Raw genomic sequence first — 66,295 nt, forward strand, 5'->3', positions numbered from 1 at the left:
GGGCAGCCTAAGAGGGACAGTTAGTCACATATTTAAACATTATGTATTGATGTCGCCACTCGGTGCTAAGGTGTGTTTAACATACACACCATGTTCCTGAGGTAGACTGCATTTGTTAAGGCCCAAGAAAAGGGTGTTGCCTGAATGAGAGCTTTTGCTGTGTGGATGGCCAGCAAAGGCTGTATCTTAGAGACTTTGTGCAGAGAGAATCTGCCTAACTTAGCCGTAGCCTGGATGGGAGCACCTAGAGAGAGGCCTAAGCCAAAGATGACACCCATGTTATGGGCCTGAGTGACAGGCAGGTGTTGCTATGATTAGTCAACAATAGCAACGGGGTGCATATGTTAGTAAATATTAACCCTTAAGGAGTTCACATTTATTGCTGGCTTGGTGAAATCTAATGCTAGAACACACCATCTGAGGTCAACACTCTTGGTTGTGAGCCATACCAGGCAGCATGGAGCATCACAATGCCAACTTTAGGCACCTTGAAAATCACTGGGATCCACAAAGCCTGAGTTAGGCACTGTACACTGGTGCCATCCCAGGACATCCCTTCGTGCACTACACACACCATGCCTCAGTTTCTCTCTGAGTTCCCAGAAATAACTTACAGCAAAATGTCTTTAAAGTAATATTCCCCCTCTCTTGGGATCTGTTTTTTTTAAACACCACCTGGCTCCCAGAAGAGCCTCTTTTGCCCCTTCCCCTTAAATTCAGTTTCACAGCCCTCCTTCCAGGGACAATGGCTCTAATTTCTGGGGTCCCCCACCTGTAACTCACCCCTCAAAGCCAGAGTTTCACAGCCCTCCTGCTGAGTCTGTGTGCTGGGGGATTTCTTTATCCCAGCAACTATACTCACTGGCTTTGGAGCCTCCTTTTGAGTCAGCCACCTAACCACGTACTTGATCCTCCCCAGGTGGGTCTAATAACCCCAACCCACTGTGTGCACTAGCAGAGCAGAGCCGAGCCTTCCACCCTCCCTCCCATCCCTACAAGGCACCAAGTCCTGGCCCTTGAAGGAACAGAGGCCTGGGATGGCCCCGTGCCTTCCTTTTCCCAGGCACGGACTGCTCCCCCGTACCATCTTCCTCTCTCCCAGTGCCTGCTTCAGTTCTTCCCAACCCTTGGAACTGGGCTCTCACCCTCCCTTAAAGGGCCAGGACCCTGCTAGAGACACCCAGGTTCCCTATACAATGCATGGAGAGAGACGGGCACCTATGAATGAGATCCACACAGCCAGTATACTTGGTGGGGAGCTGCCTACGCCAGCCGATGGGAGATACCGCCGACAGTGTAAGAACACCACTAGGGCTAGTGGTTGGGACACCCACCTAGGAGACAGCGGACCAGGCGTCCAGTCCCCTGCTCCAATGGTTATTTATTTATTCTCCTCCTCCTCTGGCTGGATTTGGCAGGCATGCTCTGAGCAACCAAGCAGGGGCTATGTGGCTCGCAGCCACCACCCAGGATTTGGACACCAAAGTCCCTATGCGGAGCTGGACCAGAACCTCCACTGAGATTTTTCTCCAGCCAACTCAGAGCTCCGTCTGTGTCGCCCCCTATGTGGGGCTCGTCCTCACAGGCTCCTTGGAGCTGTGCTCAGAGCAGCAGGCCTGTCCTAGGTCCCCTTCTTTGTGCTTGTGCAGTGAGAGCTGCAGTAGGAAGGATGCCAGATTGCTGAGCCCTGTAATATTTTTTCCTGTGCACTTTCAGAGAACAGGCTCTTGCTTCTGAGTGTCTGGTCTGGTCCCCATCAGAGCTTCCTGCCTGCCTGAGTGCTCTATTTATTTGAGATCTTGCCACAGCTGTGGCCAGGCCTTTATTTGGTGGTCTGATCTATCAGTGAGGAGGAAAGTTGCTGGTTAACGTTTATTTAAGGTGTCCCCACAAGGCTCCCTAGTACTCTTCAGGTTTCTGGCCCAGATCTGTTTTTCCGGCCGTATGATGCACGCGTTATCTGATCTCTAGGAAGAAGCGGAGCTGATCATTTCCTGGGAATGTATTTTGACATCCGTGTGTATTTTTGCAAATTGTAAGAGTCAGAATTAAGGTGGGAGAGCAGTGAGCTGGGAGGACAAGGGTGAGTGATGAAGGCGTCATTGGCATTTGGCCTGGAATCCTTCCCAGTCTCCTTAGCGCTTCAGGATGTATAACTGTTATAAAGGTGAAAGCCAGTGTGCGGGTGTTTGCTGAACTCCACTGAAACACACTGTGACATTATCTGATTAAAATATGACCGTATAGATCATTGTTGCAACCACTGTTATATATTTACAACAAATCTTGTACAAAATCTGGCATGTAAGACATCTATGAAAAGGTTATGATTTTTCTCTCTGTATGCATGTAATCATTTTTCTATTTGAAGTTATGAATATTGGCTCTATAACTGGATTTCAAATGTTTGCTCCTGGGGTAACACCCACAAGGTAGTTGGCCAGCACATCTTGGAGGGACTATTCAAACTGAGTGGCCCATCAAAAGACCATTTAACTGACAATGAACCATTGGCGATGCCTATTACACTTAATGGAATTTCCTGCCGTGACTAGGCAAAATGCATGGACATGTGACTTGTCCATGTGACTCCAACCACCATCTTGTTACTGTTCTTTTCCACAGTAAGGACAATGGGATGCTGTCCACATGGCAGAAGCTACAAAAGGCGCTGGAAACATCTCCATTTTGCCTCTTTCCTACCCAAACCTCTGGACTATTCTAATGGCAGCATTCTAACCAATGGACTGAGGACCTTCCAATGATTTGGAAGCAGCCAGAGACTTGACTTAAGCCAGCAGTTTATTCCATCACTGCTACAAGCCTGAACCAAGAGCTTTGCCATTACTCGATGTAATTGATTCCTTTAACCAATTTTAACTCTCACCTTTCTTTTTCTGCTTAAACCTTTAGATTTTAGATACTAAAGGATTGGCATCAGCGTGATTTGTGGGTAAGATCTAAGTTATATATTGACCTGGGTGTGTGGCTGGTCCTTTGGGATCAGGAGAACCTTCTATTTGATGAGAGTGGTTGTAAAAAACCACTCACCTTTAAATCCAGTGTTTTTCTTGGTGATAAAAGAACTGGAATGCCTAAGGAAACTGCTTTTATGACTTCTTGTTAGCCAGTGTGGTGAAACAGAAGTTTACTTTTGTTGCTGGTTTGGTATATCCTATGTGGGATTAGCTAACTGTTTTGGGGTGTATCTGCCCTATTTCTCAGCAGTTTGTCCTGAATTTGGCATCCTCAGTTGTGGCCCACATAGGCATAGTTGCACACACTTGTAACCTTAACACCTTAGAGCTCAAAACTCATCATGGATGGCACAAGATTATTGTCCTCTGAGGCTGCATAGTCCTGGTGCCAAGGCACTGCCCTGGGAGTCAAGATGTGGTCTCTATTCTCTTCCAGTGACATGCTCTAGGGCCTTGGGAGAGTCACTTCTCTTCTGGACCTCAGTTTCCCCATGTGTGAAATGGAAATAATGATCATTGTGATGCTGGCAGACCAGGTGCCAGCTCGTGCCAAAGCCCCCGGCCAATTCATGTGTGTATTAGTGTAGATTAAAGCAGTTGTTAATTGTATCAGAGTGAATTTGGTGTTTAAGCTTCATGAAAACGAATGGGCTGTTACAGGCATTTTCACTTATCCGTATCCTGTTACGATGTAATAAACATTGACGTGTGTACCCCAGTAACTAAATAACCCATCAAACGAGCAAGAAGCCTTGTGGAATGCAAATGAAGAACTTCAGCAGGGAAGTGCTAATTCTTGCGCATTTGAAGGCAAGTGGTCATTGTGTGCGATGATCAGAGATCAAAGACTCTAAATGCGTTCCTATCTCTCCACCAATCAAAGAAAGAGCCCACGCGGGTGGTGACCTGTCAGCTTGTTTTCTGGGAGAAGAAGCTGTAAGTATGAACTCAGGGAAAGCTCCTGGATTTCTGGGCTGTTTGGACTCTTACAGGGAAGGGTACTCTGCGGTATGGGGCCTTGCCTGTTATTCCTGGACAGCTGCACAGAGTGCTCAGGGCAGACGCCTAGCGCTCAGCAAAGGCCCACGGCAGGCTGCAGAGATGCCGTCTAAGCGCTGCGTCTGTGGCTGAAGCTTAGTCAAACCACGGCCTTGCCTGGGATTTCATGCTGCATCGCTGCCCTGCTTCCCAGCGAGCCGGACACCATTCTGAGGCCACACTGGTTGGGGTTTCAGCGTCTGGGAGGACAGAGACGGACAAGAACACCAAAGCATGGGGGGAGTGAACCAGCGGGGCAGAGGGGCCTGTTTTCCAGACTAGCTCACTCCCTCTACGATCTACAGTCCTTCTCTCTCCACTTCAGCGCCACGGGACTCCGCCAACACGACGAGCTGGGAGCCGCGCTCTCCCTTGGTCCAAGCCCCCGTGGAGAACAGCCACGCTGGTGCTCGGCCACACAGGCAGAGGCCACTTTCCAGACACAGGTTTGAGTTCAGCGGGTTTTATCGCTAGGAGACACAAGCAGCGCCACACAGAACACTGGGACACAGCACAGCCAGCGAAGGTTTGGTTACAGACGCGGTGACTACCCCACAGCGTGCATTGGACATGGTGACTCACGAGGAACAACGGCAAGGGCAGGGAAGGGAGCTTGGCGCCTCGGCCGTGCTAGGCGCCTGCGCAGGAGAGCAACAGGAGCCAAGCACTCGTGCAAAACAGCGTCTCCTGGGCGCTCGCTGCGCAGCACACAGCTGGGCTGGGTTGGCGCTCAGCGCCCGGGGAAGACTCCAGCTGCCAGGAAGAAATGCAATTTGGCAAGTGTCCCAACAGAGGAGGTGAGCGGGAACATGCAGGTGACACACGTCTTCCAGGTCGGGAAGAACAGAAGGAGACTTTATTGGGTGCCTACGCAATGGCGAGAGAAAACCACTGGGAAGTGCCTGTGGGGAGCTGACACTCATCCCTGGTCCCTTCCAGTTCATTGCAGATGACACTAACACCTTTGAAGAATTCATCAGACATTGAAGACATTTAAATAATGGGAACAAAATCTCAGTGTGAGCTAAAGGAGTTGCCCTGTGCAGACTGCATGTGAGTGTGCTCCTCCCCCAGACACCAGCCTCCTGGGCCAACCTCTTCAAACGGGACGAGCCCACTGGGAGAGCCTTACAGGGGCCTGGCTTGGGCCCAGACCCTGAAGGGTCTTTAGACACCTACGTCCCTCTGAAAGCCATGAGAGTTAGGCACCTCAATATCTTTGTGGGTCTGTGCACAGAGCTTGCTGAGAATCAGGCCCCTGTAAGGTGGCTCTAGCCAGGCACCTAAACCACTGATCACCGAACCATTGGTAGGCCTGGGACCCTGTAGTCCGGACCCTGCAGGGGAGAGGCAGACCACAGACCCGCTCTGCAGGCCAGGTGGGAGAGAGTAGTGTCAACTAATCTCAGGGGCTGGTTGAAATCCCCAGAAGGCAGGAGATCCTGGGAGTCACTGCTAGCCAGTGCGCCCAGCACGAGCACCTGGTAGCCCCTCTCCTGCCACTGGGGACTGGGGTTCAGCTAATACTGTGTGGGGAGTCAATAGAGACACGGGGGATGGGGCACTACAGCGTCCCTGCAGCTAGGGGGCAGTGCTAGAACCCCTTCTCGATGCTGAGGGTGCGCCGGGTGACGTGCTCCATCTTGCCGGAGATGTACTCAGTCAGGCTGATCTGGTAGTTGGCCAACATCTTCAGCATCAGGCGCAGATTGAGCCACCACTGTTCCTGCGGCAGCCTGTGCCTGTGGGGGAGAGGGACAGAGATCAGCACCGCACCGAGCCTGCTTGCAACAGCGAAGGGTCTACCCAGAGACTCGCGCTCCCAGCAGCTGGACGAATCCCCCACATCCAGCGCTTCCAGCCTGCGAGATGCGCTTTCCCCGCAGCGGAACAGACAGCTTTTCAAAGGGGAACTGGCTATGTCTTGGAAACCCCAGTAACCCCAGGCTTTGAAATGCACCAGGAGCCTGGCGAGTGGAAGGCAGGTTTTCTGGGGGAGTCAGACAGGGGAGATCAAACCAGGCTGAAAGGGGAAAGTGAGTTCTGCTCTTGAGCTGTGGCATCTCCCAGCCAGTTCTGTCCGAGACGCTGGGAGCACTGTTGTCCTGGCCCATGACTGCATCAGGCCAACCCCGGTCCCTGCCGCCAGCGCGTGAGAGGCGCATCGCTGATGGCTTGGCTGACAGAGGCCATGGCTCCCGAGTAGGCAGGCACAGTGGGAAAAGGGAGCCTCCCTTGCTCCCAGCCCGGTACTCACTCAAAGTCGGTGACTTTCTTGAGCTCCGCCACGGGGCTGAAGGCCACCGTCTTCTTCCTGAGCCCGATCACACAGGCTGAGTCTGCTGAGTTGGCAAAGACGCGCCCTGCGGGACCACAGGCGGGGCATTAGCAGCAACGTGGACATAGCCATGCAGGGTCCCCCGCAGAGTGCTGATTAACCAGCAACAGACCTCAGCCTCAGCAAGGGACTTCCAGAATGCAGGGGCCAGCTCGCTGTGCCATCAGCGGGGGCTACCTCGTAACAAGCCACTTCATGCCTGGACTGACTGACCTGTGGGGCCTCTGCTCCCCTTTCACCTCTAGAGGCTATTTCTGCAGGCCACGGCTGGGGCGGGCTGGCAATTGCACGGACACTTCCCCATGCTGAGCGTGTCCCGTGGATCACCAGGGCTGGTGGGGCCAGAGTTACCAGCCTGGCTCAGCCGCTGGACACTCACCCGGGGTGGGGGAGAAGCCTGCCCAATGGACCCCAGGGGCTCAGTGTCAATGCCTCGGCAGGCAGAGCGTTCTGTGAGCCCAGGGCAAGCGCTGCGTCCTCGCCCATGTTCCTTGTGCCAGACAAGGCCTCCCCTCGCCGCAACGCTCGACCTACCCTTGCGATAAGCCTGCTGCAGCTTCTCTGACATCCACAGCATGGCCTTCACCCCCAGCTTGGTGCCATAGTTACGGTCAAAAGGGGTCGGAGCTCCGCCCTGCAAACGGAGACGGGTGGCCCCACGGGGCATGGAATGAAGCCAGGAACAAAGGAAGCCTGCTGCACAGCTGCTGGGGGTGGCACCAGGCAGGAAGGGGGGGGTAGGGGCATCTACACATCACTGTGGAACACGGGAAGTGGGTGCCTTGGAAATGGCCACCCGCCTCTGGGCCGTACACAGAGCATACAGCCCAGGCAGCTCCTGCACGGCGTGTGCTGTGCTTTCGGGGAGGTGCGGCCTGCAGAGTGACACTCCGACTGGCTAAGCATGCGGAGGCCTCCGCACTGCCGTGAGCGCAGGAAGACAGTGAAAGCAAAGGGGAGGCAGGGCCTAGAGGCGACTAGGCCCCAGCCTCTCCTCCTGAGCTGAATGGGAGCCCATCTCTGGCCATAGCCGCCTGCCCGGAGGGTTCCCAGCCTAGCCGGCGCGGCTGCTGCCTACCTGCTGGAGGTGTCCCAGGACGTTGATCCTGCAGTCGAAGATCCCTCTGCCCTCGGACGAGTACAGGTTGTAGAGGAACTCAGTGGTGTAATGTTCATGGCACTTCTCGTTGCTTGGGAGAAGGAAAAGGAGAGCACGTTAGCGGGGCTGCCTCCCGCGATTCAGAAGGCCATGCTGGGGGGCAGAGGATACTACCCACGGATCGCTGCACCACGGGCAAAGCAGGGAGCTGGAACAATAATCTGTGATCCCAAATCCCAGCATGACCTGGTCACCGCCACCCCCAGCCGAGCTGCCTCTGAAACCTTCCGCAGTTACCAAAGCTTGGCAGGTCAGCAGACAGCGCAGGAAACTCCTGCTGCCCTGCGTGCCAAGCCCTGGCTCAGGGCCGAAGCCCTAGGCATTAGAGATGGAAGAGCCCAGTGAGATCTCCCTCCCTCGCCCTACCAGTGCAGGATTGCCCCGGTAGCGTGTTAGCCAGCTCTTTGTGGAGCCTTGCTTCAAACATCTCACGGGATGGGCCTGCCACCTCTGCCTAGCCAAAGAAATCATCCTGCCAGGGAACTTTCCCTCCTGGAGGCTACACCTAATTCATCCCATTCTTAGACAGCCCCCTGTGCACCACTCTGAGGAACTTCTCCCCGGGCTTCCACCTGCCAGGCACTGGAGCTGGTGAAACAGTCACTGCTCAGCTGTGCTAGATAGTGGCAGCTCCCCGGGGTGGTCTCAGCCAGGCTGGGGGAGAGAGTCCCCGCACTGACCACACCACACGGCACAACCACGTCTCACTTGCTGACCCCTACCACCCGCAGGTCTCAGCCCTCGCTCCTGCAGCCCTGTTTCCTCTCCCCCATCACATGCTTTCTCCCACGCTGGTTCGTCTCAGTATATCCTGCCCACGTTTCTAACCACTGGGGGCTTCACTAGGCTGATTCGGGTTAAAGCTGACCTGCTGGGTTTGGAAATAAAAGCTTCTGAAGGCCGGAGGTCAGAGCTTCTTGTTGGCCCTCAAATCGCTAAAGCTGTCGCAGCCCCCTAAAACCAGCCCGGCGCTTGGGGTGCTGCTCTGTGATGGGGCTGACTCCCAGGCCCAAGCTCAGCTCTTCAAACTGGTTCATTTCAACTCTTTGAGGTTCAACCGCAGCCGCCCCAAGACCAATGTTCTCCACCTTTGCGTAGTGTGCTGGCTTCCCTTGAGAGCCCCTCCCCGATTCCTGTGTGCGCGTGTAGCCATTCGACGGGCAGCAGCTGGGCTGCCTGGTGGGTCAGGGCTGTGTCCTTCAGCCGGCACACTCATGAGCCCTCTGTGCTCCAAACGTGCATCCCACGGGGTACTCTCCTCAGCAGCAGGAAAAGGGTTAAAACTACTAATCCCTCCCCCCAGCAGGATTTAAGCAGGAACACCCTCCTTCCCAGCTCTGCGTGGGCTCTCTAGCCTGGCACTCAGGGGGTGCCGAGGGGGCCGGCCGGTGCCCCGCGCAGTCTGGTTGCGGGCTGGAGCGTGGAGGCTGGGTTAGTTTCGCAGCGGTAGTGCAGCCTGCAGCGCTGTGTTGCCACAGAGAAGAGCCCCGGGCTGACTCACCGGAGCACCAGGCCTCTCTGAATGTCAGTCTTCATCTTCTCAGTCAAGTGCTCAACGTTGGCCTACAAGACAGACACGGGGCATGTTAGTACAGCACTCAGCACTGTCCCACCACCCAGCACCTGCCCGGCCAGGGGCTTCCCGCCCCAGAGAAGGCCCTTAGCCCCACTCTCGCCTTCCCTCCGTTCAAACCTCCGGCGCAGCGCAACCCCCGTCCAGAAACACCCTCACCTGATCGACATCATCTCCTTCTCCTCCTGGCAGAGTCCAAACAACAGCTGCAACGTGCTCTCTGGCAGGGAGAGGAAGCTGATCCAATGGGAGCATCTCCTGTGCCCTGTGCTAATGCAGCCATGAACGAATCTTGGCTGGCCCCTGGGTACCACCTGGGGGAAGGGAGTTGCTAGGGCTCATTCCACTCCCTCCCCAGGTGAGCTGTACTGCTAGGGCCTCTGGTGAATCATTTCCTCGCCTCCCTGATGGCCCAGGCTCTTGAGACCCTTCACCCTCTGCATCAGAGGGACCCAGGGAGCATATCTTTGTAGCAAGAGGTGATGCCATCCTCACGATGGGAGGTTACCAGACCAGCCTCTGCCACAGGGTCTTTGTGAATCCAGCACTCAGATTCAGATCTGATGAGGCAATGAAAGGCAGCCATTCGTTTTCCTCTGCTACTTCATTATCCTTGGGCCCAGGGATCCCTATCAGACCCTCCCAACCCCATGACCAGCACCGTGCCCTTCCTCCCACCTCACATCTACAGCTGATGTCCTCACCGAATTCCCACTGGCAACCCCCACGCTTAGATCTCCTCGGTCCAGTGAGTGAGGCAGAGATCACGGCTCTCTCTCTCCCAGGAACCACCCTGCGCTCTCTCTCCTCCCTTTAATTAATGGCACTGCAAAATAATTACATGTACTACGTTGGTCCCACGTTCTATGTCTGCCCCAAACACACTAAGGGAACACTGGAGCAAAGTCACCTGCTGCATGTTCTTCCTGTTCCTGTACGTATCGCGTGGCCCCATCTCAGTCTGGCCCACATCACGCCCAAAGGGAAGGACACGCTCTGCATAGAGCTGGGCGCATCTCCGCAGGAGCCAGAGAGCGAGCTCACCTTCAGGTCGTGAATGGTGAAAGGATCCTCGTAGACATAGGCAGCGTCCGCTCCCACGGCGATGCCGGTCACTGTCGACAGGTAGCCGCAGTAACCCCCCATGGTCTCCACGATGAAGACGCGGCGCTTGGTGCCAGAGGCAGACTGCTTAATGCGGTCACAGCTCTGTGCCGGGGAGAGAAGAGAGGGCTCATTAGCATGGATGTCAGAATTGGAGCAAGTATGGGATCCCCACCCCTTGGTCACGGACAGCTGGCAAGGAGAACCAGCTGTGGGTCAGAGCCATGTCTGCCATTATCCTGAGCAGACAGGCTCTCCTCCTCCAGCCTGGCAGCCAAGGATTGCTTGGCCCTTCACAATCCTTACAGCGCCCCTGAAATGCTCGATCCAACCTGCATGCACGCCCCATCAGAACAGGGCCCTTGACCCCCACTTCCAGGCAGCGCTCTGCCACTGACCGGCAGATGTCTGCTCAGAGTCAGGGCAGCTCTGGGGTCCAAGCCCTGTTCTGGGGAGGGCCCCGCTGTCTGGCAGGCTGTGGGGCATGGTGGGGGCACTCTGCAGGGCCCAGGCTGAGCGGGAAGAGGAAGGGGAATTGCCCTTTGGTCCCTCCCCTTACAGCGCGAAACCTGGTGACACAGGCCTGGGCCTGTCTGTGGTGGGATCTTTCTGGCCGACAGGTCCAGCATGGTTTCCAGGGCCAGGCCTCAGGCTGGCTTAGCAAGGTGATGAGCAGAGCATCTAGCCAGCGCAGGGAGGGAGGACAAGGCCTCACACAGCAATGGGGGGAGGAAGGGGCTGCTTTGGGGTGCAGGAGGCTGTCGAGGCTGGCCCCAGCAGGAGCCTGGGCTGCAAGGGGTGGGTTTCTGCGCTCTATGTGGGGGGTGAGCGAGTATCTCCCCAGACAGTGTGCAGAGGGGATGCGGGGAGGACGGGGCAGTGTGGGTGACCCAGGCTGGAGATGCAGGGGACGGTGGGCAGCCAAAAGGCACCGCCTTCTTCTGCACTTTTCCCTGTTCAACGGGCTGCAGGGTTTTGTGCTGACGGCTCATAGCTGCACTGTGGAATTTGTCAGGGGGTGGGCGAGAGCGCCTAGAGCAAGGGGACTGGACACTGGGACTCACCCTGTAGGGGGATGCCGCACGCACTGGACCACAGAGTCATGCTTGCTCCCTCTCTGGCCCAATGATGTTGGAAGCAGCAGCAGCCTAGCAGCCAACCTCGGGCTCTGCAAATCACAGTGCTGGTCCCGGGGTTATCTAGGTCAGTGGTTATCAGGTCTCTGAGCTGGGGGTGCAGGCTCTGGGGTGGGGCCGGGGATGAAGGGTTTGGGGTGCAGGAAGGGGCTCTGGATTTGGGAGGGGCTCAGGGCTGGGGTAGCAGATTGGGGCGTGGGCTTACCTCTGGCAGCTCCCGGTCAGTGGCGCGGCTGGGGTGCAGAGGCAGGCTTCCCACCTGTCCTGGCACTGCAGACTGCACTGTACCCTGGAAGCGGCCAACAGGTCCGGCTCCTAGGCGGAGGCGTGCAAACAGCTCCGCGCGGCTCTCGCCTGCAGGCACCACGGGGGCAGCGTGTGGAGCCCCGTGGCCCCCTGTCTACGAGTCGGACCTGCTGCTGGCCACTTCCGGGGTGCAGCGCAGTGTCAGAACAGGTAGGGACTACTAGTTTTTATTGGCCAGCCACCAGGGTCCCTGGGTGCTGAGCAAGGCGACCCAGGGCCTTGAATTCCGCGACCCAGCCCGAACGTTGAAAACCACTGATCTAGGTAACCACAAGCGAGACACTGCGAAGCGCAGCGTCACGGCGCCCAACCCCTTTGCGGATCTGGGCCTGCGATGGGAACGCATCTCCCAGCAGTGGCAAGTCTCCTGCTCACCTTGCAAGGAACTTGCCGCCATGCCTCCCTCCATCCCCCGATTCCGGGCTTGCCTCACCTCCATGGCAGCATTGACAGCCGTGTCGCAGCCAAGGCTGAAGTCGGTCCCGGGCACGTTGTTACTGATGGTGGCCGGGATCACGCACATGACGATGCAGAGCTCCTCGTACTGCCCTCGGGCCTCGACCAGCTGCAGCACCCCCTCGTACGCCTGCAGGGGGCAGCAGCAGTGGAAATGTAACAACTCGGCAGAGACGATAACCCACCCCCACCTTCACAGCTGGGGTCTGCCCAAGAGCTGCACCCCCGGGCAAGGCCGGTTTGATGCTCGGTGAATTAAGATGCTCACAAAGGTGCTGGGGGTTAGCAGAGACTCAGATCTCCTATCTACCCCCCAAAGCAGCAATGCGCATACAGCAGCCACAGGAGCTCCCCAACTGCCTGCTTCAGCGTTCCGCAGGGTAAGGCCTTTGGGACACGGACTGTCTCTTTGTTCTCTGTGTACAGCACCTAGCGCAGCGGGGTCGTGGGCCATGGCTGGGGATCCTAGGCGCTACCACAATATCAGTAATAAATAATAATAATAAATAGTGCCGAGCTCAGCCACTGGCTTTCCCCGCTGAGCCTGCCAACTACTCATCCCAGCGCTACCACCAGCTCTGTAGGCCTTTGGGAAGATCACTCAACATCCCTTCCGGAAAATGCAGCTGCAGTGGCTTGGGGAATCTGTCAGCGTATAGCTGATTTTATGAACTCTCTGTATAACTATCCCTCAGCGTATGTTGAATCAGCCATCGGCTAATCGGGTCTGTCACATTCCACCCTGCCTGGCTGTGACAAGAACAATGAAGAGTCATTAACCTTCCATTCAGGGGGAAGCACCCACGAACAAAGGATGGCTGCAGCAGAGGAGACACCAGTTCTCCAGGGTGGCTGCAGGAGCTGGGGTTGAAGCAATGGAAAATCCCCAGCAGAAACAAAGGAACAAAGACAAGGAGTGTTACAAGTTGCTGTTAAAAAGGAATATACTTGCTGGGCGAAGGGGGACCTCCTGATGGCCCAAGAGCAACAAGATAAAGGGAGCTGGTTTCAGGAGTCAGAGGAAATGCCATGTTCAGGAAGAGAAGACTGAGCTAGAGGAGAGGGGTCCCAGAGGGGGGACCTGGGACCCCAGAAGGCACGGACCAAAATCCAAGGAACGCTCAGAGTTGGGAGGACCCTGAGGGAGGAAGTGGCGTACAGGGCTTTCTTTGTTTGCCTACATCTGTGTATCTCTTGTGCTTTGTCTATCAGTAAAGTGTGATTGGTTTAGAAATTCCTCTGCGAAGTCTCCAGGGACACGTGACAACTGAAGCAAGTAGCATGAAGGGTTAAGCTATAAACCCGAGTGTCCACTGGGGTGGAGCTCTGGGGAGGGTGTCCTTGAGTGACTGGGCTCTCTTGGGGAGCCAGCACTGGTCCTGGGGGCTCAGGACAGCTGGTCTGCAGGGGCCCATTCCTTAGATGTAGCATCAGAGTCTCAGCCTGAGAGACCAGAGCCAAAGAAGGTGGCTGGAGCCTGCCCAGAAGCAGGGGCCAGGACAGGGCCAGGTTAATAACACATACCTGCCTCACATGGAGGTTGTGGGGCTCCATCAGCTGCAGAGCTGAAGAGTATGTCAGTGCTATTCTTATGTATGACTGACAGGAGCAGTGATTGCTGCCGTGACTCACACCCAGACTCCAGGCACAGAGCATAGGGGCAGAGCTTTACCCCAGTTGGTTTAGAAAGGAGGCTCGTGGGCTCCCCGAGGAGGAGAGAAACATCCTGCATGCAGTGGCCTGGAGCAGGAGCTGGTGGAGCCTGCCAAGAGGGGGTGCCTGAAGCCAGGTTACAACAGCGCCCAGCAGACCCCAGGGCCTGTGTCTCGCCTCACATCGGGTGCACTTTGCTAAGCGCCCGCTACGTCCAGCTTGAACGGCTTCAGCCTTTTGTGATCTTCTGACCCCAAGCAGGATAGCTGTAGTCCCTACCTCACAGCACGGGGCTGGGGTGTACCCAGGCAGCGCCTGCATAGCGTGTCCAGGCCCATAGTGAGCACCCACATTTTGCAGTTTGGGATACACACAATGTCACAGAAAAACGGGCTTGTGGCTAGAGCACGAGGCTGGCACTCAGGAGATCCAGGTTCTAGTCCCAGCTCTGCCACAGACTGCCCGTGTGACTTGACCAAGGTTCTTCATCCATCTGGGCCTGAGTTCTCCGTCTGCAACATGGGGCTGGAACACCCTTTGCCTGGTCTATTGAGAACTGTAAGCTCTTTGAGGTGGGGACTGCCTCCTACCACCAGCATGTCTAGTGCCTAGCAGCGGGACCCTGATCTCAGATGGAATACAAGTACAGTAGAACCTCAAAGACCCAAACACCAGAGTTACAGACTGAGTGGTCAACCGGACAGCAGGTGGAACCAGAAGAATGTGATCAGGCAGCAGTGAAACAAACAAAACAAACAAACAAACAAACAAAAGGCAAATACTGTACTGTGCCTGTATTGCACCTTAAAGGGAAGCACATCTGGGCTGCTTGTTCCCACCCTCACCCCATGCATGGGTAGCCATTTACAGCTAGGCGGTGAAGACGCTGAGGTTGGCAGGCACAGCAGTGAGCCCCTGCTGGCAGCCCGAGCTGGCAGAGCAGGAGCAGCACTGGGGTCTGTGCCCCTTTCCTGTAAGCCACTGGCGCTGGTTTCATCCCCTCCCCTTAGTCGGGAGGGGGACAAGCTTGCAAGCTCAGTCTGAGCCCAGGAAAGAAGCTGCCACAGACCAAACTGCTGATGCTACAAGGAAGCTGCCGGTGCTGGGGCGGGAGCTGCTGCTCTTGTGGCCAGAGCCTGGCCTGGAGTGTGAGCTGCTGGAGTCAGAGCCTAAGCGACTGCTGGCACACTGGGCTCTGGAGGATCATCTCAGTTTTAAAGGGCCATAGCCTGCACTGCACGCTCACTGATACCATGGTATCTCACTCATCATCCTTGTAGCCAGGGGGCTAGACCCAGCTGCCTGTCCCCACCCCCATGTGCGGGGCAGCCACTTACAGGTAGGAGGTGAAGACATTGTTCAGAGCTCCTTTCCCAAGGGGTCCGTAACTCTGAGGTTCTGCTGTCATACAAAATAATTCACTAGCCCCCTTGCCCAACAGACTGTCGAAGGGGCTGACAGCCTCAACCCACCTCAAAGCCTCCAACAACAAGGAGTCCGTGGATGTTGAATTTCCGCACGTTCTCCACGATCTTTTCCATGCAGGTCTTCGGAAGAGTTCTGGAAAGCGAAACAAGGGGGTGGCTGCGTGCAGAACGTACCCTGCACACCACTGTGGTTCTACAGCTGGGGGCTGGGCTGGCCACACCCAAGGAAGAACGCACACTAGTGAGAAGGAACCTGCTTCATCAAGGGACTGTCACCTGAAATCTCAGCCCTGACTGGATGGCAAGAGAACTCCCTCCCTGCCACCCAGTCATTAGTGCTTAGTGGCTATTAGCCAGGACGGACAGGGATGGTGTCCTAGTCTCTGTTTGCCAGAAGCTGGGAATGGGCGACAGGGGGTGGATCACTTGATGATTACCTGTTCTGTTCATTCCCTCTGGCGCACCTGGCATTGGCCACTGACGGAAGACAGGATACTAGGCTAGATGGACCATTGGTCTGACCCAGTATGGCTGTTCTTATGTTCTGTTCAGGATGAACAGAGCAAGGATAAGGTGAGGAACTTGTCTGGAAATAAGATATGGGCTTGAAGCAGGTACCACTGAGTGACGATCTCTGGCCTGTGTTATATGAGAGGTCACACTAGATGCGCCTTGTGCAAAAGGGATGGACAACACAGGCGGCCTGAGCAAGCAGGGTTTATTCTCGTTCCACACAGGAGCCTGCAGCTACCCTACGAATTCACAGCTGGATTAAAGGGACGCACCCTGCAGCAGGATCCCAAGAGGCCAGTTGCTCCCCCCTCCCATTTTGGGGAAGTTTCCTTTTCACACGGGGCCTTCTCTCCCCTCAACAGCAATGGGAGATGTTGACTCCAATGACCCCTGGAATGACTCCTAGGCTGCCGTGGGGCGACCCCAGCCTTGAGCTGGCAATGGCTCTGCTCTGGGGATATGCAGCATTTTGCAGCAGGCAGACCAGTTCTAGACACGGGTTTTGCTTCAAGGAGATTAACGGACATTTGCTCAGAGTACGTGTGAGGCCAGCCCTGCCTCAGTGGGTCACGGAGTTTCAGAAACTTGCGCTTGGCCCCTGCCTCTCTGCTCCTGCCCTGACACTTCTCACTGTGCTCAGCAGCAAGCACTGCTCAGATTCACCCAGCCCGCCCGTGGCACTTACCGCTTCGTGCCCAGCATGGACCCGCCGCGTCCCAGCCAGCCTGCTACATCATGCCAGCCCACCTGGCGGATCTGCAAGGAGCAATGTTTTGGTTCATGCTGACGACAGTCTGGCCTTTTCCTATTCACTCCTAGCCTGGCTGGGAAGCCTGAGACCCCCTCAGCAAATCCCCTGGCTCTGGGCAGTGAGATGATGGTACGTTTTGGAGGGGGCGCATGCGGATGGAATTTGGCTGCTCAGCCTGCCGATCTCACTGGACGGGGCCAGCTTACTGACATGTTGCTGACGTGGCAAATATTCACCAGGGGTGTTAATATGAAGCCACGCGAGTAGGTTCCCCAGAGGCACATGCCAATGTCTGCCCCCAGCTGCCCCCACCGCCAGTCAAACTGGAGATGTGTACCTGCCCCTTCGACAAGCCTTCAAAGCCATCATTCGCCACGTAGACCGTGTGCCCCTGGGAGATCCCGATGCGCACTGCCGACCTGACAGCTGCGTTCATGCCGGCCGCCGGGGCACCGACATTCAGAATCACCAGGCTGAAGTGAGTCTGCCGGAAGGGAAACAAACAGCACCAGTTGGCAAAGACAGCCACAGCAGGGAGAGCACACGTCTGCCGGGGCACTGTGGCACTGCCACACCACACACCCACCAGCCCCAGCCTAGGTGACCCCCAGCCACATCAGCTGAATGGCACCAGGGGCACTCTGCTCCATGATCCTTGGATTTGAGACTCCAGGGATCACTGTGACCACAAATTCTCTGGATCAGCCCTGTCACTGTGGGAGGGCGTGCTGCCACACCTGGGGCACCGGGGATGGTAAGCTTGCACTGTATGCTAGATTAGACCCAAGAGCCCAAGCACTCTCTGCACCTTCTCCCCCGCAACTTACCTTTTCATGGGCTGTCTTTTGATGTGCCAGGAGCTTGTAAATGTTCCAGTTATTTTCAAAGCTCCTGGAAAGAAAACCACTCTCGATGAGCCAGTCGCCCCGCAGCACAATCACAGCGAACCCCACCCGCAGGATCCACTCCAGAGCTAGCGATCAGCGCCAAGCCGGAGATCACAGATTTAAACAGGGAGGGGGCAGGGCCATGCGCCTAGGAGAACAGCTCCAGGGTGTCAGACTGTAGGAACTGGATGTTCGGAGGGGAGGGAGGGAAGGGGGTAGAGCTATGCCTTTTACTCCAGCTGAGGGTGTAGCTAACGAAGCGTGAGCCCCGTATCTCAGCTAGTTGTGCATCTGCATTCCCCAAGGTGGGAAAGGCTGGACAGTCAATGGCATTATGCTATTGTACTTCCAGAATTTAAACTAGTGTTTTTTGTTGCTTGTGTATGAACACTGGACTACTTTGAATCTCTCTCTCCCAGATCTCAATTAACTTCTCCCATTTACAGCAACCCCCTCCCAAATTTCATCTTTTTTTAACAGGTTTCAGAGTAGTTTTGGTACATTTTAGTACTCTCAAAGCCTTGGGAAATGGCAAAACCATTTTCCTTTGGTTAAGGTAGTGTCAAACTCATCAGAATTCCAGGGTCCTGCCTTACACACGAGATTTTAAATCCTGGCAGCTGAGTGAGAAGAACTTCACTTTCGGGACGTTCTAACAGAAATGCTGAGCAGCTCCACATGCAGATTTGATCGCATGGGCTGTGCTGCTAATTAACGGCCTGCAAAACTTTGCTCCTGAGCGAAGGTTGCCCAGTGGTGCCTCATGCCCTTCCAGAATGATGAGCTCAGCTATGCAAACCAGGCCATACAAGGTTAAGGAACATCCCCCCCCCCCCCCCGACCCCAGCACAACCTTAACTCTGCCCCCGGGAGCTGGCAATTGCCGCTGAAAACGGCACAGTCAGGCTGCTGCCATGAGAAGCAGCCACGAAGAATGGCTACGAGAATGTATCATTTTCTGTGTTGCGTTGCACAGATCTGAACTGCAGCATTTCTCTGCATGCCCCCGAGCTGCGGGCGCCGTGCTAGCAGTAGCTGTACTGAACGGAGGAGGGAGCAGTTGGAGCAGGCTGGCAGAGCTGTCGCGGTGACAGTGCACGTGGACCGTGAGGGTCGGGGCTGCCCTCAGCGCTGGGAGCTGCAGGGTGTGGCAGTGGCAGGGCACAGGGCTCTGTGTCCTGGGGACTGCTGGCGCGCTGCTGGCAGACGTGGCAATGGTCTCTGGGCTTAGCAAGGGGTCGGCGAAGGCAGTGTCTCAGAAGGGCTCCTCACGGCCAGGGCGAAGGGGAGGGAGCAGCAAGTCAGGGAGGTTTGTGTGGAGCAGGCTCAGGCCGGGGTAGGTGACTCCTGTTTGCTGTGCCTGGCCTGAGCCGGAGAGTCGTCTCAGCAAAGCGAGGCTGTCTGTCTGTCCATCCCCCGCAGGGCTCGTGGGCTGTGTCCCCTGCGTGTGCAGAGCGCTGCTCCGGGTGCTGGCAGCAGGCTGGGACCTCGCCCACGGAGGGCAGGGGAGGCTGCAGTGCAGGGCTGGCGTCACTCTCGCTGTCTCTTTGCGGAGGCTGAGGGGTAGCCACCCTCCGGAAGGGCCCCGCCCCACTGAGTGCCCCGAGGCGTGCTTTAACCATGCTGCTGCACAGTGCATTTCCTTGGCTTTTCAAAACAACTTCTCAGCCCCTCCCCATGTCCCTCTGCCCGGCCTCTGGCTCCATGGCAGCCACTGCCCAGCCCCAGCATGCCCTGGCTGCACGTAGCTCCCTCAGTGCCCTGTGCCATCTGCTCGTCGCCCCTCTCTCTGCCCATGCAGCATGGACCAGAGCTCCCTCCCCAGCCTTCCTCTCTGTGGGCAGCAGGTGTTGGCAGGGAACCCGCAGGGTGAGGGGCTGGGCAGAGGACACGGGAACAGCACAGGGACTAGCATGGGGGGGGGGGGGGTATTTTGAAAGGGGGACAGGGATGTGGGGTGGTTCGGGGGAGAGAGATAAAACCTCCCCCAACCTCTCCCACTGCACAGCTCTGATCCCCGCTTTCCACCCCACTTCTCTCTGCACAGCTCCCACCCCCAGCTTCCCTCTGCCTGCTCACTCCCCCAGGGCCGCGAGAAGGGCCAGGACTAGCTGGAGGAAGGGAGGGGCAGGAGAATGGAAATGCAGAGTCCCTCCTGCCCCTACCCTGGGCCTCGTGCACACGCATTTCACTCCCTTGGGCACGTCAGTTTAGCTCTCACCCACCTGCAGTTCCAAATTTCACTCTCAGTAACTGCCAGTGTCACTCTCCCAAAGAGCCAGGGGTGCGGTGCACAAGCTGAGATCAATCCCCAGGAGTGAGATCAGTTTGGGGAGAATCAAAGCCATCGTCTGAGCCCCAGATGTGCACAAAAATCAATAGAGGAACCAGGTGATTTTGTAAATATGTGATTTCTCGGGGGGGGGGGGGGGGGGGGACTGTAGCTTGGAAACCCCTTGCTCAAATGACCCCATCCCACATCCCCATGAGCCAGAGCAAGTTTCGAAGCAATCTGAGTGAGCATGTGGCTTGTACAGTACTTGGAATAGTCATCTTAAAAAAGGGGAGTGACTCAATCATAGCTATTGCAGAGCTGCTGCTCCGCCATAATCCAAGTGCCTCACCTCCCCCGGAGCTGGATTGCCTCTTCGAACCTCTTCTCATCCATCGCTTTCTGCACTTCCTTTGTCTGAAAAAAAAAAAAAAAAGAGAGAGAGAGAGATGGGGAATTCTCAGTGAGAAAGAAAAACCCACATAATTCAAGGGAAGTCAGCTAAATGTACGACACGGTTGAAAATGAAATTACACTTGGCAGATTCTCTCTTAGTAACCCCCGAGCCTGGCTAGGGGGCAACCAGGGCAGAACAAGGCCAGAAACGGATTCTCTCTCACACACACACAGACCCAGGCTTTGGACGACAGCAGAAGGGATGTATTGGGACTTTAAATCTCGACACAGGGGATCTGTGTGTGTGAGACTTCGTATTGCTAATGACACATAAAACCCCGCCTGCGCATAGCTAGAACAGACCCCCAGATACGCAGATCTCTAAGCCCATCCTCCATTTGTTCTGGGCTCTCGAGTGCTGTTTCTCCCTTGCTAATTGCTGTCATATGCCACAGTACAGTATGAACGAGAGGGAGGCCAACCTGAGCAGTCGAACTTGTCCGCCCAGAGCCGCCCCATATACTCACCACCTGGACGCACTCCATCAGGGGCAGGCGGACAGACTGGTTCCCGGAAAGGCTCACCACGCAGGCGGGCGTGTCAGGCGTGGCCTCCAGCAGCGCCATCACGGCCTCCATTCCCATCTTACTGCTCTGCGGAGGACACAGTAACGTTGGTAAGAGGGCTGATTGTTTAGTGCGGGCCCGCTGCTGCCACGGGCCCCACTGCATGGCTCATGCTCACCTATCAGAGGCAGCCGTGCTAGCGGGGAGCCTCGTACAGACACGCTACTAGGAATCGGAGCATCGCACGGGCTTGGTTACACAAAACACATCACGTGCTAAGGAGAGACTGAGCTGGCGGGGCACAAACATACCTGAGAGTTGCCGCGGAAAGATCTGCAGCCACCTGGATCTTCTCCCAGACACCCACATGCCAAAGAAACTCCCAGGGAGCGTGCCCCTGCCCCACACACACAATACAGGAGACAGGTGCTGCTGCAACTCCTGTGGGGGTGGTTTTAATTCTGTGCGCGGGCACCAGACAGTACAGCTACGTTTCCCCCTTGTTAACTCACTTCCCACACACAGGCATCAGAGCCACGGGCTACTGGACAAAGCTCTGGCACAGCCCCTCCGAGGGGGCAGGGAAGAGATGGGTGGATTCTGTGGCTCAGCAGGTTTGTTTCTCTAATTTAGATTATTAGGATCCCAGATCGTTACTAGGCTATTTAAGATCAGGACAGTTAGCAGTCAATTAGGAGGAGTAAACTCCTGAGGGCCGGTCTCTGTTCTACACAACAGGGTCAAGCACCAACCAAGGTTGCACTGTGCGTGTGACTCCAGGCATTCCCCCAAGCCTGGAAGCAAGTGCACCTTGCGTCTGGAACCTCTCGGGAGCCCACTTCCTGCTCACCATGCTGGCTACCAGGATGGGATTTCACCCTCCTAAATGCAGGCACTCCAGACCAGTCGCTGCGATCACACACTGGGCCCGCCCGCACACAGCTCCCCGCTCAGCCAAACCGATTGTACCTACCAGCACGCGATCGAACGCCGAGGGGGTCCCGCCACGCTGCACGTGGCCAAGAACGGTCACCCGCGTGTCAAAGCCAAGGCGCTGGACAACCAGCTGTTCAGCAGAGAAAAGAGTGTGGGTTTGGTTCATTACAGGTCAATGTACCTCCAGAGCCCCCCAGCAAAGGAGCGCGCGCCCCAGAGTGCGTCACTTACATCCTTCACGTAGCTGGAGAAGATGGGTTTGCCGTTCCTGTCGATGGCGCCTTCAGCGATGATGATGATGTTGAGCCGGGATCCTCTGCTGCGTGTCTGCCGCAAGAGAAAGAAACAGCCAAACTTAACCGGAGCTGGCCGGAGCAGACAGACTGGCTGCGCTAGCTGTTCAGGGAGTCCATTGGTGCTCAGCACTGATCATTTGCTCCCTTGCCTGGAGCGGGGAACCGCGGGCTCCTTGGTAAACGGATGGAGGGGATGCACTGTGGCTGTGTGCTTCTGTGCCCTCTGCCAACACACAGTGACATCCCTCACTCAAGTCGGGGAGATCTCTTGAAACCTTCTCCAGCCACTGCAGCTCAAGGGCAGAGCAATGTGCCGCCGCACCCCAGGGACGCAGCACAGCGCTGCCCGGTCTGCAGAACCCTAGAAAACAGCCCCCTCCTCCCCACGGAGCTCCATTAACTTCAACAGGGCCCTGCCTCTGTGGGATCAGGCCCTACCTGCCAGTCTTCTCTGGGCCTCCCCTGGGCACGTTTCAGCTGGATTTGTATTCAGCGGCATATTTTGTTTCATTAAAGAGACTGGCTCAACCCTCCTGAACTCCTGTTGGCGCATACACTACCCTTCGTGAAATGCCCGGTTCAGCCTTCATGAGGGGTCAGCTCCTCAGCTGGGGGGAATCAGTGTCGCCTAGTGAGTGTAGTGGAGCAGTTCCGATTCACAGCAGCTGGGGATCTGGCCCAAGCTGTTCCTAACATGACAGAGGAGGGCACAAGAACGAGGCCAGGCCAGAGCATGCCCACTTATGGAAACCCTAAAGGACTCGCCCCATCAACTGGCTTTGTCTGAAGACACTGTTACCTTCATGCTGTCTAACCCACAACAACTACAGAAGCTGGCTTTCAAGGAAATGAGCCCGTAGTGGAAACTCTAGTGGAAAAGACAAGGGTTGGACACAACCATGTACATATACATTGTTGCGTGCGAATCAGTGGGGTCCATGTGGGCAGGCAGGTCTGCTGGCATGGAGCAGAATGCAGGATTGGGGCCCTAATACGGACGTGCGCCCTATAGAGGGGTGCCCATTATACAGTTAACAGAACAAACGAAAGAGATCACAGCTTGGTAAAGGACCAGTGAAGACAAAATATTAAGCATCCGAGTCAGCCTTGCCCACATGCCCCATGTGCATTCTTTCCAAGCACCTGAGCTGCTTTCTGGTTCCACAGTGGTTTTGAATTGAAATTTAGCAGGTGTTTGGCTGACAACATTCGACTGCTGATGTTAAGAACAGACTCCTGCTTTGAAATGGGGGCGTCACTTCATTAAGATCCTCTTTGCCCAAGTGGCTGGACCAAGAGAAGGGCAGATAAAAAGGAGAGAACAGGGAAGAAGAGCAGAAGCTTGGAGTGGCATTTCTCTCTGGATTCCCCACTGCATCGAGCTCCCTTCCCCAGCTGACAGAAGAGGATTGCCACGTCCCAAACGGCACTCACCTCCCCAAGTCTCTCGCACATGAAATCCTCCCAGCCGTCCTCAGGAGGGGACTCCGGGATGAAAAGCCAGTCAGCACCCGAGGCCAAGGCAGACACCAGCGCCAGGTACCTAGGGAGGCAGACTCAGATTAGCAGCCAGGACCGTCAGCCTGCCAACAACAGCACTCAATGGAGGGAAGAAAAGTGTCACTTGGGATCGAAACAAGTTCAGGGCTCTCATGGCTTGGGAGTAAACATGAGAGACCCTGTCCGCACGACAGCACCTGACAGAGTTAGTGGCATGGTTAGCTTGCAATATGCCTTGTGCCGACACACGCTACGGTTACGGTGCTGGTAACTACAGAGGCTGGCAGCAGTCTCCTTTCCACCAGAGCAAACCACTGTCTGGTTCCCATTTGCCCCAGGGCGCATCGCTGATTAGGGTCTTCTCCTGTCTGTTGTGCAGTGCATTCCACACAGCCCAGACCTCCCACTGCCCTCAGCACCACTTCCTCCCCTCCTCCCAAAAACCCACTCTCTTCCCCTCCCGACACTGCCAGCAACCATCCCGACCACACGCCCCCAGTTCTCCCCCTCTCCCAGACAGCCACCCTCGCCTTACCACCTCCCAAAAGCAGGGGCCTGTCCTTACCCACAGTGTCTGCCCATCACCTCCAACACAAAGGTCCGCTGGTGGCTGCAAAGAGAGAAGGAGGATCAGAATTTGGGGAGTAGTGTCTCTCTACAGCAAGGCGCCTTGGCCAGAGTCACGTTCAGTCATCAGAAGGACCCCTCCGTCCCATCCCCCAAGAATCTGGGTCCGAGGCGAGGGCTGTGCAGCGCCAGGTGCGCCATGTCACTGTTCAGTACGGAGCTCTGGCTCTGGCCCTGCCAGCAGAGAGAGGAGGGCAGCCACGAGGGACTCCCCGCTCACCTCTGGGCCGTGGTGGTGATCGCATCGATCACCTCCATGATGCGGTGCAGTGCGGAGTCCGTGCCGATCGTCATGTCGGTGCCACAGAAATCATTGTCGATGGAGCCCACCAGGCCGACAATGTTCAAGTTACAGTATTTCTTAGCCACCTCCTTGGTGATCTTACCTGCGGGTAAACACAGAGAGGCTGCAGCGATCAACTCCCGACTTTCCCTGCAGAGCAAGACACTGCTCCAGCTGTGGGGCAGAACGGGCCCTGCTTAAGGGCATGCAAAGCAAACCGTTACATGTTAGATCTAGGTATCCCCGTTCTGCTTGAACAGTGTGAATGGAAAAGGCTATTGTCCTGAGTCTTCCAAGCCCTTTGCTGTAGACAGCAGGAAGCAGCCATGCAGCTCTCAATTGATCCACCAGAAAAGCAGATTTGACAAGTTGCAGTAAGGAGAGTCATTTAAAAAAGACCAGCCTAGAAATTGGGGTTAATTTCATTGTGATTTCCTCTGTTAGGCCTTTAAATCTGTCAAGCCAACTTCACGATCACACCCCACTTTCTTCCTGGATCAAACGGAGAGCTGCATTTCCTGATTTACTCCTTTTCGATATACTTTCGAGACTTCAGGCTCACGTTATTGATTTAGACTTTGCACCTAAGCCCACATGTCCCTTTGAGCAGAGAAAGGCAGAACAAGAACCACAGTTCAAAGCTGATGCCAGGAAATTTTAACAGTGAGGGCGATTGGCCATTGGAACAGAGGGCCAACGGACATCTCTTAATGTCCTCACACCCAGACTGGAGGCCTACCTGGGAGATGCTTTAGCCAAACACAAGTTATTGGGCTCAATGCACTGAGTAAAATTTAATGACCTGTGATGTACAGGAGGTCAGATTAACTGATCTGATGGTCCCTTCTGGCCTTAAAATCCATGAATCTGATGACGTCTCATGCTCAAGCTATCCCCACTTTTCAGTGTGGGGGCCTTCTCCCCACTTTGGCTCTGGCTCTGGGGATTAGCAAGTGCTTGTATTACGCTGCAGGTCAGACTGCAGCCTGCGCTGGCACGTACCGTCTTTGACCAGCTCCTCCAGCAGGCCGCCCCATTCTGTCCGGAAGATGTTGGCCCCTGTCAGGCTGCCGTCCCCTCCAATGACGCACAGGTTGGTGATGCCGTGCTGCACCAGGTTGTGGGCAGCCAGGAGGCGCCCCTCTCTCGTGGTGAAGGCTTTGCAGCGGGCGCTGCCAATGATTGTGCCGCCCTACAAACAGCAGAAACAAGGTGAGGGAGGAACAAACAGCCAGAGCAGCTGGCAGATGCAAGGGGCCAACTGGGTGAGACCAGTCTTCAGGAGCACAAGCTCTTGTGGCAAATCCACCTGGGAATCAGTCATGGGAAGCGTCCTGCCCTACAGCTAATGGATGGGGAAGGGTGAGCAGGTTACCTGTGGGTAGAGGGGAGGAAAGAGGATGCAGGAATCTTATTCTGGCCCATGTCCCAGTAGGCCAAGATTCAACCGTACCTAGAGCTCTAGAGGGGTCCAAAACCTGTGACCGGGGATGCGGTCTTCCAGCTGGCAGCAGGCTCTGGCCAGCTGTCCCCTCTGCTGCCTGCTGCAGCATGCACTAGCCAGGGGAAGATGCTGCTCTGTGTTTCCACCTGTCCTTCCTCAGAACTACCTGCCCTGAGCCAGCCTGTGCTGTGACAGCAAGCTGCCACCCCTCCCCCCACTACAGCAGCGTAGCTCGGGCAGGATCCACCCGATGTTTCCGTTTCAAATCTTCCCAGTCTCCTTTGGTCCAAGGGTAGAAAACAGCTGGGGCAGAGTTAACCAGCAACGTACCACCCACCGCCTCCCTGACCGTGCCCCTCGCGTCCATTTGCTGGGATCACAACTCTTCGCCTTCCAACAGAACAATATGGAGTGAGGACAGCTGTTCTCCTGGGAGTCGGACTGGCGGGCCTCCCACAAGCTCATCACCAGGGTGTCAGACCCACAGCTTTCCTGACCTCTTTGAAGTCTTTATATTTGTCTCAGGCACTTCCTCTGGCTCCAATTGCAAATCAAGCCCAAAGAAGTGGTCGCAACCCTCCTGCCCTGAAGGGAGCTAATGTGTCCCCCACCCCTTTGCACCACTAATGGCCTGTCTCGCTGCCAGATGGCTCTCCTTTTGGAAGCGGACTCTCCATAAGGTGCTGGCGAGAACAAACACTCCCTTGGGCACTTGGTGGCCTGGCACCTTGCCCATCCCCACGAGAGATTGCCCTGTTTCGTTCTGGGTCACAGCTCAGCATGCAAATTGCTTCTGGTTCATTTAGGGGCATGTCCCAGCAAGGAGCCTGCCTGTCTCTGGCTTGCATTTGCGCCTGGGGTTCGTTACAGTTTAGCTGATGTACCTTAACTAGCACTGTGAGGCCTAACGGCTGCTTTTATCCCCATGGACCCTGCTGCCTTGCTACATACTCCCAATCCCGAGCATGGGGGAGAGTTAGGAGCTGGCCTGTTCTCCCCATCACCCCACATTCACAGCTGTACGGACAGCAGCTCCCAGGTCAGCAGCGCACCCTGCGCCCATGGCGGTAAAAACACCGGCACGTGCAAAACAGAGAAGGATTTGGAGAAGGAAAGCAAAGGAGGGAAGACAAGGGAGGCAGAGAGACAAAATGTCACGGATTTCAGGAGCTCGCTACCATGGTTGGCTTTACTGCTTTGGAAAGGCTTGGCGTAAACGCAGAGGGACGTGCCAGGTCCCTCAGGCAGACGTGGCTGGGACAACAATGTGACATCCCTGCCCCTCTCCTCCGGAGCCAGGCTTCTGAGGTCACTCCCCACGGATGAGCGGGCAGCGCTGCCAAGCGAAGCAAGGCATGGCATGCCGAGTGCCAGCGGCTATGGAACAGCAGCACGCAGACGGGGGTGGGGAGGGCATGCAGCACCAGAGCATTACCTGTGAGCAGGGAGACACACTGCTCAAATCGGGGAAGATGCTAGAAGGAGAGGGGAGAAAACACAAGAGAATGGAATGAAAGGGCTCAAGCAACTGAGGGATGCTCCCATGTGGCCGGCATAGCTGGCTGGTCTCAGTCCTGGCTACATAGCAATTACAGCTTTCTTGAGCGCCTGGTAGATCTCAGCTGGGAATCAATGGGGCTAGCACCTCATCTGGGTCAGTGACCCACACTGCAGCAGACAATGCCAGTATTTCCAAGGCAGAGCCCTGCCCTGCCCCACTAAAGCCCTTGCCCCTTAAAAACAGGCTAAGCCAGTATTTCTGTAAGAGTCAAAGTCCCTGCTCCAGGACCCCCACTCCCCCAAACGTCTGTTACACCAAGTCACAACAGGACCAGATTATTTTGGGGGGGCTGAACCACACTTTAGCCCGAGCCTCTGACAAAGCAAAGAGCCACGCTGACATACTGTTGGGAAGTATTTTTGTGGCCCCGATTGGTTGTGTGTTTTCACGCTGCACAGCTGTGTTTAAATGTGGCTGTTTTTGTGGGGTAGGCAGGGCCTAGAAGGGGATCTAGCAAGGAGAAGCATTAGGGCTCGAAGGAGAGAAACCACTGGGAAGGTACATCAAGCTGTTTGGTTTTGGAAGCGTATCTGGGGGGGATTGGCTACTTGCTTGTTTTTGACGTTAGACATTCCAGTCCCTCTCTCCTGTGTTTCTAGCAGGGCTGTGACACCATACCAGCGGCACCTGTTTAAATCGCCTTCGGCTGGATCCCTAGCGGGTATAAATCAGCGCTCCCCACTGACTACAGGGGAGACTGTCTGTGTGATTTCAATAGAGCCACGCTGATTTGTGCCAGCTAGGGATCTGGCCCTTTGGTTTGTTAAAGCCTATTGAACTCAAATGCCTCAGAAACCTGTGGGAGACAAGAAGGCTTTAGGTGCCTTTGTTAAAGATTCAGCAAGCCCTTGTTCACTGAAGGACTCAGAAAGCCTCAGTCCTCATGCGAGACCTGCAGCAAACCAGGGTAAGCTCAGATGTGACAGCCGAGATACTTCAAGGTAAAGCCGCAAGCAAACACACAACTCAAACCCACATCTTTTACACATCAGAAAGAAGCAAGACGGAGACAAGGACCAGAGAGCCCAAACCCAATTCATTTCCCATCAGCTGGTCCCCTTTAAGCTGGGGTCCCATCTATGCTACAAGTACACTGTGAGGGGCAGACGTTCCCCAGCAGATGTAGATGGGCCCTAACCTTGTGTTGACCGTGAATCAGACTCCCGCTTCGGCCCAGGTGTATCCGAGCCTGCAGCACAGTTCAGGGACACAATTAGGTCCCATCTATGCTACAGAGCAAACTGTGGCAGGGACAGTGGTACTGCTGTCAGCTGTCTTTACAGTGCAGGGTCAATGGGCCCTTAAAGGGCCAAGCATATTTTTAACACAGTTGGGGGCTGTCTACCCAGCTGACACCAAACCTGTGTTATCGCACCGATCGACCACAACTCAGTGCACCAGTCCTTGATTAGTCTGGCTGTGCAGTCAAGACCAAAGCTGATGATCATAGTTGGATTAGTGGCTAAAAGAAACTAAAATACAACCCTAGTTCTAAAACTAAACAATCTACTTCTGTTTTTTCCTCTGTTTTCTGCCCTACATCCTGGGAACTGTTCCGGGAACGGGAGAGGGGCCAGATATGCGGCATTGTGGTACGGCTCTGTGGCTCCATCTTTTTGGCTTTAGCAGCGTCAGATGGAGGAGGGGGTAGAGCCTGCTGAGTGGGTATTTCAGCTCTGCCGTGTTTTCATCTCTTTTGCCTTCTAAACTAATGGCTGGGACCTGATAGCAGGGAACTGCACTTTTCCAACCTTCATCTGGCTATCTGATTGCCCAGCAAGCTGAACATACTGAGGCCTGCTCAGTTTGACCCAATCATCCAGTTGAAGGGCAAGACTCTGTCTAGTGGATAGAAGTAAAATACAGGGCCAGATTTAAGACTGACTTTTTAGGAGTTTACCCTTCAGTAACAAAATAAGCAATATGACACCCAATACTTCGGAACGAGAAGCTGGATATGAGTCAACAGTGCGCCGTTGTTGCCAAGAAGGCCAATGGCATTTTGGGCTGTATAAGTAGGGGCATTGCCAGCAGATCGAGGGACGTGATCGTTCCCCTCTATTCGACACTGGTGAGGCCTCATCTGGAGTACTGTGTCCAGTTTTGGGCCCCCCACTACAAGAAGGATGTGGAAAAATTGGAGAGAGTCCAGCGAAGGGCAACAAAAATGATTAGGGGGCTGGAGCACATGACTTATGAGGAGAAGCTGAGGGAACTGGGATTGTTTAGTCTATGGAAGAGAAGAATGGGGGGGGGATTTGATAGCTGCTTTCAAGTACCTGAAAGGGGGTTCCAAAGAGGATGGCTCTAGACTGTTCTCAGTGGTAGCAGATGACAGAACAAGGAGTAATGGTCTCAAGTTGCAGAGGGGGAGGTTTAGGTTGGATATTAGGAAAAACTTTTTCACTAGGAGGGTGGTGAAACACTGGAATGCGTTACCTAGGGAGATGGTGGAATCTCCTTCCTTAGAAGTTTCTAAGGTCAGGCTTGACAAAGCCCTGGCTGGGATGATTTAATTGGGGATTGGTCCTGCTTTGAGCAGGGGGTTGGACTAGATGACCTCCTGAGGTCCCTTCCAACCCTTATATTCTATGATTCTATGATGCAGGACCTTGATGTGAGAAGCACAGACTAAGCCGACTCAGGTGTGAGGGGGAAGGAGATATCTAAATCATACAATGGAGTCAAATCAAACCAAAGACGTGTTTCAGTAGGAGGCGAATCACTGTTACCAAGAGGGACAGGGAAAGGAGACCCATTCCCTGCCTCCGGGGGCTTGGGAAAGGGGCATGCACAGACATGGACGGAACACTTTAGCAGGTTTAATGAAGTGTCATCTCTGAGATGGCCCCCTTCCTGCTCTCCAGAGGCAAAGGGCACAGCTAACACTGTTTCTCCGGCCTTGCTATGCTGCCGGATGGCTTACACTGACTTCCCCTCCAGGGGACAGCCTCTTTCCAGAAACACTTTCTCCACGCTGTCTCCTGCTAGCAGAGAACGGAGCGCACACAGCGCTGTATAATCAATCACTCCCTACTCCCAGCGTGCCCTGGGCCTGCAGTTGCAATCATTAGGACAGGAAGAACAGCTTCTATCCCCAGGCTAAACAGTGTGCCCTGGTGTTCAACATGTGCTAGATGGATCCAGCATCTAGACTCCATTGAACTTCACTAGAACATGGTTTAGTTTTGCCCTGCATGACCAGTCAAACTGAGCTACAAAACCGAGCTCGGCAAACTCAGTGTGAGCCCAGTGTAAACAGGACAAGGGGGAGCAACGACTAGGGTTTTATATGTTATTACTAAATCATTTCAGAAAACCCTCTCCAGCTCTGACCTCCGCAGACCAGAGGAAATCGCAACACTGGGCAGATGTGTCAGAGATGCATGTGAGCTGCACAAGTTAAAAGGGAAGGACCAAGAGGCCTTTATACTCAGAGGGCGATGGCAACATAGCTTACCAGCTGAATGATGTTCGAGACGCTCAGCCAGTTTGCTCGCTTAATGTTCTCTCCTCCTTCCACCAGCCCCTCGTAGCCCTGCAAACAGAAAAGCAAAGAAGCAGACGTGAAAGGGTGCCTTGCTGAAGCAGGGCCTGTCCAGCCAGTCAACGCCCAGCAGCTCCTGCGCGGCTGATCCGATTCACTGGTCCATTTTGGCTATGCATCTCTCTGGGCCTGGGTGAGGGATCGGTGAGGCAGACACATCATGGGAGAGTGAGACTGTAAAGCTGCTCCTTGGCAGGACGGCAGGTAACCCTTGTGTGAGTCCCTGCAATGGCAACTGCAGACTGGGGTTAGTGCAGAGCCTGCTAGGCATGTCCAAGGCAACAGGAAGGTAATGCCGCCCCCAGGTGACTGACAGTTTGGGTTCAGGGCCCCGCGTCGGTTACTGGCAATCAGAAATTCCTCCCTCAGCCACAGAGCATCTCCCTGTGTCTGCTAAGGGCTGAAACAGACCAGGAGGGACACAGCTAGCTTCCCCTCTCCTGTTCCACCTCCCCTTCCCTGCCTTTCTCCCTCAGGAGCGAATGGGGCATGGAAACCCTCACATCTCACTGTGCGTGTGGGATAGGGTTGCCAACTTTGTAATATTTAAAAACCGGACACTGCCCTGCCCCTTCCCCTCCTCTTCCCTGAGGCCCTGTCCCCATTTACTGCTCTTCCCCCCACCCACCGTTGCTCACTGCTGTTTGCCTCTCCCCAGTAGATCTGACCGGATACTGTCAGGTCCCCTTTTCAACCAGACTTTCTGGTTGAAAACCAGGCACCTGGCCACCCTAGTGTGGGGGAAGGGGAGAAGTTAGCTTAGTTCAAATATTTACAATAAAAAACTCAGGGCCAGATCCTCAGCCTGTGTAAAGCCAATGGAGTAAACAGCTCTGCAGTGGGAAGTGCCCCTCATGAGCGCCAGGAGGAGACCAGGAGCACCAATGTTTTGCTTCACAGAATCCACCCAAGCCAAAGGCTGCTGAGGGACACTTCGGCCGCTGGGGTGGCTGCAACAGGCATGGAGCAGTGCCCAGTTGCGTGCTTGCACAGAAGGAACAGAACAAAGCTCGGGACCTCCCGAGCGTTCAAGCGGGAATCACACCCCACAACCTCCCACGATAGGCTGCAGGGGTGAATGGCCGTCAAAATCTCGCTAGCTCTCCAAGCAGTTAGCATTTGTAATCCAGCTCCTTGTGGGGAGGGGAGGAGTGGCTGGGATGGGGGAGGGCTAAAAAAAGGCAAAGGGGAAGTTTTAAATTGTCCCCTTCCCAAAATAGCCAGCTGCTATGTTTCAGCCACTTTTACACTCATTTGCTAGTGGATAAGCTCAACAGCCCAGATTTGACTTTGTTCGGGGCTGGAGGAGTCCAAGGAGAAAGAGCAGGGATTATAAAAACGAAGCGTGGTTAGATGTTGGCTGCGTGTGTATTTATTTAGTGTGTGGTTTCAGCTTTGCGCAGATAGCAAAGATAGCAGATCTTAATTAAACTGCCCACATCGCGGACACTAGTGTGGTTAGATTTCAGCTACATGCATGTTTATTTAGTGTGTGGTTTCCAATGCAAGCCTGGGGCCAGCCCTTGTTGGCAAAATGAGCTAGATCCATACCTTCCATTTGCAATGGCACAGCGAGAAAACCCTCCGTTCCCAGTGGCAGATTAGCCACTGGGCCATGGGGGCCCATGCCCAGGGGCCCCGACCCTCTCCGCCTGCCACCCCAGCGCTCCTGCCAGGGAGCAAGGGAAACCCTAACCCCACCCCGCTGCCTGGCAGGAGCGCCAGCCGAGGGGTCAGAGGGCCATGCCCCCATGCCCAACCCCATTTACCTGGCAGGAGCGCGGGGGGGGGGGGACGGACACGAGCCCCCACTTGCTCTGGCCCATGACCCCACAAAAGCTTAATCCACCTCTGTCCATCCCAACTGGATGCGGCCGTACAACCCGGCTGCGCACCCAGCAGCAACTGTGCTAAGAACCTGGCAACTCTCTGCCTTAAACTGAAGTCACCACAAATGAAGCTGAGCAAGCCCATGGGAGTGAAGGGGGAGGGGAGAGGGGACCCTTTAAAAGAAATGTCCATGATTGTAGGGATCACGATACCAAGGAGCTAAGAGAAAGGGCTCCTCCTGCCCAACAGCTCTGCCAATGAACCTGTCACGAGCTATAGCTAACCCCTCTATCCCAGTTTGGGGTTTCCACTGGGCAGAAGCCCTCAGTCACGTCAACTTGACGTTAACACACTGGAGACTAGGAGTCACAACTCCTGGGTTCCACCTAGGGCAAGTCCCTTCTCCTCTTTCACCCCCGTGTAATCATTTGCAAAGCAGGGATGCGATCATCCTTCCCTGTCACAGGCAGGCTCTGAGCAGAGGTCACTAGAGGTGAAAGGATGCTGAACTACCACAGCATAACCAAACCAGTGTATTTCCCCCTCCAAGTTCCATAGGTGGCACTTAGCCATTTACAGGACAAAGCTACACAACCTCTACCCCTTGAGAATGACAGAAAAAAATATTGAATCGAACCTCATAGATCAGGAAAACTTTTGCTCCAACGTATATTCCCATGCGAGTCACAGCACGGACGGCGGCATTCATACCTGGAAAGGGAGTATAAAATAAACCATAGTCAATACAGAGCACTTGGGCATAGGGGCCACAAAACAGGGACCAGTCCTTATAGTCCAGAGTTTCAATATGGTTCAGGTTGCTATTAGATCAAAGCAATTTATAATCTCGATAACAATCACAAAGTTGGGGGAGTAAGAGTATAGGTTTATTACTATTTCTCACCATTATTAAGGCAATTCAACAACAGATACATAGACTAGTAGGAAAGCTAGCTACACTTAATACAGGTAAGTAGCTTTCATGTACAAGAAAGTAACACCTTATAAATAACCACTTCCTCATCTACAGCTAAACCAGACCCAATTAATACGCTCACAGTACCTGAGTCCCTCCAGATTCCTCTTGCACTGTGATTATACAGATTACCAGGCCTTCCCAGTGGCTAGCTTCAACCTTGGGAAGAATTATAAACCTTGCCCTCAGAACATTCTTTGTCTATAACAGCAGGTGTTAGCTCTTGTATTCCCCAGCATGTGGCTAAACCTCTTACTTGCCTGGCAGGGTTAAATGGGGAACCCCAGGTGGCTTCTGGGGGGGAAAGAGAAGAAGAGACTGAAATGAAGAGGGGAGGAAGAAATGTAGAAATGAGAGGGAGAGAATAAACAAGAGGGGATGAGGAAGGAGAGAGAGACATGAGAGCAGGACCAAGGAAATGAGAAAGTAATTGTAGGAATAAGGGGTGTTTTGTTTTGTTTGGGGAGGGGGGGGCGGTTTGCTTGGTTTTTCTTGTTTTTGTTTTTTAGTTTCTTTCAGCTACTGCTATTAGACTGACAACCATAGCAAAGGTTTCAGAGTAGCAGCTGTGTTAGTCTGTACACGCAAAAAGAAAAGGAGTACTTGTGGCACCTTAGAGACTAACAAATTTATTTGAGCATAAGCTTTCGTGAGCTTACAGCTCACTTCATCGGATATTTCACCATAAATCCTCTCGCCTAAAGCTTTGCAATTCCTCCCCCTATTTGAAAAGATGTGAGAGTGGGGAGTACACCAGACAGAAACAATCAAACCCATTTGTTCCAACCAAAATTAAAGTGATCACCCGTGAAAGTGCTGGACTAGAAGGACGGTGGATAAAAATTAAAAAAAAAAAAAAAAAATTAAAAAAAATCTGATTTTTTTAAATTAAGTTGGATTTTTTTTTAAAAAAAAACTGTTATTTCTGAAAATATATTATAATTTAAACAAAAGAAATCTGATTTAAATAAAAAAAATACAGTTAATCCCTCTGTTTAAGAAATAAGAACATAAGAATGGCCCTACTGGGTCAGACCAAAGGTCCATCTAGCCCAGTATCCTGTCTTCCGACAGTGGCCAGTGCAAGGTGCCCCAGAGGGAATGAACAGAACAGGTAGTCATCAAGTGATCCGTTTAGCTGTAAATGTGAAACATGTTTTGATAGGTATTCAAAACATGTAAGGTCGTTTTAATACAAATAAACTTCACATGCTGTTGTGTGTGTTTAATTAAATTCCAGTTACCATCCTAATGCAGCTTGATGCAAAGCATGCACAAAAAGTTAATTATCTAGTATAATAAAGTAGTAAATAAGCAATATCTCATTCACCATTTTCTGACATACTAAAAATGTACAGTTTATAAAAATCTGAAAATATTAAGCTATATAGTTACTTAAATAAATGCATATAGTTATAGTGTACCTTCCTAGATAGCAAAAAGATGTACCAAATATAGTGTCAAGGTTCTATTTAGTTGTAAATCAACATGATTTAATGGTTATATATCAACCAATGAGTTTGCACCAATTAGAATAGATTTAAACTGAGGCTTCCCACTCAGTGATTTAAATTGCTTTGATTTAAATCAATCCCCGCTGCCTAGAACCAGATACCGTGCAGGCAGGTACTTCACTAGTGGTCTAGTAAATCCAAGGATCTGTATCCGCCTCACTATTTATTCCAGGATCAGACAAGTCCTGATTAGACACAGCCAAAGCGAGTGGTGCTTGTGAAGGAATATCACAAAGGACTAGGATGAGCCCTCCAGAATCATTTGACTTTTGGCCTAAATCAGATGGACTCCAACTGCTTGGAGATGAAAGGCTGTTAACTGACTGTGAGATCTCCTCTCTATGGTTGGTTCCACACTAGCTTACCCCATCTGATCACAAGTGCTGATTAACGTTATGTAGCGTAGAGCAGGTTCCCTTAATGCTCTTCCTTCACATCTATCTCCTTTTCCTGTTACTTACCACAGCGCTAGAATCGTTTTGTTCCTCCCTTTCTCTATGCATGCTCCTTTCAACCCAAGTTTATTTCAGGCCCTTGGAAGATAATGTAGCAAGTCTCAGCTGTTTTCCCACCTGATTGGGCAATTTCAGTTTCAGATCCCAGTGTCTGTCCCTTGGGGTTAGAGTTGTGCCAATGTGGGACAGGATGGCTAGCAGTTCTTTGAACAAACCTCCATGTCCTGATGCTTCCTATGAAAATTCAGGCTGCATTAACTTTGGCTCAGTAGACCACACTGCCAAACAAGCCAGCCTTTCATTTGTGTTCATAATGGGCCGACTCCAGTGACATCGCCAGAGATTAATCTGACCCAATATATTTGTGTGTTAAAATGCATTAAAAACCACTTTTCTTTGTTAAAAAAATTAAGCCAGTCACTCAAAGCAAAAACATAGCTGGCCAGGTGAATCCCTACCCAGATATACAATCAGCCTTTATCAAGGGGCAGGCCTCAAACATGTACCTGGCATATACCAGCCTGGGAGCTTAGGCTACCAGCTGTGGCAAAATACACTGGTGCTAGAAACATTGGTTTTTTAAAGTGACAGCTCAGATTCTGCAGAACCCCGATTCTGCTTGTTGAGGAAGGTTTCCTGTTCACCGCAGGAAACTGAAGGAGAGGATTTCTCAAGTATCTGCCCAGGGGGGAGCCTTCTAACCTTTGTTTAGAGGTGACATGCAAAAGCACTGCTCAAAGTTACAAGCTTGCCCACAAGATGCCACAAAAAAGAAAAATGGAGATGGCGGTTTAAGAAGAGAAGCAGTACTGTATGGTCAAACAACCCCAGAGATTTACCACTGCCTTGCAATCCAGAGAAATGTGAGCTGCACCCCTCCTGGGGCTCCTCTGACATGCCAAGTACCATGCTAGCTACCCTGAGCAAAGGCATATGGAAAAAAGGGTTAGAAATGGAACACTTCGTTCATGCCTTAGTTAGCTGTTCTTTGTGCTTTTACTGACCCTGGCAGCAAAACTAGGACATAAGCAGCTCAGACTATCAGAGAAGACAGTGATGTCACATGAACATTAACATTACAAAAACAATGAGGAGTCCTTGTGGCACCTTAGAGACTAACAAATTTATTTGGGCATAAGCTTTCTCTAAGGTGCCACAAGGACTCCTCATTGTTTTTGCTGATACAGGCTAACACAGCTACCACTCTGAAACCTATTAACACTACAGTAGTACCTGAGGCCAACCGGATTGGAGCCTCATCATCCTAGGCACAAACACAGAAGTGACAGCCCATCCTCCCAAGAGTTTACAATCTAGGTTGGGGTGGGCAAACTACGGCCCGCGGGCCACATCTGGCCCCTTGGGACTTTGGATCCGGCCCGCGGGATTGCCACCGCCACGGGCTCCGCGCCACTCCTGGAAGTGGCCACACCACATCCCTGCAGCCCCTGGGGGCGGGGCTGGGGGTGAGGGGGCAGAGAGCTCTGCACACTGCTCTTGCCTGTGGGTACCTCCCCCAAAGCTCCCATTGGCCAGGAACGGGGTACCGTGGCCAATGGGAGCTTCGGAGGAAGTACCCACAGGGAGCTCTCTGCGCCCCTCATCCACCCCCAGGGGCCGCAGGGACGTGGTGCCAGCCACTTCCTGGAGTGGTATGGCATGGCGCGGGGCCAGGGCGGGCAGGCAGGGAGCCTGCCCTGGCCCCGGTGCGCACCGCTGCCACCCAGGAGCGGCTCTAGGTAAGCAGCGCCGGGCCGGAGCCTGAACCCCTCCTGCACCCCACACCCCAACTCCCCACCCTGAGCCCCCTGCTGTACCTCGCACCCCTCCTGCACCCCAATTCCCTGCCCTGAGCCCCCGCCGCATCCCGTACCCCTCGTGCACCCCAACTCCCTGCCCTGAGCCCCCTGCCGCATCCCACACCCCTATTCCCTGCCCTGAGCCCCCTGCTGCATCCCGCACCCCACCTGCACCCCAACCCCCTGCCCTGAGCCCCCTGCCGTATCCCGCACCCCTCCTGCACCCCAACCCCCTGCCCTGAGCCCCCTGCCGTATCCCGCACCCCTCCTGCACTCCAAACCCCTGCCCTGAGCCCCCTGCCGCATCCCGTACCCCTCCTGCACCCCAACTCCCTGCCCTGAGCCCCCTGCCGCATCCCACACCCCTATTCCCTGCCCTGAGCCCCCTGCTGCATCCCGCACCCCACCTGCACCCCAACCCCCTGCCCTGAGCCCCCTGCCGTATCCCGCACCCCTCCTGCACTCCAAACCCCTGCCCTGAGCCCCCTGCCGCATCCCGTACCCCTCCTGCACCCCAACTCCCTGCCCTGAGCCCCCTGCCGCATCCCACACCCCTATTCCCTGCCCTGAGCCCCCTGCTGCATCCCACACCCCACCTGCACCCCAACCCCCTGCCCTGAGCCCCCTCATACACCCCGCACCCCTCCTCTGCCTCTACCCCTTTCCCTGAGCCTCTTCCTGCACACCACTCCCCCTCCCCCCCTCCCACCCCCCACCCCAATCCCGGCCCTGCAAGCAATTTTCCCACCCAGATGTGGCCCTCGGGCCAAAAAGTTTGCCCACCCCTGATCTAGTTGAATGAGACAGACAAACTAATGGATTAGGGTGGGGGGGAAAAGGGTAAACAGCATAAGTGCAGTTCTCAACCAATCAGGAGCAGCAATAACAACTTGTCACCTGCCAGTGCCTAGCTGTTCTCTGGTCTTGTTAAAATGAAAACTCTAGAGCGGTGGTTTTCAACCTTTTTTCATTTGCGGACCCCTAAAAATTTTCAAATGGAGGTGCAGACCCCTTTGGAAATCTTAGACATGGTCTGCAGATCCCGAGAGGTACATGGACCACAGGTTGAAAACCATCAGCCTAGTTACACTGGGCCAGATCTCGCAAACACTTACACACGTGAGTAGCTTTACTGTGTCTATTAACTTCTCCGAGGCTATTCATGTGAGTTGAGTTACTCTCACCTGCTAGGTTTCAGAGTAGCAGCTGTGTTAGTCTGTATTCGCAAAAAGAAAAGGAGTACTTGTGGCACCTTAGAGACTAACCAATTTATTTCAGCATAAGCTTTCGTGAGCTAGTGTTTGCAGGACTGGATCCACTTTGCGTAACTACAGCTATGTACTATACTTACTGCTCCTTCGAAAATTTACAAAAGACTGATGGAGCCTTTAAACATACAAAATAAGATCATTTCTATAGTTTATCCTTAAATTGACCTAACAGTAAGAAACGCCCCAGTCTACTCCTAGCCTTTGATTCTGAAATCAGAGCAGTGCCTGTCATCATTAACATGCTCTTTGCCCTGCCAGACCAACATCAATGAAGTAGGAGTGAAGTTGCAAGAACAGATTGTGCAAGCACTTGTCTACAGGCTAGAAAGATCTCCTTCAGGGCACAGCCACTCCCAGAATTCCAGCACTCAGCAGAATCTAATGTTGGCTTTTTAGCTAATCCTTGGACTGCAGCATATAAAACAAACTAACGCACATGAGGCTTAAACAAGCTGTCTACAAGTTTATCCTATGTCTGAGAATGAAACTGCACAGAGGAAAAATACAGTAATCCCAGCCGTGTGGATCTGCAAGAAAATGCATTGGCAGGATATCAGTAAGTGCAGGGCTGATCTCTAGGGCCCCAATTCAGGAAAGCATTTTAGCACATGCTCATAAACCTAACTTTAAGCATGTGCTTAAGTGCTTCCCTGAATTGATATTTGGGGAAATGGGGTATTTTCTATCAGGCAGGCAGGCTCCTCCTTCCCTGGTTTCATTAGTCCAACACCTTAAAACAAAGCTTAGCGAGGTTAATTTAGGCACCACCAGACCTCTGTTTTACAACTTATCGCTGCCATTTCCACTAGGGAAGAAGAGGAATATAAAAAGGGGTTGTGATATTTATAATTATACGGGGTGCATGATCTATACAATAAACATGCTGAGTCAGATCCTCAGCTCGTGTAAATCCGAGTAACTTCATTGAAATCAAGGGATCTATACTGATTTACACAGGTTAAAGATCTGGCCCATCGTGCTCAACATGTTCATATTGCATGCAAATAAATTTTACTGCAACAGTAGGATTCAGAAATTGAGGCACAAAGAAGCCAAGAAATTAGGAATTAAGGCCAGATTAGGAGATCTAAGCTTACAGAACTTTGCCAAATGACTGCTAATGGGGGAACATGATAACTACAAGTATTTGAAGGATGTAAACAAATAAGGAAAGAGGAATTGTTTGGGTTTTTTTCCCAAGGGCACATAACTAGGAGTATTATGATGATCTATATAGCACTGCTGGTGTGGATGGCAGTTTTAGACAAGTGACAAGACAAAAGCTTTGCCATAAAGTTTAACAATCTAAATTAGACAGATTACTCAATGACAACAGACTATAGAGGGAGGTGTCAACTGAAAACAAGGGGAAAAGATACAAAAGTATTTGCATAGTAACCCCATGTTTTCAGTTGCTGATAGTTTTCCAAAACTTTCACCTTTCAGGCTCAAGTTTTCCAGAACTGCTCTCTGTCTCAAGTTGAAATTTCTGGAATGCCTGGGCACAGCTGGTTCCGCCCCTTTGGAGTGTAAGAATGAAAATATAAATGACACTCTCACCATTATAAAATCGGTTCTAGATCTTTATTTTAAACTGCTTTACTGCTCACAGGGCTGCGGTTGTGAAGATGGAATTGGTACTCTAATATTCCCCTTATTTTAGAAATAGCATGCGTGGAGCAGCTGCTGTTATTACATGAGGGTGCAGGGGGCAGATGCAGACACTAAAGCTCATTCTTCATTTTGAAAGGTGGGCATTGGACTGCAGAGGTCAGAGCAGACAGTGGCAGGCTGCAGAATCCACCATGCCCTTGCTGCTATGTTAAGCAATGTTTAAATCAAAAGAATCCATGCCTTAATAAGAATAGCACCCTGTGCTCATATCATTATAGGCTCTTATAAGGGGTATAGTTTAGATGCACTCTTGCCATTTCTTGATGTTTCAGTGCTTATTATTATTAATCATGGTTATTACAGTAGTGCCTAGGGACTAACCAAGACCAGGGTTTCATTGTGCTAGGCACTGTACAAACAGAATACTAGATAGTCCCTGTCCCAAAGAGCCGACAATTGAAATACACCAGACAGACACAGGAAAGGTGTAGCTCACACAAGCAGAGTGGACAATGTGATGGCAGCAAATGGCATATTAGTGCCCTGATTTTTTTTACCCATATTAAAGATGAACTGATTAAAAAAAGAAATAACCATTTAAGATGCCAAATGCTCCTGAAGATTACATTTTAAAACAAAAAAGATACAATATAGTAAATCCGTTTCTTTACATCCTGACTGTAGCTGAGCAGATTTTTCATTACTCTGAAATCTCTGCTATCAGTGTAAACACCCAGTATTACCATCACCCTAATCACAGATTCAATAACTGTGCCATAAAGTGGTAATACACTGATCTCCTGGTAGGGACAGTTGTAGACTGTTCCCTTTATTTCCAATCCCTAGTCAGTTTCACTGCAGGTCACTCCTGGGCCGCCATCTGGTCTGGCTCACACCACTTGGCAACTATATAAGAGAAGCCGGTAGGGCAGCGTAACCCCACAGCGGCCACTAGACGAACAGGCAGGCCACAGCCGGACAGTAGGCACAGCCGCTGGGGGCAGCGGGGCAACATGCCCCATACATTTCACCCTGCTGGGTTTGTGCAGAGCTGAGGGTCATTGGGGCCTGGCTCTCAGAGGTGCTGAGCGCTCACAGCTCCAGGTGCACAGGCCGTGTGACCGAGCGCAGGGCACCAGAGCGAGAGGCCTGGGTGCTGCACCTGTGGGTGTCAGGGCGAGAGGGGATCCCCACCTGGCTCCCCTGCATCGCCCTGACCTCTCTGCCACTGGCCAGGCCCTCTGCCCGGGCAGGGCCCCCGGCATGTCCCCCTCCACCCTCTGGGGCCCAGGCACTGCCAGGCCAGCTGGGCTGAGAAGGGCTCAGGGATCGACTGGCGATGTCTGGCCACCACGCGCGCTCCGCGATGGACCTCCCAGGGCTGCCCACCCGACCATCGAGGGCTCCGGGGCGATTAGCAGCGGCGCCCGCCCCGCCGCGAGCTTGCTGAGAGGGCGGAACCTCGCCTCTGGGATCTATTGCTCAGGCCGGTCGCCATGACTGGAGGCACGTTCACCAACAGCACTCACGTGACTCCGCTTTGGGCACGTGCGACCCGAGACCCTCGGTCCCCCTCGGAGGGGGCGAAGAGCGAGCCCGAGAGGAGCCCGTGCAGCCCCCAGGGGCGGGGGGGGGCGGATTGGGGGGCCCGGAGCAGCCCCCGGCGAGGGGAAGAGGCTTGTGGGGGCGGGCTGGAGGCAGCCCCCCCTGCAGGGATGGAAGGGGGGGCCGGGTGCGGGGAGTGGGGGGCTCACCTTGCGCGTCCCCCCCGCTGGTGAGCACCGCCAGGGCCATACCGGCCCCCGCCATCCGCAGCTTCTCCAGGTCCAGCGCCGCCGCCGCCATCCCGCCGGCTCCGCGCCCAGCCGCCGCCAGCACAGCACCGGCCGCAACCAGCCGAGCGCCGCCTCCCCGCGACCTTCAGCCTCGCTCCGCCCTGCCCGGGCCCCCGCCCCGCTGCTGCGGCCGGGACACCCGGCTACTGCCGGCCCCGCGTGCCTTGACACCCCAGCCCCCGCCCCCATATAGAGACAGCCCCGATCCCCCCCGCCACTGACACCCCGCTGCTGTGACACCGCCGCCCCAGCAACCCCCACCTCCTACTGACACCCATATAGAGACAGCCCCAACCCCCCGCCACTGACACCCCCCTGCTGTGACACCCCCGCAACCCCCACCTCCTATTGACACCCATATAGAGACAGCCCCAACCCCCCCGCCACTGACACCCCCCTGCTGTGACACCCCCGCCCCAGCAACTCCCACCTCCTACTGACACCCATATAGAGACAGCCCCAACCCCCCCGCCACTGACACCCCCCTGCTGTGACACCCCCGCCCCAGCAACTCCCACCTCCTACTGACACCCATATAGAGACAGCCTCAACCCCCCTGCCACTGACACCCCCCTGCTGTGATACCCCCGCCCCAGCAACTCCCACCTCCTACTGACACCCATATAGAGACAGCCCCAACCCCCCCGCCACTGACACCCCCCTGCTGTGATACCCCCGCCCCAGCAACTCCCACCTCCTACTGACACCCATATAGAGACAGCCCCAACCCCCCGCCACTGACACCCCCCTGCTGTGATACCCCCGCCCAGCAACCCCCACCTCCTACTGACACCCATATAGAGACAGCCCCAACCCCCCGCCACTGACACCCCCCTGCTGTGATACCCCCGCCCCAGCAACCCCCACCTCCTATTGACACCCATATAGAGACAGCCCCAACCCCCCCGCCACTGACACCCCCCTGCTGTGATACCCCCGCCCCAGCAACTCCCACCTCCTACTGACACCCATATAGAGACAGCCCCAACCCCCGCCAGTGACACCCCCCTGCTGTGACACCCCCGCCCCAGCAACTCCCACCTCCTACTGACACCCATATAGAGACAGCCCCAACCCCCCGCCACTGACACCCCCCCTGCTGTGACACCCCCGCCCCAGCAACCCCCACCACCTGTTGACACCCATATAGAGACAGCCCCAACCCCCCCGCCACTGACACCCCCCTGCTGTGACACCCCCGCCCCAGCAACCCCCACCTCCTACTGACACCCATATAGAGACAGCCCCAACCCCCCCGCCACTGACACCCCCCTGCTGTGACACCCCCGCCCCAGCAACTCCCACCTCCTACTGACACCCATATAGAGACAGCCCCAACCCCCCCGCCACTGACACCCCCCTGCTGTGATACCCCCGCCCCAGCAACTCCCACCTCCTACTGACACCCATATAGAGACAGCCCCAACCCCCCGCCACTGACACCCCCCCTGCTGTGACACCCCCGCCCCAGCAACCCCCACCTCCTGTTGACACCCATATAGAGACAGCCCCAACCCCCCCGCCACTGACACCCCCCTGCTGTGACACCCCCGCCCCAGCAACCCCCACCTCCTACTGACACCCATATAGAGACAGCCCCAACCCCCCCGCCACTGACACCCCCCTGCTGTGATACCCCCGCCCCAGCAACTCCCACCTCCTACTGACACCCATATAGAGACAGCCCCAACCCCCCCGCCACTGACACCCCCCTGCTGTGACACCCCCGCCCCAGCAACCCCCACCTCCTACTGACACCCATATAGAGACAGCCCCAACCCCCCGCCACTGACACCCCCCTGCTGTGACACCCCCGCAACCCCCACCTCCTATTGACACCCATATAGAGACAGCCCCAACCCCCCCGCCACTGACACCCCCCTGCTGTGACACCCCCGCCCCAGCAACTCCCACCTCCTACTGACACCCATATAGAGACAGCCCCAACCCCCCCGCCACTGACACCCCCCTGCTGTGACACCCCCGCCCCAGCAACTCCCACCTCCTACTGACACCCATATAGAGACAGCCTCAACCCCCCTGCCACTGACACCCCCCTGCTGTGATACCCCCGCCCCAGCAACTCCCACCTCCTACTGACACCCATATAGAGACAGCCCCAACCCCCCCGCCACTGACACCCCCCTGCTGTGATACCCCCGCCCCAGCAACTCCCACCTCCTACTGACACCCATATAGAGACAGCCCCAACCCCCCGCCACTGACACCCCCCTGCTGTGATACCCCCGCCCAGCAACCCCCACCTCCTACTGACACCCATATAGAGACAGCCCCAACCCCCCGCCACTGACACCCCCCTGCTGTGATACCCCCGCCCCAGCAACCCCCACCTCCTATTGACACCCATATAGAGACAGCCCCAACCCCCCCGCCACTGACACCCCCCTGCTGTGATACCCCCGCCCCAGCAACTCCCACCTCCTACTGACACCCATATAGAGACAGCCCCAACCCCCGCCAGTGACACCCCCCTGCTGTGACACCCCCGCCCCAGCAACTCCCACCTCCTACTGACACCCATATAGAGACAGCCCCAACCCCCCGCCACTGACACCCCCCCTGCTGTGACACCCCCGCCCCAGCAACCCCCACCTCCTGTTGACACCCATATAGAGACAGCCCCAACCCCCCCGCCACTGACACCCCCCTGCTGTGACACCCCCGCCCCAGCAACACCCACCTCCTACTGACACCCATATAGAGACAGCCCCAACCCCCCCGCCACTGACACCCCCCTGCTGTGATACCCCCGCCCCAGCAACTCCCACCTCCTACTGACACCCATATAGAGACAGCCCCAACCCCCCCGCCACTGACACCCCCCTGCTGTGATACCCCCGCCCCAGCAACTCCCACCTCCTACTGACACCCATATAGAGACAGCCCCAACCCCCCGCCACTGACACCCCCCCTGCTGTGACACCCCCGCCCCAGCAACCCCCACCTCCTGTTGACACCCATATAGAGACAGCCCCAACCCCCCCGCCACTGACACCCCCCTGCTGTGACACCCCCGCCCCAGCAACCCCCACCTCCTACTGACACCCATATAGAGACAGCCCCAACCCCCCCGCCACTGACACCCCCCTGCTGTGATACCCCCGCCCCAGCAACTCCCACCTCCTACTGACACCCATATAGAGACAGCCCCAACCCCCCCGCCACTGACACCCCCCTGCTGTGATACCCCCGCCCCAGCAACTCCCACCTCCTACTGACACCCATATAGAGACAGTCCCAACCCCTGCCAGTGACACCCCCCTGCTGTGACACCCCCGCCCCAGCAACTCCCACCTCCTACTGACACCCATATAGAGACAGCCCCAACCCCCCGCCACTGACACCCCCCCTGCTGTGACACCCCCGCCCCAGCAACCCCCACCTCCTGTTGACACCCATATAGAGACAGCCCCAACCCCCCCGCCACTGACACCCCCCTGCTGTGACACCCCCGCCCCAGCAACCCCCACCTCCTACTGACACCCATATAGAGACAGCCCCAACCCCCCCGCCACTGACACCCCCCTGCTGTGACACCCCCGCCCCAGCAACCCCCACCTCCTACTGACACCCATATAGAGACAGCCCCAACCCCCCCGCCACTGACACCCCCCTGCTGTGATACCCCCGCCCCAGCAACTCCCACCTCCTACTGACACCCATATAGAGACAGCCCCAACCCCCCCGCCACTGACACCCCCCTGCTGTGACACCCCCGCCCAGCAACCCCCACCTCCTACTGACACCCATATAGAGACAGCCCCAACCCCCCGCCACTGACACCCCCCTGCTGTGACACCCCCGCCAGAGCAACCACCACCTCCTACTGACACCCCCAACCCCATATAGAGACAGCCCCGATCCCCCTGCCTCCCACAGACACCCCCGCCCCAGCAACCCCCCCGCCTGCCAATGATACCTCCGCCTCCATATAGAGACAGCCTCAACCCCCTGCCTCCTCCTGACACCTACCTGCAGTGATGCCCCAGCCTGCCAATGATACCGCCTCCCCCATAAAGAGGCAGTCCCGAATCCCCTGCCACCCTCCTGCAGTGACTCCGCAGCCCTGGCAAACCACTGCTTTCCAATGATACCCAGCCCCCTGCGGATACACCCCAGCAACCTCCTGCTTCCCACTGACACCCCCCTGCAGTGACACCTCTGCCCCAGCAACCCCCACCTGCCAGTAACACCCAGCCCCTGCCCTGTCCCCCACCAGCCTTCTGTCTGCCACTGACACCCAGTCCCCCTGCAGAGACACCCTGGCCCCAGGAATCCCCTGTCCAGAGGTGCCCCAACCCCCCTTCTCCTCCCTGCCAGTTACACCCAACCCCTTTGCAGAGGCACGTCGACCCCAGCAACCCCCTGCCTAGCAGTGACACCCAGTCCCAGATGCTGTCCCCCTTACAGACCTGACCCCACTCAGTACCACCCCCAGCACCGCCACCATATCACCTGTGGGTGAGTAATTGAACAGAGCAATCACTGTGTTTGACCTTTCAGCCTTTGCCTCAAAAAACCCGCCACCACCTTCACAAGAGGAGCCAGCCCACAGCCTGCTCTGAACCTCCACTACACCCTGCTGGCCCTTCCCTTCCGCAGCCTCGGCCAATCTCTCCCCATGAGCATCTTCCTCCTTGGCATTTGCCCATGCCATTGGCTTCCTCAATCCCGCCTCTCTATTCCCTTGACTACTACAACTGTCCCACCTGCCTCCTCCTGCTCACTGTACATGTTGTCTGCTCTGCTCCTCTCCAGGGCCCCTACAGTTCAGCTCCCCTGAAACAGCCCCCACCAAGGGCAACAGTCACCCTCTCCTGGCCAGGTCTCAAGGCCTCTTCCACTCCATCCACCACCTTCTTCCTGATCACATCCTCCATTCCCCAATAGCCTTATCCAGAGGAGCCTTGTGGTACCCTAAACTGTGTCACATTGTTACCCCATCCCTCTAGCGAGAGGTAGACTGGCCCATTGAGTTGGGTGTTAGCACCCAAAGACCACCAGCCTTTCAGCCACACAAGCACTCTCATCTGAACTATTCCTTGCAGATTAACAATAGGTGAATCCAAGTCCCATTGAATCATTCCCCTGGGATATCCAGCCCCTGATGCTGGCTACTCACAGAAATAGCACATCCTCTGCCCCAAAGGTGGAGTGAACCCCAGTTTACCAGTGTTACCTTAAACCACCATTCCTCACACAGCACTTGTGAGGACTTATAATAAAACAAGTAGGGCTGTCAAGCGATTAAAAAAATTAATCGTAATTAATCGCACTGTTAAACAATAATAGAATATCATTTATTTAAATATTTTTGGATGTTTTCTACATTTTCAAATATATTGATTTTAATTACAACACAATACAAAGTGTACAGTGCTCACTTTATATTATTTTTATGACCAATATTTGCACTGTAAAAAAAGATAAATAGTATTTTTCAATTCACCTCATACAAGTACTGTAGTGCAATTTCTTTATCATGAAAGTTGAACTTACAAATGTAGAATTATGTACAAAAAGTGACTGCACTCAAAAACAAAACAATGTAAAACTTTAGAGGCTATAAGTTCACTCAGTCCTACTTCCTGTTCAGCCAGTCTCTGAGACAAACAAGCTTGTTTACATTTGCAGGAGATAATGCTGCCCACTTCTTGTTTGCAATGTCACCTGAAAGTGAGAACAGTTGTTCGCATGGCATTGTTGTAGCTGGTGCTGCAAGATATTTATGTGCCAGATGCGCTAAAGATTCATATGTCCCTTCATGCTTCAGCCACCATTCCAGGGGACATGCGTCCATGATAATGACGCGTTCTGCTTGATAACGATCCAAAGCACTGCAGATTGATGCATGTTCGTTTTCATCATCTGAGTCAGATGTCACCAGCAGAAGGTTGATTTTCTTTTTTGGTGGTTCAGGTTCTGTAGTTTCCGCATCAGAGTGTTGTTCTTTTAAGACTTCTGAAAGCATTCTCCACACCTTGTCCCTTCAGATTTTGGAAGGCACTTCAGATTCTTAACCCTTGGGTGTAGTGATGTAGCTATATACCTCTTAACAAGGCAGACAACACCATCAGGCAGCTAGTGAAGAAGTGGATGTTTCTTCCCCAGAGAGCCAGCAATGAACTGGTGTACATCTCGCACAGACAGGGTGGCATCACTGTCCCTCGTATGGGTGATCTTTGTGAGGTGATCACTCATGCCTTCAGTCTTCTGACGTTCTCAGATGCCATGGTGAGGAACATCACAGAAAGTGGCAGAGTCCTGTGTTACCTTATAGACTAACGGACTTATTAGAGCATAAGATTTCGTGGGTGAATACCCACTTCATCGGATGCATGTAGTGGAAATTTCCAGAAGCAGATATAATTACGCAAGCAAGAATCAGGCTAGGGATAACGAGGTTTGTTCAATCAGGGAGGATGAGGCCCCCTTCTAGCAGCTGAGGTGTGAACGCCAAGGGAGGAGAAACTGCTTTTGTAGTTGGCTAGTCATTCACATTCTGTGTTTAATCCTGAGCTGATGGTGTCAAATTTCAAATGAACTGAAGCTCAGCAGTTTCTCTTTGAAGTCTGGTCCTGAAGTTTTTTTGCTGCAGGATGGCTACCTTTAAATCTGCTATTGTGTGTCCAGGGAGGTTGAAATGTTCTCCTACAGGTTTTTGTATATTGCCATTCCTAATATCTGATTTGTGTCCATTTATCCTTTTACGTAGGGACTGTCCAGTTTGGCCGATGTACATAGCAGAGGGGCATTGCTGGCACATGGTGGCATATATTACATTGGTGGACATGCAGGTGAGTGAACAGGTGATGGTGAGGCTGATCTGGTTAGGTCCTGTGATGATGTCGCTGGTGTAGATATGTGGGAAGAGTTGGCATCGAGGTTTGTTGCATGGATTGGTTCCTGAGTTAGAGTTACTATGGTGCGGTGTGTAGTTGCTGGTGTGAATATGCTTCAGGTTGGCGGGTTGTCTGTGGGTGAGGACTGGCCTGCCTCCCCAGGCCTGTGAAAGTGAGGGATTGTTGTCCAGGATGTGTTGTAGATCACTGATGATGCGCCGGAGAGGTTTTAGCTGAGGACTGTATGTGATGGCCAGTGGAGTTCTGTTGGTTTCTTTCTTGGGCTTGTCTTTCAGCAGGAGGCTTCTGGGTACACGTCTGGCTCTGTTGATCTGTTTCCTTATTTCCTCGTGTGGGTATCGGAGTTTTGAGAATGCTTGGTGAAGATCTTGTCGGTGTTGGTCTCTGTCTGAGGGATTGGAGCAAATGCGGTTGTACCTCAGCGCTTGGCTGTAGACAATGGATCGTGTGGTGTGTCCGGGATGGAAGCTGTAGGTATGAAGGTAGGCACAGCGGTTGGTGGGTTTTCAGTATAGGGTTGTGTTAACGTGACCGTCACTTATTTGCACTGTGGTGTCTAGGAAATGGACCTCGTGTGTAGATTGGTCCAGGCTGAGGTTGATGGTGGGGTGGAAGCTATTGAAATGGTGGTGGAATTCTTCCAGGGTTTCCTTTCCATGGGTCCAGATGATGAAGATGTCATCAATGTAGTGTAGGTAGAGAAGGGGTGTGAGTGGACGAGAGCTGAGGAAGCATTGTTCCAGGTCAGCCATAAAAGTGTTGGCATATTGTGGGGCCATGCGGGTGCCCATAGCTGTGCCACTGGTCTGGAGGTATATATTGTCACCAAATTTGAAATAATTGTGCGTGAGGATAAAGTCACAGAGCTCAGCAACCGGTTGTGCTGTGGCATCATCAGGGATACTGTTCCTGACAGCTTGTATTCCATCTGTGTGTGGGATGTTTGTGTAGAGAGCCTCTACATCCATGGTGGCTAAGATGGTGTTTTCTGGAAGATCACCAATGCATTGTAGTTTTCTCAGGAAATCAGTGGTGTCATGGAGGTAGCTGGTGGCGTAGGGTCTGAGTAGAGAGTCCACATATCCGGACAGTCCTTCAGTGAGAGTGCCAATGCCCGAGGTGATAGGGCATCCAGGATTTCCGTGTTTGTGGATCTTGGGTAGTAGATAGAATAACCCCGGTCGGGGCTCTAAGGGTATGTTGATTTGTTCCTGTGTTAGTGTAGGGAGTGTCCTGAGTAGATGGTACAGTTTCTTAGCGTATTCCTCAGTGGGATCTGAGGAAAGTGGCCTGTAGAATTTGGTATTGGAGAGTTGTCTGGCAGTCTCCTTTTGGTATTCAGACCTGTTCATGATGACAACAGCACCTCCTTTATCAGCCTCTTTGATTATAATGTCAGGGTTGTTTCTGAGGTGGTGGATGGCATTGTGTTCTGCACGACTTAGGTTATGAGGCAAGCGATGTTGTTTTTCCACAATTTCTGCCTGTGCATGTCAGCGAAAGCATCCTATGTATAGGTCTAAGCTGTCATTTCGACCCTCAGGAGGAGTCTATGTGGAGTTCTTCTTCTTGTGCTGTTGGTGGGAGGGTATCTGTGTTTGTTCAGTGTTTGTGTGCTGTTCAGTGTTATCTTGAAAGTATTCTTTGAGTCAGAGACAGCAAAAGTAGGCTTCCAGATCACCTCAGAACTGTATCATGTTTGTGGGGTGGCGGGGGCAGAAAGATAGTCCCCGAGACAGGACAGACTCTTCTGCCGGGCTGAGTGTGTAGCTGAATAGAGTGACGATATTGCTGGGTGAGTTAGGGGTACCACTGTTGTGGCCCCATGTGGCAGGTAAGATTTTAGACAGCTTACAGTCATTTTTCCTTTGTAGAGAGGTGAAATGTGTAATGTGAAAGTGCTATGCAGGATGTCATCAAGAAGCGAATCGCAAGGACCCCTCCAACCAAGATGTCACCACCTACCTGAGTGGCTCACTGGAAGGCGAATTTGGAAGAGACGGAGGAGACTTTGCTTCACTCTGGACTCATGCCCGCAATGCTACTTGATCATTGGAGATGTGTGTAGGCTGCTGCTGGATATGGTGCGAGGAACGCCAGTAGTTGGGAGTCCTGGTACCATTGGTAAAGGATGCAGAGCACACAGTTGTCACTCTGAGAGTTAGAACCATGCTGGAGAGGACCCTGAAGGATGCCATCCGCTGCCAATATGTGGAAAACCTGAAACGGAAGCCGGACCAGGACAAGGCATTCAAGGTGATGTGCAAGTGGGTTGCCAGTAACCACTTCCTCCCCGGGGGCAGCTTCACCTGATTTGGTGACTGGAGGTTCATCGACAGAGCCAGGCTCAACTGTGTTCTGCTGAACGGAGCCATCCACCATGAAAATCTGGACAAGTGATGCAGGAAGTGCAGCTTTGCCAACGAGACGCTACCCCATGTCTTGTGTAGCTGCAAGCCCCATTCCAGAGCCTGGCAGCTGCGACACAATGCCAACCAAGATCACCTAGTCAGAGCCATCCCGTCACCTGTAGGGAAGGCGGCTGTGAACTCTGCCATCCCTGGAACCGACAGCCAACTGCGATCGGACATCGTCATCACCAACGAGGACCAGAATAAGATCATGATGGTGGATGTCACAGTGCCCTTCGAGAACAGGACCCCGGTCTTCCGCGATGCCCAAGCTCAAAAGATGGAGAAATATGCCCCTCTGGTCGAAACTTTGAGAGCTAAGGGTTACCAGGTTCAGACACGTGCTGATCGTTGGAGCCCTGGGCACATGGGACCCCAGTGACAAGTGAGTGTTGAGAGAATGCGGAATCGGTCAGCACTACGCTTGGCTGATGCGGCAGTTCATGCTTGGATGCCATCAGGTGGTCCAGGGACATCTACATAGAACACATCACCAGACATCAGTAATACCAGGAGTGATGAGCTGAAGTACCGATGAGAAGCACAGTTGGGAAGGTAACTGAAATACTTTCCTTGCGAATTGTATTTTCAAAATGGACAACCAACCTAATTCTCAATTACTGAGGGACAATCTTCACTCTGACATTTTTGCTTTCCAGAACCAACTCTCTGTATAACTTTGCATGAGTGATGTACTCAAATACTTGGATGCTCATATCTAAATTGTATTCTTAAATATATTCACCCAAATTTGGGTTATTGTTGATTAAGCACTATATGTAGCTTATGACTTTTAAAACAAACTTTGTATTTGTGGCTAATCTAAGCACTATACCCAGATGTACAGACACTCTTTTCTCAACCTATGTATTATATAATTTTTTAACCTTAGCTTTAACAATATTTTTATCTGGCACGCAATGACAGCTACAAAAGTGCCATGCGAACACCCGTTCTCACTTTCAGGTGACATTGTAAATAAGAAGCAGGCAGCATTATCTCCCATAAATACAAACTTGTTTGTCTTAGAGATTGGCTGAACAAGAAGTGGGACTGAGTGGACTTGTAAGCTCTAAAGTTTTACATTGTTTTGTTTTTGAATGTAGTTATGTAACAAACAAAATCTACATTCATAAGTTGTGCTTTCATGATAAAGAGATCACACTACAGTACTTGTGCAAGGTGAATTGAAAAATAGTATTTCTTTTGTTTATCATTTTTTCAATGCAAATATTTGTAATAAAAAATGATAATATAAAGTGAGCACTGTACACTTCATATTCTGTGTTGTAATTGAAATCAATATATTTGAAAATGCAGAAAAAATTCAAAAAATATTTAATAAATTTCAATTGGTATTCTATAGTTTAACAGTGCAATTAAAACTGTGATTAATTGTGATTAATTTTTTTAATCGCAATTAATTTTTTTGAGGTAATCGCGTGAGTTAACTGCGATTAATCGACAGTCCTAAAAACGAGAGAAGGTTTATTTAAGAGAGAATGGAGATTCAACTAGAGACAAGAGATACTGATGGAACAACTGGTCACAATATAAAACAACATCAAAGATTGAGTACTCGGGCCTACACTTATTAATAAATCCCTTTCCTAGCTAGTACAGTAGGTTCTCTGCCCCTGCCTCCCAGTTCAGTCTGTTGCAAAGATGGCTGACTTCTCAGGAACCAGAATCCAAACTTTCATGAAACACCCCTGCGCCACGTGACGCTCAATCCTCAGTGAACAGATTCAGAGGGCCTCTCCCTGCGTTATACTTAGGCTTGGCAGAATTCAATTTTTATTTTTTTCTAACTTTGACACTTTTTATCAATTTTTCATTTAAAGATTTTTTTTCTCTGTAGTTATTTTGATTTTTACACTGTGGGGTTGGGGTTAGGGCAGTGCTGACAGCAGGGCTGCAGGCCCTGTGCAGCCAAGGGGCCCAGGATATGGAGCACAAGGTGTTGGGGAGGCTGTGGCCCTGGCTCTGTGGAGCAGAGACCCCCAGCTAGTGCTGAAAGCAGGAGATCAAGCCCCTTGCCAGGGGAAAGGCCACCCCACTGCTGAACAGTTCCTGTCTGGGGATGCTCCCCCATTCCTGGCTGGTGAGAGGTCCCAGTTGGCTGGCATGTGACAGCAGGGCTGCAGAGGGCTCCCTGCACTGCCATGGGCCGGTGGTGCCTGATCCTTGCAGGTGCACTGTCACCCATTGATATTTTTTGCGTTGATTTCAGTAGGTCAGCTGAAACTGCCCTTTACTGACAGATAGTGATTAAAACCGAATCCCGCCAAACCTAGTTGTACTGAAGCAGTCTTTTGTCTTTATCTATAGACAGGGCCACCCCCGTCTGTTGTAATTAGGGTGACCAGATAGAAAGTGTGAAGAATTGGGATGCGGGTAGAGGGTAATAGGCAAATATAAGACAAAGCACCTAATATCGGGACTGTCCTGATAAAATCAGGACATCTGGTCACCCTGGTTGTAATATTCCTTGTTGACCTCCAAGGGTTTTGATTGTTTGCAGTTGTCTTTGATGGTTTTCCATTGATGGTTTTGGGATGGAGCATTGCCAGCTAACTGAGCCTGGCATTACAGTGCTGGCTGACCAGGGAGGGGTGGCCACGCCCTCTGCATGAATAGGCTGTCACCGAGTAATATTACTGCTTGATGATCCCTTTTAACCTTAAGACCATTGGGGCATAATTTTCAATATAGTTACATTATTCCTTAAAAGACCTTAAATATCACCCATACACACATCACACCAGGATTATGAACATCCATAAACTGCAAGTGTTCAGTAGAGACCTGAGTTGTTACCCTTGCTGGGCCATTCCCTGTATGTGGTGGATTTGACATAGTGAGTTTTTCAGGTCTGAGACGAACATTGTTTGCAAAGAACAGGGGATCCACTGTCAAGGGGCCTTTGTGGCACAGAGCTGGCGGATGCTCTTCAGGACCAGGTCAACCCCTCTACCCCACCAGCCTGTGGAGACGTGTTCCTCCTGCATGAGCTCATTGGATCATCAGCCATGCACCTAAGCACAATAGGACTGTCTAGACTCATGGGGATCAGCTTCTAGCAGCCAGGGGTTGAGAAGGACCCTGCTGTGACACTGGTGTGAGGAGCGGGCAGGGGGCCCCCAGAAGCACCCAAGGCTTGTTGTGGGAGTCCCAGTGAGCTTCCAAAGTCTTACAGGAAGGCCAATAAAACTTTTAAGGTCTGTAGAAGGGGTGAAATCCCGCCACTCCACTGCTAACCCATCACCCTTTCTTCACTGCCATGGCCCATACTCCTTTTCTCCCTGCTGTCCCCCTTCCTCCCTTTTCCACTGTCCCCCCACTCTGCTGCCACCCTCCATGCCCTACAGATCCATGCTCTTCCTTCCCAGCAGGGGACTTGGGACATGGGTAAAGCAGGAGTGCAGGCACGCTCTGAAATTGACGCATCCCTCTCTCTGATCCGGCAAAGGAGCATTAGCAGAACTCCCTGATGGTGCTGAACACACTTTTCTTAAAGCATCCTAGTTTACCAACAATCCATCTGATGAATGTCAGCGTTTGGGGAAAATTCTCCTCTTCCCATTGACAGGCCCCTGCAAGGGTGTGACAGATTTCTGTTACCAATCTGCCTGAGGCATCAGGTGATCAGGCTGAGGCCACATAGGGGAGGAGATGACGGAACACACCAAGTGTCTAAGTTTTAAAGCTTTATTGATAAAATAATAAAATAACAGCAGAGAGTGCTGGGGGGGGGGGGCGGTTCCCCCATGACTCAGAGGAAGGAAGAAAGCATTAGTGCCCCAAGCCCTAACCCACTTTCATACTCACACACACACTACCCGTGGCTGGCCAGGCCTGGGTGTAACGTAAGAAGAAGAGGGGGAGGGGTGGACGGGAGTTCTGTCCTGTGCGCACAGGTTGTCCATGGTCCGCTGTTGATCTCCGATTTGCCTTGGCTCTCAGAAGAGTTTTTAAGTCCTGGGTTCTTTTGGGGGTGTTTCGTTCAGCAACCTCTGTTCCCCGTGCTCTTTGTACCAGTCCAAACCGGGTCTCTGTGGCCTCCTCAGCTTTCCCAAAACACATCGGCTCCAGGGATGGAAAACTTTGTTTTCCCCCTCTTCTGCTGGCCTTTGCTGTCTTGTTCATTTTTGCAATCTCTGCAGTCCTGCTCAACTTAGTTCTCCTTTTCTTATGGCTGGCTGGGGTTGGCTAAGATACGAATTCAGCTGCAGACTTCTCGTCGGGCTTCGTGACCTTGGACTGGGGCCAGTGTCTTATCTTCCGACTGAGCTAGCTGAAGTATTGAGTTAACCTGTTCTCCGCTGTCTTCCTCCCTCCCCCTTTGGCCTCTCACAGCCTGCAAAGGAATCTTCCACTCCACACTCACACCTGTGACCCTTTCCAAAATGCATTGCGAAGCTTGCAACAGCATTAGCAATATACAATGCTGATCTGCCTCTCCCAGGGGACCCTTGGGAGGGGCCATTAGGATGTGACAAGGGGTCAGTTTAAATGTGAATTCCGTCTTTGCACTCATTCGATGATCTCTTTTAAAACAGCTGTTGAGCATTATCCCTATCTGGAGCATCTCAAGACCCTGAGTGCCACTCCCAGGGGAGATTGTCAGAAAGCAGGGCATGAACCCCAAACTGATGGTGTGTTCTAGAATTAGATTTCACCAACCCAGTAACAAATGTGAACTCAAGCACTATAACAGCCTTAACACGGAGTCACAGACAGTCCCCTTGGACACTCCAATTTATCTTGCCCTCCAGGCAAGCCTACCTTTGTGATACATGGTCTCTTACACCAAGAATCAGAACAATATTCAAGTTACTTCCAGTCTGAAAGGGCAAGTTGCTCACCCCAGCAGGTCAATTGCACCCAAGATCTCTTACCAAACTAAACACTTGTAGCCAATCCTATAATAAACTAACTAAAGATTAATTAACTTGGAAAAGAACTGAGTTATTTACAAGGTTAAAGAAGGTGAAGATCCACACACAAATAAGATACAGTCTCAGGTTCTGAAAGATGATAGCAGCTGCTATAATACACATGCTTTATATGTCCTTTAGGGCTAACCCAAGGTAAACAGCTCAGAACTCCTTGCTTATGCTTAGAAACCTTTGCCCCTTGGAGTTCAAGCAGCACAGCAATAAAGTTTATTCTGTTCAGGCATTTTTATTCCCTTCCCCCAGAGTTCAAACTGACAGACAAGCGTCAGAGCCCGTCTCCTCTTCATGTGCATGGGGTGGTCAATCGACAAAGTCTTTGTCCTTTGATGTTGCACAAAAGCTATTCATAAGATCTAAACACTAAACGTGTTCTTATCAACTTAACATCTAGTTAACAACGCTAACACACAGGTGAACCAGACTGGTCTCCAGCTATGCATTTGTCAGTGCTCATTGAGGCCTAAGAGCCTTGGCATGAACTGGCCCCTGGTCTGCCAGCGTCACAAGCAAATTCTGACATCAGTATGGTATTCAAAATCTTAATCACTTTCAACATTAATTTAAGCAACTAATCTTTGTTCTGGGTGTGACGTTGCACTCCATAGGATGTTATGAAAATATGCTAATGCGTGTGAATATAAGGTAACTGGAATATGCTTCATGCAAAAGGTCTCTTGTAAGGTATCATTACAAAGCTTATAATCTACTGAGTGTGTTCATCCTATTTGTATGAATGTATCATTCTTGTATCTGAAACTAGGAATATGAAATATAACCCTGAGGTCCTATTGTAGTTATGCAAAGTGTGGGCCATTAATGGTGGTTTAGAATCTTGATGGCTCCCATCAACTAGGACAATTGACTGTAGATGGCTCTGTTTACTTGCAAGCCTTCCTGTGAGTCAGGCTGGGAAGAATGAAGGCTTGGGGTCCCACAGGACATGCGACCATGTCACCTGGTACTGAAATCCAACTTAAACCTGGTGCTTTTCCATTTAGAAGGAAGGGTGGGGACCCGGAGAGACAAAAGGTTCCCACCTTGTGCCAAAGCTATAAAAGGGGGTAGAACAGAACAAAGCGGGCTACAGTCATGAGAAATCCCCTAGCTACCACCTGAGCTGGAACAAGGACTGTAGCAGGGGAAAGGATTGGGCCCAGACTAGAAAGGAGCCTAGTCTGTGAAAGAAGCTTATTGGAATATCCCTGAGCGTGAGATTTACCTGTATTCAGTTTCTTAAATGTATTAGGCTTAGACCTGCGTGGTTTTGTTTTATTTTGCTTGGTAATTTACTTTGTTCTGTCTGTTATTACTTGGAACCACTTAAATCCTACTTTTTATATTTAATAAAATCATTTTTATTAATTAACCCAGAGTAAGCAATTAATTCCCGGGGGAGCAAACCCTGTATAAGATTTATACAGAGTAAAATGGATTTATTTGAGGTTTGGACCCCATTGGGAACTGGGTATCTGGGTGCTGGAGACAGGAGCACTTCTTAAGCTGTTTTCAGTTAAGCCTGCAGCTTTTGGAGGACGTGGTTCAGACCTGGGTCTGTGTTGTAGCAGGCTAGTGTGTCTGGTTCAACAAGGCAGGGTACTGAAGTCCCAAGCTGCTAGGGAAAATGGGGCTCAGAGGTAGTCTCAGCACATCAGGTGGTAGTCCCAAGAGGGTTTCTGTGACCCAACCCATCACACTGGGGCACTAGATTTCTGCTAGGTGAATTGTCCAAGCTAAGGGTCACAGTCATGGGGTTGGCTCGCACCTCTGTCCCCTTCCTGGTCTCTGTGTTCACTCCTTCAGGTGTCTGATCCTGTGCCCTTACCTGTCTGAGAGTGGAATTTTGCAATTCTCCCACTCTCAGACTGGGCCCTGAGTATACCATCTCTGGAGGAGGGTTGACTGGTGCATCCCACAGTGGCTGTGTGTGGCATAGCAGCTATTTCTTTTCTAGTGCCCCCTGCTGGTTGCTCCGGCCCCATGTAGGTCCACCTCTTCTCACGACTCAGCCCTGCAGCCAAGTCATGTTTTAGTGCCTCCCCCTCCAGGGGAACAGAAAGTCCAACAAACAATAGGTCTTCAGCCCTAACTCTGGGCCCTGTGTTTTTTGCACCCTCTTGTGGCAGGGCTTTCAAATATTCATATCCCCTTATATCATGAGGCTTCATCCCACCTTCCCAGTTGCTGATAGGGGAACCCAGGCCCTCCCACTATACCAGATTCCAGTCCAGGGACCCTAGGACAAGCAGCCAAGGTCTGTTCCATAAGACACTTTGCAGCTGCTTTCCTGGACACCCTCCTACCATTAGCCTTTCTTCAGGCCTCTCCCCAGCTTCTTTCTGGGATTTTTGTGACAAACAACATCTGCCAGGGCTCCTCCCCAGACTAGGTCTGGTTCCTGGCCTTGTGTCAGGGTCAGCCACAGGAATTTGCTCTAATCCTGTCTTGCAGGCTTCTTCCTCCCAATGCAGGAGACTTTCTGCTCCCACCCAGCCTCCACTCCCTGCTACCTCTCTCCCTGCAGCCCCCTTCTTCATCATCAACATCTTCTTCTTGGGTTTGTGGTGCTGTTACTCACTTCCTGAATCTCTGGCCACTGGACTCTGTAGTTATGACTTACAGTCTGTCACCCTTCCCAGTATTCTTAAAGAACTGCAGAATAGCTTTTTAAATTGGGGCCCATTTTTACTTGTACAGTAAAACCTGCTTTAGCGACCACCTCTGAAGAGAGACCACCTGTCAGGAGTGACTACTTGCAGAGGCCATGGAACTTTTCCCCCTATCATTTGACTGTGATTAAACTCTGAAGAGCAACCGCCTCTCATCTGCAACCATTGACCGTATTTTTTTACTCCCTTCAGAGCCGGGTGCCTCGCCAGCAGCTGCTGCTCTCAGCTCTGCCTTCAGAGGTGGATGCTTGGAAAGCAGTAGCTGCTTGCTGGGTGCCCAGCTCTAAAGACAGCACTGCTGCCAGCAGCAGTGCAGAAGTAAGGGTGTCATGGTATAGTATTTCCACCCTTACTTCTCTACTGCAGCTTGCCACGGTGCTGCCTTCAGAACTGGGTGCCCGTCTAGTAGACTCCGCTCTCTCGCTGCCCAGCTCTGAAGTCTGCAAACCTTTGAAGAGAGACCATCTCTTACAAGTGACCACTTTTGCTAACTCTGATGAGTGGTCATTCTTGGCAGGTTTTAATGTATTCTGGACCGGTGCTGCAAAGAAAATTTTGACAGGTTTCAGAGTAACAGCCGTGTTAGTCTGCATTCGCAAAAAGAAAAGGAGTACTTGTGGCACCTTAGAGACTAACCAATTTATTTGAGCATAAGCTTTCGTGAGCTACAGCTCACTTCATCGATTGCATACTCAATGAAGTGAGCTGTAGCTCACGAAAGCTTATGCTCAAATAAATTGGTTAGTCTCTAAGGCACTACAAGTACTCCTTTTTTTTTTTTTAAAGAAAATTTTGTTACTCCAAGGCTTCTGTGTTTTCTATATAAATATCTCCTTTCACTAGGACAGGCTTTACAATTCCACAAGAGATGATCTATTGTTTCTTGGACCATACATGTTTTGCATAGCCAATCCTTACCTTTGTTTATTAGCAATAGATTATTATTAAATTGACAATGACCTGTTAAAATTCTGAACAGAGTCACTTCCCTCTTCCTCTCCAGGCCTTGGATCATATCACTATTTTCAACCCTTGGGCGTACTTTACAGAATTTTTTCCCCTCCGTTTCATGTGCTCACATTCTTCCCATATCTTCCTTAGCTCATTTTTGATTAAGTCAATTCCAGTTTGCTTAAGGGGATCTCTAGGTCAACTTGTACTGTATGTTCTTAATGGCATTTTTTGCCTCTTAGTCTGCCAATTTGTTGCCAGTTATCTCTACATGCTCTGGAATCCATGTTATTACTATCGTCACATGCCAGCCAACTGGGCCAATTCGGTTGTTAGCAGTAATATTTCATTACGTGTATCATTTCTGCAGTCAGACTTGCCATTGTATGGTGCCTACCGCCCTGATAAGGAATTGGACAGGATGGCCAGGGCAGCTGGGTGCACATCTAAGGCCCAAGTTAGTGCCAGCAATATTCCTGTACGCTCAGTCATAAAGACAGACATAAAGTTAATTAGTGCCTGAATGTGGGCACTCAGAAAGCTGTTCCCACTCTACCTGTTCCTTCCTCTTTGAAGCCACCAGTATACAGTTGGCAAAAGCATCCCAATTTATCACAGATATATTGGTTTTTTATATTGTGTATATTTATCATTATTCTCCTTTTGTTTATTTGATTTATAATTTCATGTCTCCCTCTGGAGCAGGGTGGCGGGGAGGGGAGGCAGGGAGGGGTTCTAGTGAAAGAGTATTTTCCCACAGCTATAGATTTCGGCTTCTTTTAAGTCTTTCTTTTCATTGAGATTTATCCACTTCTTTACCCTACTTACATGAGGAATGTTGAGTTTTTGTCCTGCCCGGCCTCCGCTTAATTCCCATCAGTTGGTGTATATTAGCTTAGGGTTATCTTCAATATTCCCTAGTACACTGGGCCAAAAGGGGAACTCTAGGAGCTTCATTCTAAGAGCAATAGACATTTCTCTAGCTGCTATCTGCAGTACACACAGAGGCATAGTGATGAAGGCTATATGCAATGCCTGTGCTTCGATACAGTCTAGTTTTCTCAGGTTTGTTTTCCATGCTGACCTGAGGGCCTAGCAGCCATACTCAGTTATAGGTAGGGTTAGCGCTCTGTATGGCATTATCACTCTTATCCACTCCCCAGGAGGTTTAGAGATACTTTTACGCAACTTGATTCTTCCTTTGCACTTATCTATAATATTTTCAGTAAGATTCCCTGCAGGTGAACTTGTTATCAAATATCTCATCTAAGAATTTGTCCTTTTTTGCTATACTTATCTGCTGGTCATATATGTATGTATGGTAGATAAATGGATAGATTTTACCTTTTTTGAATCATCTGTGCTGTGAAGAACTTTCCTTTAGTTTTGTCAGTGGAGAACTTGAAGCCCTACCTGTTTCCCTGTTCTGTACTCTGAAATGCATCCTTGTTGCTTTTGATGGAACTTTGAAGGTTTCTGCATTTCATCCATGTGGCACAGTCATCAGCGAATCATGAGATGCCTATTCCTGTATGTGTCTCCTTTGGAAGGTCATTTATCACAATGACAAAAAGGGTGGGGCTAATCATACTCCCCTTGGAGTATGGTCACAGAATAGACTCAAAAGAGGGTGCAAAAGGCTTTCCCCACCTGGCCTGTATAACTCTTTTGCTTAGGAAATCCCTTCTCCATCTGTACATTCTTCGTATAAAACCCACATGTTGGAATGATTATTACTTATGGAGGGTTTTACCACGGCACCAGTTTAACCAGAAATCCCTTTATAAATCCAAAGGCCAAATGGTGTTTATACAATTACTCTAAACATGCCTAAAAAGCTGAACTAATAAGTAATTTACTACATCCAAACAGGAACAAAGCATTGATAAGCATTTCATCAAGATACTTACAAATGGGCTAAACCCAGAGTGTCCTACCTCTCAGGCAGGGATTAGCAGTGAGCCCTTAAAAGTTTACTTTGTTGATCCTTTACCAAACAACAGGGGAACCAGAACAGAGGGGGCCAGGAGGCCATGGCTCCATCGCTTTTAAAAGTGGGAGGGCTATGCCCTCCCACTTTTTACCAGCTGACAAGGCGAACAATGGGGGGGAAGGGCTGGTTCAGGGAGGCGGGACCACGGTTCCAGCACCGGTGTCTCCCCCAGATTTTAGGGTGCTCCCGCCGCTCCTGCCAAACAAGTGATGTCGTTGCCAATTACTGACTTCAGCTAAAAACCAACTTGAGACAGTTCACCCTTATTTCCAGTCCTAACCCAGAGCAGATTTACAGCCTCCTCTCCGCCCAAGAAGGCCTTTCCTCCCTGTCTTTTCCAGCTAAGCTACAGCTTTTCTCTAGCCCCTGGGGTCACGCAGGTCCTGATTTTGGAGAGAATGCTGCTATGTGAGGTGGGAAGGGCCCCGTTGGCACTTTTTAAGACAGAGTCTTTTTGTCTTTTTTAAAACCATCTGCAGCCACCACTGTTGGTCAGACACCTTCTTTTTAGAAACCATCTCTTACTTCATTCGTTCTCCTTTGAACCAGACATCCTCCCTGCTTCCTTTCTTCTGGCGCATAACTCATTATTTTCTAGGCCTTCCTTCTACTTGCTAGTCGGGGCCCTGCCTTACAACACAGAGATTTCCTTAGTCAAACATAAGCCAGCTCTAAGTCTTTAATTTCCTCTGTCTCCTACACCACGGATGCCACTTTATATAAAAATGCCTCTCTCCAAAACATAGCGCAGATTTTTTCAAAGTGCAGGAAGGTTACTATCAGGTATTCTTTGCTTCTCCAGCTTTCCATGCTCCTGTCGCTATCTGCACAATGTGGTCAGTTGTGCTCCTATCTCTTCTGAACCCACTTTGCTCCATTAATTTCTCATTACGTGTGTTGCTACTCTCGCAGTCACCAGTTTTTCCATCATTTTACCAAAGCATGCTGGGAGGGCAGTTGGTCTGGATGCCTGAGGTGTGGAGCGCATCTGGAGCAGGTGCATTAGCTTCAGTGCCCTGCCTCAATTCCATGGGAGTTAATTACACACTGCTGCACAGCTAGATGCCCGCAGCAATTTCACTTGGAGCAGTGCAGAGCTTCCGTGACTGAATCCAAAGCCAGGTGAAACTCAGCTAGCGTCAGATCCGAACACCCAGATGAAACTAGCCACGGTTTGTGCAGAGCAGTGTGGGGTCCACAGATTGCTTGGCTGGGTCTGGGAAGGCAGGGCAGTGTCATTCCTGGGTCTGCAGTTTAGTTTGTGGTTTGTTTGTTACAGACCGTGAGGGTCCCATGACATGCTGCAGGTAACAGGCTTCTGGGCCAATGACCAGCTGAGCCTCCCTTTAAGTGGGGCAGTACGCCAAACGGCCATGCTGTACGCAGCTGAGCTGTGCAATCTGTCACCGACAGTCACAACCTTGGGCCCGGAGGCAGGGATGGATGGAGGGCACAGGGCTTGCTTTGGCAGATGCTCCATCCCGGAGCCATTCCTGTTTCTAAAGTGGGGTGAAAGGCCACATCTGCGACTAGCAGCGTCAGCAGCCAGGAGGCCTGACGGAACCTCCATGCAGTAGAAGCAGGCCTGGAAGTTCATTATTTGAGGCTGGGGATTATTATTTTACCTAATCACCAGGCCAAAGATGATTATTAAAGATGCAGCATGAGACCAACAGAAAGAATTTGCGGCAAAAGGCCCATGGTGCCTCGCCACAGGAGACATCCCTTTCAAGGGGCTGCAGCTGCCATTGGGAGAGTGGGGGAGGCAGCTGTATAGATTGTCCCATGCTGTGTGTGTGTGTGTGCGGGAGTTGGGGAGAAACACCCAGGTTCCACCCCTGCAGGGAGCCCCCTTTGGTCAAAGCCCAGTGGGAAGCCGGGGCATAAGCAGTTATTAACAAGGATTCACATGGGCTGGAGTGGGTCCGATGCCCAGGCTGGTGCTGGCTGCCGAGATGGCAGACCCAAGGGGGCAGGTTGCCAGGGAGCAGCAACATACGTGCCCTCACAGGCCTGGATTAAAGTCTGAGGCGGGAGTGTTAAGGGCTGATGGGTGGTTTGATGTTGAAAATGACGCTCTGCCATGGCCCAAGAGGGCAGCAGATGGAGATCGCTCCCACAGCACATGCCCAGCACGAAAGGCACTGGACACAATGCCACACAGCTCCCCTTCTTTATGGACTTGCTTCTCAAGCCTTTATCTACAGCAGAGCAATTGCCTGCATCCGATAGCTGGGGGCAGCAGGAGGTCCAGGGGGACTAGCATGGAGTGGCTCAGGACATGCGGCTTTCAGCACCACCTCCAGGGGCAAGGAGCAGAGCTGTCTCCAGCTGCATCCCGTCACCGTGTGTGATGTTATCTGATTAAAATATGACCATATAGATCATTGTTGCAACCACTGTTATATATTTGCAGCAAATATTGTACAAAGTTTGTCAAGTGAGGTGTCTATGAAAAGGTTACGTTTTGCTGGTTATGATTATGCTATCTGTATGCATGTATCATTTTTGTATGTGAAGTTATAAGTACTGGAATCTCCACCAGCTTTTTGAGGATTGTCTGGCCCATTCTTTGCAGTTCACAGTAATTGAGTAACCATAGCTATCCTACACTGGGACTCCGGTCACAGCCAGATATGCCATGTAAGATATCTGCAAAAATGTTATAATTTTCCAGATATGATCATCTCGTTTATATGTTTGTATTACCTTTGTATTATGAGTTAGAGATATGTATGTATGTCTGTATTTCAAACTTATGCTATGCTTCTGGGTGACACCCCCAGACAGTTTGGCATCAGCACTGCCTAGCCTTCTTGATGGCCCATTAAGGACCATCAGCCATACAACTGACCCATTGAGAGAAGGCAGATACACCTTGTGACTCAGCAAGGCATGCAGGGACATGCCTATGGAGAGAACTCTAAGGCTTCCAAGCCATGTGCTGGGCAGCTTGTGTTTAAAACAAAGGACGCACAGGCCGCATGGCAAGAGACTATAAAAGGCAGCTGCATCTTCTCCATTTTGTCTTCAGTCCTGCTTCTTGCCTGTGAAAGAACTTTGCCACAAACTGAAGCTCTGAACAAAGGACTGAATGACCCATACAAGCTGTGGATGTACTCCAGAGACTTGACTTAAGCCAGCAGTTTATACCATCATTGCTACAAGCCTGAACCAAGAACTTTGCCATTACTGGATGTAATTGATTCTTTTAACCAATTTTAACTCTCATCTTTCTTTCTTTCTTTCTTTCTTTCTTTCTTTCTTTCTTTCTTTCTAAATAAACCTTTAGATTTTAGATACTAAAGGATTGGCATCAGCATGATTATTGGGTAAGATCTAAGTTATATATTGACCTGGGTGTGTGGCTGGTCCTTTGGGATCAGAAGAACCTATTATTTGATGAGACGGATTGTAAAGAACCACTCATCTCTGAATCCAGTGTTTTTGGTGGTGATATAAGAACTGGAATGCCTAAGGAAACTGTCTTTATGTTTTCTTGTTAGCCAGTGTGGTGAAACAAGAGTTTATTTTTGTGGCTGGTTTGGTATATCTTATAAAAGAATAACCACCAATTTTGAGTTGTGTTTGCCCTATTTCTCAGCAGTTTGTCCTGAATTTGGCATTCTCAATTATGACCCACTAAGGCATGGTTACACCATGTCTGATGGGGCGAGCCAAGGAGTGCCTTGGCATTGGCTGGGCCTTATCCAACAGCCAAGCATCTGCAATGGGTGGGATGGGGGCTTTGCACCAACCTCGGATGCTGGCCCAGGCAACCTCAGTGAGGTAACCCCCTCATTGTGGCAGATGAAACGGCAGCTGAAGGTGTCCAGCCTGAGGATGGGCATGTTCCAACTCCTGCCTTCAAACAGGAGGCTGGAGAACTGAATGGGAGAGGGGATACATCTGCTTTCACCTGCCTCTGCCCTGCAGTCAAGCAGGTGTAGTGCTGAGTCTGCCTCAGTTTTCCCTTTGCTCAGCCAATCACTGTTTAGCCTTATGTCTGGCAGCTCCTCACTATGACTCCAGCCAGATCGCTAATAGTCTTTCCCCCTCGGGGCAGTAAAAAGTCCAGTGGTCTGCTAACCCTAGGACAGGGTCAACAGTCACTGACCTCTTGGGGTTCGGACCCCTTTGCTCTGCAGGCTCTCCTACCCCCTGGGCTGGGGCTGGAAAGCGACCCCAGGCCTGCCCCATCCTCTGGGCTCCGATCCAGGGGCCCTGTGTGAACAGCTGGAAGCAGCCAATCCCAATCCCACCCTGCTTCCCACAATGCCTCTCTGCTTCCCAGACTCACCCTGTGTGATCCTCCCTGCTGGCCCATTGCTGAAGGCCCCTGCTCTCCCTGGCTCTGCAGCTTCTCCAGCAGCCGTGCCCTGCCGACC

The 66,295-nt window shown here is 52.3% G+C and overlaps 1 protein-coding gene across 2 annotated transcripts; it reads right to left on the reverse strand.

Annotated features, from left to right (window-relative positions):
* Window positions 1-4,850: 4,850 nt before the first annotated feature.
* Window positions 4,851-42,150, reverse strand: PFKL (phosphofructokinase, liver type). Of its 2 annotated transcripts, none has more exons than XM_037908947.2 (22): window positions 41,961-42,150; window positions 33,215-33,288; window positions 30,661-30,738; window positions 25,198-25,387; window positions 24,133-24,298; window positions 23,851-23,895; window positions 23,220-23,328; window positions 21,721-21,816; window positions 21,527-21,619; window positions 20,515-20,640; window positions 19,944-20,008; window positions 17,260-17,323; window positions 16,770-16,916; window positions 16,367-16,437; window positions 15,214-15,301; window positions 12,066-12,218; window positions 10,131-10,295; window positions 9,015-9,076; window positions 7,433-7,544; window positions 6,889-6,988; window positions 6,274-6,379; window positions 4,851-5,758 (listed from the first exon to the last, which is right to left on the reverse strand). In XM_037908947.2, the coding sequence occupies exons 1-22, from the start codon at window positions 42,049-42,051 to the stop codon at window positions 5,611-5,613; spliced, it is 2,349 nt and encodes a 782-aa protein (XP_037764875.1). In that variant the 5' UTR covers window positions 42,052-42,150; the 3' UTR covers window positions 4,851-5,610. The 2 variants fall into 2 exon arrangements, with proteins under 2 accessions (XP_037764875.1, XP_043378357.1); XM_043522422.1 differs by lacking the exon at window positions 41,961-42,150 and adding an exon at window positions 36,362-36,435.
* Between the last annotated feature and the right edge of the window lie 24,145 nt (window positions 42,151-66,295).

Source organism: Chelonia mydas, chromosome 9 (genome assembly GCF_015237465.2).
Source record: "Chelonia mydas isolate rCheMyd1 chromosome 9, rCheMyd1.pri.v2, whole genome shotgun sequence".
NCBI lineage: Eukaryota > Metazoa > Chordata > Testudines > Cheloniidae > Chelonia > Chelonia mydas.

Excerpts from the sequence above, each read along its gene's own strand:
- PFKL (XM_037908947.2), bottom strand. The coding sequence starts at position 42,051 with ATGGCGGCGGCGGCGCTGGACCTGGAGAAGCTGCGGATGGCGGGGGCC. Across the intron at positions 17,324-19,943 it reads GCAATCCAGCTCCGGGGGAG|GAGCTTTGAAAATAACTGGA; the intron begins GTGAGGCACTTG and ends TTTTCTTTCCAG. Across the intron at positions 7,545-9,014 it reads CAGAGAGGCCTGGTGCTCCG|CAACGAGAAGTGCCATGAAC; the intron begins GTGAGTCAGCCC and ends CCTTCTCCCAAG.